This window comes from Elaeis guineensis, chromosome 6, assembly GCF_000442705.2.
Source record: "Elaeis guineensis isolate ETL-2024a chromosome 6, EG11, whole genome shotgun sequence".
NCBI lineage: Eukaryota > Viridiplantae > Streptophyta > Magnoliopsida > Arecales > Arecaceae > Elaeis > Elaeis guineensis.
In genome coordinates, this window is record NC_025998.2 from 18,304,321 (window position 1) to 18,366,431 (window position 62,111).

The window sequence follows — 62,111 nt, forward strand, 5'->3', positions numbered from 1 at the left end:
AATTGAAACCTACTAACTATCTAACGGCATAACATATATCAAGACGTGTACACAACATAGCATACATTAAACTCCTAATTGCACTTGAATAAGGTACCCTTGCCATTTCACTTTCTTCTTCTAGAGTCTTTGGGCACATATCAAGACTCAAATCTTCGCTTTTTGCAAGAGAAGTATTCATAGGCTTGTAATTCTCCATTTAAAAATGTTCAAGAAGTTTTTTTATGTAAGGCTCTTGAGAAAGAGCAATCATCTTTCTAGAACGATCTCTTTGAATTTTAACTCCAAGTATATAATTTGCTTTGCCTAAATCTTTCATGTCAAATTTTGATGATAACCATTCTTTTATAGTTAACACAAACTTCTTATAATTTTCAGCCAGTAGTATGTCATCAACATACAAGGATAGAATTATAAAATTATCGATGGATCGCTTGATATACACATAGTGATCCTCATGAATCATATTAAAATCATATGACATCATTGCCTAATAAAACTTAAGATACCACTGTCTGGATGACTGTTTAAGGCCATAGATAAATTTTTGTAACTTACACCTTTTGTGCTCTTGGCCTTTTTGAACAAAACCAGTAGATTGTTCCATATAAATCTCTTCATCTAGTTCATCATTTAAAAAAATAGTTTTAACATCCATCTGATATAATTCCAAATCCAAACGTGCTACAATGGCTAGTATAAGGTAAATAGAGGTGAATCTCATCACTGGTGAAAAGATTTTCTCATAGTCAATATCCTCTTATTGGGTATAACTTTTTACCACCAAACAAGCCTTGTATCTGTTAATTAACCCATCCGCCTATCTTTTAATTTTGAGAACCTATTTATTTTCAATGGCTCTACACCTAAGTGGTAAGTCAACTAATTTCCAAACTTTATTCTCTTTCATGGACTCCATTTCTTCTTTCATTATCATTTTTCATTTTTCTTTGGCAAGGCAAGAGAGAGCTTCTTACTGTCTTGGGTTCCTCACTATCTTGTAAGGTAACCATCAAGATCTCACCTTCATCCTCACTATTTCTTCTTCTATCTATGACCCCCTCATTTTGTGGAGTAACTATGAAGGTTTCACCTTCAATCTCAAATCAATATTTTGGTATATTTTTATGACTACTCCTATAAGGCTCTTATGAACCATGTTTACTAGATAATGTATTGCTCCCACTAGACTCATGAATCTCATGAGCTTCTCTTTGTATGCCATTTTTATGACTAGAAGCATTTACATTATCCAAATCATTTAACTCATAAAAAATGAAGTCTCGATCAATTTCACCTTTACTAGAAAATTCATTTTTCAAGAATGTAGCATCCCTTGATTTTGTCTCGGTTAAACTCCCATCAGTATGTTCACTTATAAATACGTATTCTTTCGAGTGTTCGTAATACCTTATAAAAACATATTTCTTTCCTTGCGAAACTAATTTTTCATATTTATGCGAGGAATCATGAACATATGCTATCAACCCCCAAGGTTGCAAATGATTCAGTTCAGGTGTTCTACCTGTCCACAATTCATAAGAAATTTTATTAACCGATTTGGACGATACTAAGTTAAGGATATAGGCAGCAGTCAATAATGCATCATTCCAAAAGAAAATCGGTAAGTTGGCTTGAGCCATCACAAACCTAACCATTTCTAATAAGGTTTTATTCCTTCTTTCAGCTACTCCATTTTGTTGAGGAGTCCCAAGAATAGTCAATTGCCTTGTTATTTCCTTTTTATTGCATAGCTCTTTAAATTGGTCAAAAAATATTCAAGTCCTTGATCAGTTCTAAGAGTCTTAACTCTTTTATCTAATTGATTTTCTACTTTATTTAAGTACATCTTGAAGCATTCCAATGCATCAGACTTATATGAAATCAAATAGACATAACCAAGCTGAGTATAATCATCAATGAATATGATAAAATAAAGAGCTCCATGTCTTACCCTCATATTCATCAGACCATAAATATCAGAGTGGATTAATTACAATAGATATTTAGCTCTAGTTTTCTTTTCAAATGGTTTTCTTGTTATTTTTCCAGCAAGACAATTTTCACAAGTAGATAGATCAACTTTATCCAATGGTCCCAAAAGATCTTCTTTTGTCAATCTATTCATTAAATCCTGCCCAATATGCCCTAATCTAGCATGTCATATATTCACATCATCATTCTCATTGCTAGAAGAGGCATTTAATGAAAAACAACTATTAACACAAGAGATGTACATAATAGAATCCACATCTAGTACAACAAAACCATCAACAACATAACCATAATTATAAAAACAAGCATCGTGATAGAGTCTTAAACTAACATCATAGAATTTCAAAGTAAAACCTAAATGAAGAAGAGCAACCACAAAAATCAAGTTTCTCTGAATCTCTGGAGTATATAACATATCATGTAGATATAAGGTTCGACCTCCACACAAAATAAGTTTACATGTGCCGATGCCTTTAACTTCAACCCTTGAGTTGTTAACCACATAAATCCACTTGCTTTTAGCAAAAATTCGACAGTACTCTACAAAGGACTCTCGGTTTCTTGCTAAATGATCTGTTACTCCTGAGTCTATAATCCACAAAGAAAAAAATTCAGTGAGCATCACAAGGCTAGAAATGCAAATACTACTATGAGTATTAAAATAAGACCAAACCTTCTTTTGCTCAATGCACTCTCAAATGAAGTGTCCATTCTTCCCATAATGGAAGCACTTCATCTTGGTCTTATCTTTCTTAAAGTAGCCTTTCTTTCCTTTCTTGAAGAAACTCTTCTTCTTTGGACCCAATCCTTTTTCCTTTCCCTTTCCTTTCTTGTCATATTTATTCCATTGCTTGAATCTCTTCTTGAAGTCCGAAGCACCCTTGCTAGATTCAGCCACATAAGCACAACGAGGAACATCCTTACTCGACATCAGGCATTCATCCTCCAGGATGTAATGATTCATGATATCCTCAAACATCCTAATGCTTTTATTATAAGTCAAGTTGACTTTCAGATGTTTCCAACTATCAGAAAAGGATTGGATGACAGCTTGAACTTGTTGTTTATCAGTGAAAACATGATCAGCTGACTTAAGCTCACTTAGCATGTTTGACATCGTCCGCAGATGTTCTTTTATGGTATGCTCGGATTTTTTTGATTAGGTGTCAAAATTCAAAGTCAACATCCTCAGCCTGGTGAGAGTGATCTTTCCATGCCTCTCTTTCAATGCACGCAAGCCACATCTCATGTGCTGTAAGGAAATGTTCAAACTCTCTTATGAGATCATCTTGCATACAACTGATCAGTGTAGCACGAGCTATATGATCTTTTTTCTTCCAAGCTCTAAAAGCCTCTTAATCTATCCTAGTTTGAGCAGTATTCCCTTCACCAGGGTCATCCATGACTTGATTCAAAATCTCTGTCACTTCTTGTTCTTCCAACACAAATTGCACTTTTCGATACCAGATATCATAATTTTCACTATTTAGTTTCTCATCCTTATTCAAGTAAGCTATGATATTCTTTGTTGCAGCCATGATTAGTTACTACATAAAAAAATATTTTAGGCAGTTAATCCTCAGCACATCACACATTACTTTTGCACACATGATCACTAAAGCAACAGTCATTAAATATAAAGTTAGAAATCGAAAGGTTACTATATTTCCCGTCATCATCCCTGACTAAACACTTAATCACCACTACTTAGCTACATTGCACAAAGTACATAGTCTACAAAGGAACTCCCACTTAATTAAGCATTTTTTTAATTTAATTATATGCTTAAAATATCCATAAAATAACAACGTAGTTCATGAAATATAACCAACATATATTTATACCACATAAAATAAAGCAACATATTTCAAACAAAATAAAAAAATATATGATGTCCATGCTAACAAAATAAATAATAAGAGAAATATTCAGGTTCCATTCTTTAGCCAGCTCTCTTCCTCCGCCTCGAGTACACCAAAGAATAAAATGCATCTCTTGACGCTTCTTGATTCTCTTCGAGGTTCGTTTGAATCAACGTCATAGAAGAGCGCAATCCTTTCGATTCAAAATCAACTCTCTAAGGACTGTATGGATACGCACTAAGTACCTCCACCATACCATCAAAATGGTCAATGTTGAGATCTTCATATATTATCCTCAACCAGTATCTCGGGGCATTCGGTAAGGTATCCATCAAGATCTTTTCTTTTCTAAAGATATCTTCACCACCATTCTTTGCATGTTCATTAAACAGATACCTCCATTGTTTAGCGTGAGACACCAAACAAGCATTTGGATCAATCCTATGAATTTCATGGTGGAATATATTTTCGATCCTTTTTCTCTCTTTTGCCATTTTTCTTTGGCTATTTTTTCTCTAATAACACTCTTCGTATCAATCCTTCGTACCATTGTATCTAGGTAATTCACATATACAATATGAAAGAACATAAAATCAGGAACAATTCAAAATAGGAATTATAATATTTCGATGTACGTAGAATATTTCACTAATATTTTCATATCCAATTTCTACATTATACCAAGAGCAAAAATAGAAAGAGAATATCAATCCAATGTGCTTGTCTAACTCCACAGAACTCTAAAAAATTACCCATGATATCGTTGGAAAGTTTATTTCATGCTCTTTCTAATGGTAAAAGAATTACAGTATGAAAATATTCGTATAAAAATAAATAAGCCTGAGAAGTTTCAGATTTTTCAAACTTGGGGTCCAATTTATTTACAAATCGTACGACCCCCCAAAAAAAATCAAACTTTCATCAATCATATGAGACAATTAATATATCAACATATGTGTAATTTGTGTAAAAATATGATTATCTTCGGGATGTACCATTTGTTGACATACATAGCATTCTAATGGATATAACAAATACGGGAGACAATCGACGTAGCTCTAATACCAATGTTGGATTTTGCAGAATCATACTTCAAGTCCTACAATCGAGATTGCTCCACAGTAATACGTATGTTTTCTCACCGATCGAAAGTGCCGCCACGTGATTGGATGAATATCTGTATGTCCACAACCAAATATGCCTTTTGATCACTTTGAACATTACTTGCATTTATCGAAAATTTTCTTTCTTCCGACGTTGCTCACTGCACACACGAACACCTTTTTCTTATATATAACTTTCATGCACCCGAACATGCAATTCATAGGTGAATTTTGTGGGTTGTAAAGAAAGTTAATTAACTTCCAAAAGAAACAGTCCCTCCTTGGGAACATTTAAAATAATGAGCTGGGCTTGGGTCATGCCTATTATGGGCGGTCCAAGTCCCATTATGGGCTTGGATCAAACCCAACAGGTCTCCTCTTGGTTTGTAGTCATCAGATTAATGATGGTAATAATGTCGAATAGTGAGGTGGAAACTAGATAGGCCCTTCCATTCAAAGTAAATCATTAATGATACATTCTTCTCACCACTAGAAAATAGTTAATACCATGTTCTTATGTTCAAAGCAAATCATTAATGTTAAGAAGCATACCTCTATTTTAACATAAGATGATAACAATATAATTATCAGTTCATATAAAATGTGTCTCAAGTAATCTCATTTCTAACATGCTTTAATTAAATTTCTATATTATATTATGTACTTCTATATCACAATAGATATCTTCATATATATTATATACTCTAATATTATTATATATGTAATATTTAATGATAAAATATATCATTTATAATATATATTTTATTATCTATCATATATCAATTATTTTTTAGATAATTAGTAAAATTTAGTATTATATAATACAAATATAACAAGTATAAAAACCATTGTACTAATAGTAATAGAATACAAAATTATATTGGCTGGATATGGTAAAAATTACAATCATATTATGTTATCCAATCATTTATTAAGTGTTGTTCCTGTACATTATATAAAATCTTCTTTAAAAATATTCAAAACTCTTGAAATTCAATATATTTATAATTATTCACTATAGATCTTATCTTAGATATCCTGCTTTAGTCTCCAGCAAAGAAAGGAGACAAATGGAAACAAGATCTTAAAAATAAGAACTGTCACGCCCCAAATCTGGGACATAACACGGTCATGCTATCAAGAGATTCAGCCCGTGATAACACGAAACCAACATTCATCTTCTTTAAATATAATAATAGATGTATCATAAATAAAAGTAATAATAATATTTAATTCAAATGGTTAATTAAACTAAAACTGGTTCAGAGCATCTAAATCCAAAAGTAAATATCAATCCAAGTCTCAAAATTCATAATGGCTACAAATCCAAAAAAATAAACTAAATTTTCACTACAAAATTTTCAAACTTACTTCGCAGATTTTTAAGTTTGAATTTTCTTCACCGGTCCTAGCCTTATTTCTCTGTATAAGAAAAGAAAAATAAAAAGAATATGAGCTATACTAGCCCAGTAAGTAGAACTTGCACTTCTTTATCGGATCAAGCATAAGTTTTCTACGATAATGCAGCATTTAGCAAGTAATAGATATTATAAAAATAAATATTTCATAGAGCATATAATAAAATAAGTTATAAGCTCATCATGCATGCATAAATTATATATATTTTACAATCATGAATCATAAATCATTTTTATCATGTATTTGTATCATATTTCAAAATATTGCTCTCAGATATTCATACTAAGATCACTATTATACCCGTGATAAGGCCATATTTCTTAATCGACAGAGTTCTTGATTTATGTGCCAACTTTATATCCACTGGTAGGGCCATGTTTCGTATGGATGCTAACTCCGGATGTCGATTTTCCCGAAAGAATTCATTCATAGCTATTTGAGAGCCTTTGAAATCTTTATACATTTTTCTTAAAACATACATATACATAATGAAAAAATAATAATAAAATTTATGCTTCATAATCATGCTATTTTCATAAGATATATTCATGAAATCAATGCTAATAATAAAACTTGCTTTTTCATACCATATATGCTGATCCTTATTTTATAAAAAATATGATTTCATTAATAAAAAAGCATATGCATGAAAATCATGATGATTTAAAAATAAATAAAGAGCTTAGGATCCACTTACCTCAATCATCCTAGATCTTTAGTCTTCCTTAAATGAATCAGATAATCCTATTTAAAATATTAAATCAGGATCAATTTTTATTCTACAAATTTAATAAAATTAAATAATAACAGAAAGTAATTGATTGGGTGACCAGTCCGATAGACCTCCCGGGCACTAAATTGATTCGGGATCATAGGTCCTTAGAAGAGAAAAAGATGGCCTGATACATGATCCACAAGTCTTTCTTAGAGAGAGAAAGGAGGAGAAAGAAAATTTTTAGAGAGAGAAAGTAGAGAGAGAAAGTGAAGAGAGAAGAGAGGAAAAGAGGGAGAGAGAGGAGAGAGAGAAAATCTTCTCTCTCTCTTTTTTTCTTTTTTTTTTTTCTTGTTATTTTTTTTTTCTTTTCTTTCTTCCTTCTTCTTCCCGTGGCTTCTTTTGGGCAAAACAGGGGACTGTGTGGTCCCATCCTTGTTCGGCCGATCAAAAGTCGCAGTCAGTGCGACGGTGGTCAGCGACAGGAGGGCTATGTCACCACAGCCCGGAGAAACTAAACCAATGGTCGGCAGTGACCACCGATGTCGAAAAACCAAAGAAAAGAGGGGAGGAAACAAGAAATGTTTTCTCCAATAAAATTCGATGAATCCGATCACCGACGATCGTGCATACAGACAAGGAAAGGAAGGGGGAGAAGAGAGAAAGATGAATCGCACTTACCTCAAGCTCCGATGACCTCTCCGATGAGAAATCGAGACGAGCACGATAAAAGGAGGCCGCAGCTTCAATCGAAAAAAATCGAAGAGAAGAAGAGCGAGGAAGGCCAATGGAGGATCTTAAGGAGGGGGAAGGCCAATTTATAGAGTGCTCCAGGACCTCCGGTGGTCCCAGGACTCCTAATACGAGCGGCCTCGTTGGAGAAAAAGACTCCTATCATGAGTCTTCTTTCCAATTTTTTTTTCTCTTTTTTTTTTCGTTGGGCTTCTGGGCTGGGCTTGAGGCCCATGGACCGGATATTACATTCTACCCCCCTTAAAAAAAATTTCATCCTCGAAACTTAACATACCTTTATTTTCAAATAAGTGAGGATATCTTGACTTCATATCATCTTTAAGCTCCCAAGTAGCCTCTCTCTCTTCATGATTACTCCAATGAATCTTCACATATGGAATGATGCGCTGTCTTAGAACTTGTTCTTTTCGATCAATAATTTGGAGGAAAAACTCTTCATAGGTTAAGTCTTCATGAACTTGCAATGGCTCATACTTTACCACGTTATTCGGATCAGATACAAACTTTTTCAGTAGTAAAACATGAAAGACATTGAGCACTTTTGATAAATCTGGTGGTAAAGCTAGTTCGTAGGCAGCATCCCCTACTCGGCTCAAAATTTCAAAAGGTCCAATATATCACGGACTCAGCTTGCCATATCTCCCAAACCTCATGACACCCTTTATAGGTGAAACTTTTAGGAAAACATATTCGCCGATCTGAAATTTCAATTCTCTTCTTTTTCTATCTATCCAACTCTTCTGTCTATCCTGGGCTGCCTTAAGTCTTTCCTTGATCAGATAAATTTTCTCTCTAGCATCTTGAACTAACTCGGGACTCAATAATTTTTTTTTACCCATGTCGTCCCAATACAAAGGAGATCTACACTTTCTTCCGTATAGGACTTCATAGGGTGCCATCTTGATACTAGCATGAAAACTGTTGTTATATGCAAATTCTATCAGTGTCACATGATTATCCCAATATCCTCCAAAATCGAAAGCACAAGCTCTTAACATATCCTCAAGAGTTTGAATTGTCCTTTCAGATTGGCCATTGGTCTGGGGATGGAAAGCAGTACTAAGCCTCAATTCAGTCCCCATAGCATCTTGAAAATTTTTTCAAAATCTAGATACGAATCGTGGATCTTGATCAGATACAATACTTATTGAAACACCATACAGACACACTATTCTATTAATATACATCTGGGCTAACTTATCAAGTGGAGTACCAATTCGAAAAGGTAGAAAATGAGCTGATTTAGTAAGCCGATCAACAATCACCCACACTGCATCATTTTTTCTTGCTATCCTTGAAAGTCCTGTAATGAAATCCATCGTGATATGCTCCCATTTCTATTCTGGTATCTCTAATAGTTTTAGCAAACCAACAGATCTTTGATGTTCGACTTTCACTTGCTGGCTACCAAGCATTGAGATACAAACTGAGCTATCTCTTGCTTCATTGCATTCCACCAGAAATATTATTTTAAATCTCTATACATCTTTGTACTATCAGGATGAATGGAGAAATGAGATTTATGGGCTTCCTACAAAATTTCTTTCTTTAGTTCAGGATCTTCAGGTATACATAATCTATTTTCAAAATATAGAGTACCATCTGTATGCAGCCTAAGCTCAGGTCGTAACTCTTTCTCTATATCCTTTTTCAACAGATATAAACGAATATCATTCTGTTGGACCACTTTTATTCGTTCGATCAATGCTGGTTGTACCATTAAATTGGCTAACATATTCTTAACATCGATACAAATCACCTCAATTTGTAAATCTTCAAGATCCCTCAGAATTTATTGCTGAACAGAAAGCAGAGCCATCATATTTGCTGTATACTTCCTACTAAGTGCATCTGCCACCACATTGGCTTTTTCAAGATGATATTTAATATTTAGATCATAATCTTTTAATAGTTCAAGCCACCTTCTTTATCTCATATTCAGCTCTTTTTGAGTAAATAAGTATTTTAAGCTCTTATTATCAGTAAAGATTTCACATGATTCTCCATATAAATAATGTCGCCAAATCTTTAAGATAAAAATAATAACTGCTAACTCTAAATCGTGTGTCAGATAATTTTTCTCATAGGATTTTAGTTGTCGAGAAGTATAAGCTATCACCTTATCATTTTGCATCAATACACAGCCTAAGCCCTTCTTGGAAGCATCACTATAAATGACAAATCCTCCATTACTAAAAGGTAAAGTAAGAACTAGGGCACATATCAATCATTGCTTCAAATCTTGAAAACTCTGTTCACATTCACTGCTCCACTCAAATTTTATTTATTTTTGGATCAAGTTGGTTAGAGAAATTGTAATTTGAGAAAATCTTTTGATGAATCTTCTATAATAACCAGCCAAGCCTAAAAAGCTTCTAACTTCCATCACATTAGTCGGACAAGACCAATTCACCACGGCTTCTATCTTCTTTGGATCGACTGAGATTTCTTCTTTAGATATTACATGGCCGAGAAAGACAACACTGTCCAACCAGAACTCACACTTACTAAGCTTGGTGAAGAGCTTCTCTTCTCTCAAGATTTGTAACACAATCCTCAAATATCTCTTATGTTTCTCTATACTTTTAGAATAAACTAGAATATCATCAATAAAAACAACAACGAATTGATCTAGATACGACTTAAAAATCATGTTCATCATATCCATAAAAGCAGTCAGTGCATTGGTTAATCCAAAAGACATTACTAAAAATTCATAATGGCCATACCTGATTCTGAATGCAGTTTTAGACACATCTTCATCTCTAATTCTTAGTTGATAATAACCTGATCGTAGATCAATTTTGGAGAAAACTTATGCACCTTGTAATTGGTCAAATAAGTCATCTATTTGAGGAAGAGAATATTTATTCTTCATGGTTACCTTGTTCAACTTTCGATAGTCAATGCATAAATGCATACTCTCATCTTTCTTTTTCACAAATAACATAGGAGCTCCCCAGGGTGATGTACTTGGCCGGACAAATTTTTTATCCAAAAGTTCATGTACTTGATGCTTTAATTCTCGCAATTCTATGGGAGCCATCCGATAAGGAGGTTTTGATATAGGTCCGGTCCCTGGTGTGATATCTATTTTAAATTCAACCTCACAATCTGGAGGTAGCCCAGGTAGTTCATCTGAAAAAATATCAAGAAATTCTTTGACAATTGAAATATCGTCCAACTTTATCTTTTCCTTCTCGGCATCCACTATATGGGTCAAAAATACTTTGTATCCTTTTTTCAAAGCTTTTCTTGCATTCATGATTGAGATAATACTCAAAGATTGTTTGGGTTCCATATTATGAACTTCATCTTGAAAGAAAAACTGCGTTTCACCCAAAATTTGAAATACCATTCTTTTTCCAAAACAATCAATATGAGCATGGTATGAAGATAACCAGTTCATCCCAAAAATAATATCAAAATCATGCATATTTAACTGAATCAGATTTGCTGCTAATTCTTTTTCTTCTATTTGGATTATGCAATTCTAAAAAATAATATTAGCAACAGTAATATTCTTAAGAGGTGTGCTAACATATAATGGCTCATTCAATTTTTCAGACACACAATTCAAGAAAGTAGCAAACTTGAGAGATATAAAAGAGTGAGAAGAACCAGAATCGAATAGCACATGAGCATGTATGGAATTGACTGGGATAGTATCTGTCACCACTTGATCACTTGCATTGGCCTCCTGTTGGGTTAAAGCAAACACTCGTGCATTCCCTTTCTATTTTTGGTCAGCTAGTATGGTAGGTCTGGAGTCATCCTTTTTCTTATTTGGGCAATCACGAGCCATATGTCCTTTCTCGCCACATAAGAAGCATGCTCCTATCTTCTTAAGACAAGGTCCACTATGATTTTTTTCACAATATGAGCAGGATGTAGATTCTTTCTTCTTATCAGAGTTATTATTTTTAAAATTTTTTTGCTGATCCTTTAAATTTTCTGCTGATCTTGATCTCTTTCTATCTCCTCTTTCCAGATCTAATCTTTTTAATTCTGACTCCACCTTCAAAGCTTGCTCCAGCACATCCTTGTAGTCATTGAAAATATAAGAAGACAGACGAGAACGAATTTCATATCTTAGACCTTGTTTAAATCTGTTAACTTTGCTTCTTTCAAACTCCATAAGCTGGGGGCAGAAGCAGTCTAGCTCGTTAAATTTGTTGGCATATTCCAATACTATCATATTATCCTTTTGCTTTAAGGCCAGAAACTCATTTTCTTTTACCAATCTCATTGTTCCAGGAAAGTACTGATCATAAAATATCTCTTTGAACTCTTTCCAAGTGAGTTGGTCGTTATTATTCCCATAGGCAGCTTTTATTGCGGTCCACCAAAACTCAGCATTCCCTTTTAACATAGGCATGACTAATCTGATCTTCACGTTCTTAGGGTACTGCAGGGCATCAAACATCTTCTCCATCTCTCGAATCCATGTCTCTGCAACTATAGGATCAGGTCCACCTTCAAATAGTGATGGATTGAGCCTTCTGAATCTTTCATAATATGACTCCACAGATAATGTAGGTCAAGGAGCAGCTTGTGCCTACTGCTGCTGCTGCTGAATAAGCTGGGTCACCACCTGACATACACCAGCAATATCTGTCTGAGTGGCCGGTGCATCAGGAGCCCGCTCAACCGGTTGATTGGCAGCTCCTCATGACGTCAATCTTGCTCCTCTTGTCCTAGCAGCCATATTCGCTAAGATTTCGTCGTCCCTGTCACTCATCGTTTCTTAGTCAAATTTAACATTATTGCATTTTTATAACAGAGCAGTAGTATAATTAATAAAATTTTATCATTCTTTATTCAATTAAGTCAGAATCTAACTATACGTGACCTAACTACCCACTGCTAGGTTTTAAGTTCTACTCATGATTAAACCTATAGCTCTGATACCATAAAATATCACGCCCCAAATTCGGGACATAACACGATCATGCTATCAAGAGATTCAGTCCGTGATAATACGAAGCCAACATTCATCTTCTTTAAATATAATAACAGATGCATCATAAATAAAAGTAACAATAATATTTAATTCAAATGGTTAATTAAACCAAAACTGGCCTAGAGCATCTAAATCTAAAAGTAAATATCAATCCAAGTCTCAAAATTCATAATGGCTACAAATCCATAAAAATAAACTAAATTTTTACTACAAAATTTTCAAACTTACTTCGCAGATTTTCAAGTCTGGATTTTCTTCATCGGTCCTAGCCTTATTTCTCTGTACAAAAAAAAAAAATAAAAAGAATATCAGCTACACTAGTCCAGTAAGTAGAACTTGCGCTTCCTTATCAGATCAAGCATATGTTTTCTATGATAATGCAGTATTTAGTAAGTAATAGATATTATAAAAATAAATATTTCATAGAGCATATAATAAAATAAGTTATAAGCTCATCATGCATGCATAAATCATGTATATTTCACAATCATGAATCATAAATCATTTTTGTCATGTATTCGTATCATGTTTCAAAATATTGCTCTCAGATATTCGTGCTAAGTGTTGGGAATAGGGTCCCAAAGCCAATCGTCAGCCTGTTGATGTTGTACTCCTTTTGTATTAGTACATGAATTATAAATAAATAAAAGTTATTTTGGTATTTTTTCATCACAAATATTTCATCTTCTAATGAACTCCTGTGTTGTGGTGAAGTCCTTAGGACTATTTAGACTCGACAAAGGAGGATTTGTCGCTTAGTCCTTAAACATGTTCGCGACCAAATGATACGTTGTTACCAAGGACGACAACATTTATCGAGCATAGGTCGTTGTGTGCCATATGGGTTGGTTGTCCTCATAACCAAAGAGTGTGGAGACACTGGTATGGCATACAGGTGAGATGTAATGGTACATCTGCACTGAACGTGACCAACTCCGGAGCTATTTCTGCTGTCAAGATTTGCTCCGATGGGATATGGATATAAATGTCCCTCCGACCTGAGACCGCCACGGTGACTTGCAAGCAACTCACTGCACTTAGGCACTGGACTACCTGAATTTCTAATTCAGTGACGGAAGGTTGCTGGGTGTAGTCAAGTACTTAACTTGTCGGTGCGTGTGTCAAGATGGGATTGACCACTCCAGTTTAGGAGCTGTGTACAGTCGTGTTTCAATTTAGCAAAACCTTGGCCAGGGTAGTCCTAGTGAGGAGTCACAGGACTAATTGAGTTGAGCACGATTCGGATGATATCATCAGGGTTGACAGTTTAACCCTGAGTCATCCTAAACACAGGGGTCAAAAGGGATGAATTATACGGTAACCATATTCACGTAGGTTCTGAATGTTGCGATTGCGATTATTCGACCTATCCGGTCGTCGGGTACCATTGCTAGATGGTCACTTCAATTAGTACAGAAATTGATTCCTGTGCTACCGGCTTAGGTTCGAACCTGCGGGGTCACACACATTAGAGGTTCCTTTCTGATCTGATGGCTGATTATGAGTCTTATCTATCTGGAACTCTATGATTGAGAATTAGGATTCTCTAATCATGAGTTCCACATATTTTGGGTACCGGGGTCAAAATTTTGAATTTCGAATTTTGAATTTGAAATTTGAACTCTTTGATCAGGGTTTCATATCGATGGTCTCTGATGCCTGATTGCCCATCAGATTTGGACTCAACATTTATGAGAGGTTTAATTAGTGATTTAATCACTAATTAACTCAATTTGATTGAGTAATTATTTTTGGATCAAGTCCAATTGAATTGGATTCAGTTTGGATTGACCCGATTAGGTTAAATGTTGACCTAATCGCTAAGGTGGTTTAGTCCCTGATTTGATCAGGGGTTAGGTTTAGTTAATTCCTGATTTGATTAATATTTTATTAAGCCTAATTAAGCCTAATTATGTTGGGTTTAATTTGATCTAATTGTGCTCAACCTATTTTAAACTAGGTTGGCTCAATTTGAATCAAACCACCTTGTTTTAAATTCCCTGTGTCACCCAACTTCCTTGCATCCATTTGAATTCACGAGAAGAAACTTCTCGTGAAATTTTTCTCACGTAAAATCCTTCCCCACATCCTCATTTGTGCACCATATGGATGGATAAATTAATTAGTTAGCTATTCAAATTCAAAGCATGTTTGAATTTGAATGGATAACTTATCACTTGCCCTTTCATCCTTATCCATTTTGTGCGCCACATTACTTACACGAGAAAAGGTTTCTCGTGAAACTTTTCCACGCACAAAGAGCCACACCCCTTCTCTTCTCACGCCCAAAAGGATAGGGATAAGTTGGTTTTCGTTTGAATTCAAATTTGATTTGAATTCAAATATGTAACCTCTTATCTTTATCCTCTCACGCGGATAAGACACGTTCGACGTTGTTTTAAAAAGAGGAGAAAGGTGGGACGTGCGTAGAAAAATTAGAAGAGAAACTTTGGGGCGTGAGGAAGGCTTCTGCGCAAGGTGAAGGTCCAAAACCTTCCGAGAGAAAAAGAAAGAAAAGAGAGAAAATTGGGCGCAGGGTTTTTGGTGTGTACCCTAGGGTTTCTACCTAGGGTTCGGGAAGTGAGATTGGTGTGCCACGAGTGTCGTGAGTCCACCAAATTTCAGAGAGAGATCCATCAGCCTCTCAAGTAACTGTGCAGACGATTTGGAGCATTCGAGAAGTCGGCACACATCGATCGAAGGAGTTCGATCAACATCTGCCATCAAAAGGGTGAAATCACGAACTAGCATTTGTGAGGAGCTGATCAGACGAGAGCTTCGTGTGGACGATCCGCAGAGGCTAGACAGTTGGGTGGCTGCGACGTGACAATCAGAGCCCTCCGACGGTGATCAGATTGCGGTGATCGACTACCCGCAAAAGGTGATGTGTTCTGAACACAGTGCTGTAAAATGTTTACTGATTCAAATTTGAATTTCAAATTTAAATGCATGCTGTTGTATCATATTTAGATCCTAGTGTAGGGTTAATTAGTATTAATTAATGAGATTAATTAATAATTCCGCTGTAAAATAGTAATTTTGAAAAAGTTTTAAAATTACCATTTTGCCCCTGCACTAAATTTTCGCTTCACTAAGATCACTATTATATCCGTGACAGGGTCATATTTCTTAATCGACAGAGTTCTTGATTCATGTGCCAATTTTATGCTCACTGATAGGACCATATTTCGTGTGGATGCTAGTTCCGGATATCGATTTTCTCGAAAGAATTCATTCATAACTATTTGAGAGCCTTTGAAATCTTTATATATTTTTCTTAAAATATACATATACATAATGAAAAAAAAATAATGAAATTCATGCTTCATAATCATGCTATTTTCATAAGACATATTCATGAAATCAATGCTTATAATAAAACTTACTTTTTTATATCACATGTGCTGATCCTTATTTTATAAAAAATATGATTTCATTAATAAAAGAGCATATACATGAAAATCATAATAATTTAAAAATAAGTAAAAAGCATAAAATCTACTTACCTCAATCATCCTAGATCTTTAGTCTTCTTTAAATGAATCAGATAATCTTATTTAAAATATTAAATCAGGATCAATTTTTATTCTATAAATTTAATAAAATTAAATAATAACAGAAAATGATTGATTGGGTGACCAGTCCGATAGACCACCCGGGCACTAAATCGATTCGGGATCATAGGTCCTTAGAAGAGGAAAAGATGGCCCGATACATGATCTACAAGTCTTTCTTAAAGAAAGAAAGGAGGAGAGAGATAATTTTTAGAGAGAGAAAGTGGAGAGAGAAAGTGGAGAGAGAAGCGAGGGAAAGAGAGAGAAAGAGGGGAGAGAGAAAATCTTCTCTCTCTCTCTTTTCTTTTCTTTTTCTTTTCTTCTTCTTCTTTTCTTTTCTTTTTTTCTTTCTTTCTTCTTCTTCCCGTGGCTTCTTTTGGGCAAAACAGGGACTGTGTAGTCCCATCCTCTTGTTCGGCTGATCAGAGGCCGTAGCCAATGCGGCGGTGGTCGACGGCAAGAGGGCTATGTCACCACAGTCCGGAGAAATCAAACCCGCGATCGACAGTGACCACCAACGCCGAAAAATCAAAGAAAAGAGGGGTGAAAATAGGAGACGTTTTCTCCAACAAAATTCGGCGAATCCGATCGTCGGCGATCGTGCATACAGACAAGAAAAGGAAGGGGGAGAAGAGAGAAAGAGGAATCGCGCTTACCTCGAGCTCCGATGACCTCTCCGATGAGAAATCGAGACGAGCACGATAAAAAGAGGCTGCGGCTTCAATCAAAAAAAATCGAGGAGAAGAAGAGCGAGGAAGGCTGGTGGAGGATCTCAGGGAGGGGGAAGGCCAATTTATAAAGTGTCCTAGGACCTCCGGTGGTCCTAGAACTCCTAATCCGAACGGTCTTGTTAGAGAAAAAAACTCCTATCAGGAGTCTTCTTCCCATTTTTTTTTCTTTTTTTTTTTGCATTGGGCTCCTGGGCTGGGCTTAAAGCCTATGGATCGGATATTATAAGAACAATCCATATACACACAGTTGAAAATTAAAAATTTTTAATTTTAATTAAGAAAAATTAAAGAGGAGCATATATTTATTTAGCCAAAGATTTAGCTAATTAGCATAAATTAGAATAAATATCAAGAAAATACTAAAAGATAGAAACCAACACGGAAAATTTCCTAGAGGTATTATTGCATCTTTTATTCACATATAATTTTTCTATTCTTCACAGGGCCTTAACAATAAAATAATTTTATAAAAACTAATATAATCAATTTTTTTCTTTGAAAACATGGAAGATGCGTTTAAATAATTTTATTTTCTGGCATACTTTAATTAAACATATCAAGTACTAGCATATGGTACATCAAGTGTATTATATATTATAAAATTATTTAGAACAATATAAGAAAATCACGTCTGCAGGTTATAAACCAGTATGAAATCATAACTGTATTTGGCCATATAAAAAAGTTCTTTGAATGTTAAGCCCCACGTGGATGACACATGCAATCTAACAGAAAGAGAAAATCATTACGTATTTTTTAGTTGGAGTAATTTTTTATGTACCATAGTTTATATAGAAAAAATACACTATCCCATCTGATTGAGCTATGTAGTCATCATTTTTTAATATATTTTTAATATTTGTAATTTCATTTTTTTATTTAAAATTTTGACTAACGAAAATATCCTTCTTCTTTTAAAAGAATTATGATATCCTGTAATCATATTATGATATTCTACAGTCAAATTATGACTTTCTGCTCATAATTTGATCACATAATATTATAAAGAATGGAGAGATATTTTATAATTTAAAAATTTTATAAATTTTTAATGATAAAAATATCTTTTTCTCTTTATGATTTTTGAAAAAAAAATTATGACATTCTGTATATAAGAAGTTATAATTTAATCATAAGATGTCATGATATGATCATATAATATCATAATTTTTTAATATAAAAAAATATTTTTATAATTCAAAATTTTAAATAAAAAAATAAAATTATAAATATTAAATATATATTAAAAAATGATGCCCATGTGTTTCAATATGTTTGAATGGTGCGCTTCAAGCCAATTTTATTGTACCATGTACGGCGCACAAAGGCTTTCTCTTGGTAGTTATAATACCAGCTTCAACGTCTCTATCCAATTGTTCAGTTTTATTGATGGATTCCATCAGTCCAGTCTTTGTATCTCTCTCATCGTGCTCGCTTGTCTTCGCCATTGGTGCCCGTGGAGAAGGATAGCGAGAAAAGATCCTCGACCGCGGCTATCCTTTGTGTCACCGACCAATGCACAAACAAAGAGGTCCTTTCGTCTAGAAGCATTTTATTCTCTCTCTCTCTCTTAGTCACAACCTCACTCTCTCTCCTTATAAGCCTCTGTGATCCTATATCCACATTCCTCACCAAATGTTCCTTGTTCCGGCCATCCTGACTTGTAGAAATTTACCACTTAAAAAAAAAAAAAAAAAAAACCCAACTCCTAACATGCAATTCCATTCAATTTGTTGGGCAATCATCCCTCATCCATATTTCTTCCTTGCAAGTATATTATAGCATTTCTTTTCATCCTCGCAAGTATATTGGGGTATTTGCCCCATCTTTACTCCACTCTTGCACTGGTCGTCCAAGAAAAATCCTAATTTTTGAATTGAATCAACTCAATCATTCATTAGAGAAGTCAAATTTGTGCTAGTTCTATCCAATTAAGCATTATCCCTCTAACATTGATAACATTTTGGACCTTTAGCTGGAAGGTTAACTATGTATTGAGAAAGTGATACACATGCGAGATGTGTATGTTGAGTTGAATAGCAAAACTAATGGACCATACGAACTTACATGGTTTAGCATCAACTCAGAGTTTCGTCCGGTACACATACACACAGAGGACTCCATGCATTTATCCCTTTAAAAGTTGGTACGCATGTATGTCTATCACACTCGACAATATTTCTGATTGATATGCATTTGTAGTATCCATATACTCTTCGATAACAAGCAATACACATCTTAGGAATCAGCATGTATGTTTTTTAGAGATAAACACTTAGTTCAAGATGATACACACATGGTGAATAACCACTACATGGTTTTTGTTTCTGTTGATTTAAGGTTTCACATTTGTCTTATGCACACATTTGTTTATCAATGCACACTTCAAAAACTATGAATACATGTGTACTTAATATATGTGATGCATATGGCCCATGCTTCATCTGAATGTCATTCTGCAGCATCTTTGAACTTTACTTGGCTTTGGAAGTTAAAGCTTTTACCTAGAGTTAAAATGTTTTGATGGCAGCTGTTGTGGAACTGGGTGCCGAGTTTGCTAGAGATTGTAACCCATAAATTTGCTTGAGATTGCTAGCAGCAGCTTTATTTGTTCTATGTGCCGAGTAACTTTATGTCCGCTTTCTTTGCCTGTGTTACTTGATTATATGTATGGTAGCGACTGTGGTAGGGAATGGATAGAAGGTACTCTTGGCATATTTATCTTGGCTGCTCTGACAAACTTGCAATGATAGAGTCTTTGATCACACTACTCACTTGCCATCTCGGGCAGTGCGTCGGGCTATTGTTTTCTCTGCTCATACAAATGTTATAGGTTACCACAGAAACCATCCATCTAGGCACTGGGGTAGCTCTTCTTCACATACTTCTTCAGTTCTTCACCTCTTCTGCTGCGGGTTATGTCATGGCTACCTCCTCCCTATAGAGTACTCAAGGTAATTTTTGATGCTTCAGTTCGCTCTCATCAAGCGCAACTGCGGGATATGTGATCAGAGACCACACTTCTAAGCTAATTCAGGCTGATGGTAAATAATTAATGCACTGCTCGGTTGCTGCATGGATTGGTGTTCGGGTAGCTATCCAAGAATTACATGCATAAAAAATTTGGGTTGAAGGTGGCACTCTTACTGTTATCTCTCGGTTGCTCAAGTCTTCTTTACATAAATTTTAGTATTTGCCTATCTTACAAGATCCATGCCATTTGTGGACACCTAATATTTGCTTTTAACATTACTCATACCTATCGTTTGGCAAATATGGTTGCAGATTTTTTGGCTAATCAGGCACTAAAAGGAGACTTTCAGTAGGATTCTTTGGCTGCAGTATCTTTTCAATGTTTGTCTTTGCTCCAAGCAGATGCATATGGTCTTCTGTTCTCACGTGCAGGCTCTTAATCCGCTGTGGCCGTTTTGGTCTCTTTGTTATTCGAGTTTTATGTTTGCATCTCAGTTTTTCTAGCTTGGTTGGTGTAATGGAATTAAGGGGTTATATTTAATACCCTGCAGCAGAATAGATCGGTAAAAGCGAAACCACAAGCAATAGTGTGCAATCTGCTACTATGCAAATATCAAAAATAAATTTCAGCAAGCACACATCACAGAAAAAAAATTAAGACACCAATATTTACGTTGTTTGGAGATCAAGAATGATCCTCCTACATCCACGGGGAGAGCATCGACGAAGACATCACTATCAAAAATGAAAATACAGTAAGAAGAGACCTTACACCGTCACCGATCATCTTCTTGGATGAAATCAGAAGCTTTACTTTGTTCTCAACAATTGCTTCAAGCCAAGCCAAGCACCACAACAAGAAGAAAAAGCAACCTAAAGCACTCTAGATTCTTCTAAACTCACATCTCTACTCATTAATCTATTCACAAAAAACAAAAAACCACATCTCAGTGGTGACCAACGGTGGAGCGAAATAATAGCTGTAACCAACTATTCACGCATCAGTTGGTTACATGGTTAGGGTGGGAAAGTATTTGAGTTGATCAAGTCAACTCAATTCTCATAGAATACGCAACATTCTCCATCTTTGACGATGATCAACTCAGCACTATCACCACAGACTGTCTTCCTTGACTAACACAGAAGTCTTCACAAATATTACACCCCCTCTCCTTGGGGTCTTCACTCCTCAAGCAGTATGGACATTGGCCAAGTCAAGACAATGCTTGAACTTGACTCCCGACAAAGGCTTCGTCATCATATCAGCTATATTATCTTGAGTAGAAATTTTGACAAACTGAATGCAGCCATTTGCAATAAACTCTCTGAGCTAGTGATACCGTACATCAATATGTTTTGTTCTTGCATGATAAACAGGAGCCTTTGCAAGATAAATAGCATTTTAACTATCACAATGCAATCTAACACTCTTCTGATCAATGTTGAGTTCTTTCACCAAGCCTTTTAGCCACACTACCTCTTTAGCACCCTCCATTGCAGCAAAGTATTCAGCCTTGGTTCTTGACAGCTACGATATCTTGCAACATGGCCTTCCAACTGATTGGACCACCGCCTAAAGTAAAAATATATCCTGAAGTAGATCTTCTTTTATCCAGATCACCTACATAATCAGAGTCAACAAAACCAACTAACATTCATGTCAATGTTCTTCTGAAATAATAAACCAACATCTGATGTGCCTTTCAAATAGCGTAAAATCCATTTGACGGCATCCCAATGCTTCTTTCCTGGATTTGCCATATACTTACTGACCACACTGATAGCCTGAGATAAATCTGATCTAGTACAGACCATGGCATATATCAGACAATCTACCGCACTTGCATATGGTATCTTAAGCATCTCTTGATGTTCTTTCTCTGAACTTGGACACTGCTGCAATGATAATTTAAAATGCTGTGCTAGAGTACTCACTGCTTTTGCCTCCTTCATATTAAATTTGACCAACACTTTGTCAATGTATCCTTTCTGTGTCAACCAAAGCTTGCCATTATGCCAATCACATTGGATCTCCATGCCAAGAATTTTCTTAGCACTTTCCAAATCCTTCATCTTAAATTTTAAGCTAAATTTTTGTATAAGCTTAGAAATTTCCAGCATACTTGTACAAGTAATCAAAATATCATTAATATAAAGCATCAATATAATAATAAAACTATCATACAGAAATTTGAAGTAGGCACAACTATCATACCTGCTCCTTGTGTAGCCACGTGCCAACATGAAGCTATCAAACCTCTTGTACCACTGTCTTGGAGCCTGCTTCGAGCCATACAGAGATCTTTTCAACTTGCACACAAGTTTCTCACTGCTGCCTCAACAAATCCTTCTGGCTGCAACATATAGATCTCCTCATTTAGATTATCACGTAAAAAAGCGGTTTTTACATCTAGCTATTCAAGTTCCAAATCCCACATTGCCACCATAGCAAGCAAAACTCTAATAGAACAGCATTTCACAACTAGAGAAAAAATCTCATCAAAGTCAACTCCCTTTTCTGTGCAAATCCCTTAGCTACTAATCTAGCTTTGTTTTTTATTGGTTCCCCAATTGATGAAGCTTTTTTCTTTCTATAAACCCACTTGCAGTCAATTGCTTTCTTATCCTTGGGAAGCTGAACTAACTCCCAAGTTTGATTTTTCTGAAGAGAAAACATCTCTTCTTAAATAGCTTTCAGCCACCCATTCTTTTTCTGACTCTTCATAGGTTCCTGAAATGAACATGGGTCAAAAGAAACAACAGATCAAACATAAGCAATAGCATCCTGAAATCTCAATGGCTTTTGAATCTATCTTCTTTCCCTCTGCCTTGCAATAGAGTAAGGTTCCTCCTGTGGGTGTACAGTCGGTTTCTCCTGATGTGAAGAATCTTTCTGATTAGTGTCACCACTAATCTCATTATCTATGCTTGACTCTACCTGAACTGAGGTACTAGGCTTCTTCTCATCTTGAACCTATTTCAGAACATCTTTCAACATAGATACTTCATCAAAATAACATCTTTACTGAGCTCTACTTCTGAGTGATAGGGTTCCACAACTTGTAGCCTTTCACCCCAACTTTATGACCCAGATAGATACACCATACTGATTTAGTATCCAACTTAGTCCTCTCACCATCTTGCAACAACATATAAGCAGGACAGTTAAATATATGTAAATCAGAATAATCTGCAGGCTTACCAAACCAAACCTCCTGTGGTGTTTTCAAGCCCAATGAAGTCGAAGGAGATATGTTGATAAGATGATATGCTGTGCTCACTACCTCAGCCCAGAACTATTTAGGTAGATTTGTAAACAATCTCATGCAATGAGCTTTTTCAAGCAATATTTTGTTCATCCTTTCAGCTATCCCATTTTGCTGTACTTTCTTTGGGATAATATAATACCGAACAATGCCTTCCTTTGTACAAAATTTTTTAAAGTCATCTAAGATATACTCACCACCATTGTCAGTGCGAAGACACTTGACTTGTTTCCTAGTGGTCTTTTCAACTGTAGTTTCCACTTCTTGAATGTTTCAAAAACTTCTGATTTGTACTTCAAGAAGTAAATCCAAATTTTCTAGAGAAGTCGTCTATAAATGTGACAAAGTAATGAGCTCCTCTTAGAGAAGTTACTAGGGATGCTCCCCAGACATCAGAGTGTATATACTCCAAGATATCATTGCTCCTTTTAGTAGAAGTGACAAATTTTACCCTGCACTATTTGCCAAACACACATGATTCACAAAAAATAAGTTTACAAGATTTTATACCTTTGAGCAATTTTTTATTGTGCAGCTCCAACAAACCTCGCTCGCTCATGTGGTCGAGCCTAGCATACCATAGCAGAGTGGCATCCTTATTTGAAGAAGATGTAACTGCTGCATCACCTGTAACAGTTTTTTCAATTAACTTATATAGTGAACCGGTCTTTCTCCCTTCAACACAACCAATGCACCTTTCTTCACCTTTATTACTCCGTTAAGCCACTGTAACAGTAACCATTCTCATCTAAAGTGCCCAAAGAGATGAGACTTTTTCTCAGAGTAGAACATGTCTTACATCTGTCAATGTTTCACAGCTTCATCAAACATCTTGATTTTTACAGCTCCTATGCCAATAATTTTGCATGCAGTATGGTTACCCATAAGAACACTGCCACCATTAAATGAAATATATGTTGCAAACCAGTCCCTATGTGGACACATATGATAGGAACAACTAGAATCAAGAATCCTGTCACTAGAAAAGTCCATACCTGAGAAGATTGTGAGCACATCTTCTTCCACCTCAGAATCTGAAGCAACACCGGCCTCTTCAGATTGTTTATTCTTCTGCTTAAACTTTTCCTTTAGCTTGGGGCAATCTTTCTTCTAATGACCTTCTTGCTTGCAGTAATTATAACGGTTGTTCCGTCCTTTTGATTTGAAACAAGACCGACCACGAGTCTTCTTATCATCTCTGTTATTCTGATGTCCTCTATCTTAACCAGAACTCTTTGCTACTAGACCACCTTGATCTCCTCCTTCTTCAGCATATCCTTGCCATAAAGGATTGTAGTCATCAAATGATCATAGGATTTAGGCAAAGAAGACAACAAAAGAAGAGCCTGATCCTCTTCTTCTACTTTAAACTCAACACTACGAAGCTATGTGATTAACTTGTTGAAAGTATTCATGTGGACCAATATATTTGTGCCTTCAGACATACGCAAACTATAAAGTTGCTTTTTCAGATGGAGCTTATTTGTGAGAGTCTTTGACATATACAAAGTTTTAAACTTTTGCCATAATTCAATAGTAGTCTGAATGTCAGCAATATTGTACATCACTTCATCTGCTAAACACAATTGGATTGTACTCATTGCCTTCAAATCAAGCTCTTCCCAATCATCATCTTTCTTTCCAGATTTCTTCTTTCCAAGAAGGGCCTTATGAAGATTCTGCTGGACCAACAGTGTCTTAACTCTTTTCTGCCACAGACCAAAATCAATCTTGCCATCGAATTTATCTATTTCAAATTTTATAGCCATATTTGTAGCACCAAATGCTTGTTAGAATCATAAAACTGTGCTCTGATAGCAGATGTTATGGATTAAGAGGTTATATTTAATACCCTGCAGCAGAATAGATCGACAAAAGCAAAATCACAAGCAATAGTGTACAATCTGCTACTATGCAAATATCAAAAATAAATTTCAGCAACACACATCATAGAAAAAAATTAAGACACCAATATTTACGTGGTTCGGAGATCAAGAATGATCCTCCTACATCCACGGGGAGAGCATCGATGAAACATCACTATTAAAAATAAAAGTACAGTAAAAAAAACCTTACACCATCACCGTCATCTTCTTGGATGAAATCATAGGCTTTATCTTTTTTTCAACAATTGCTTCAAGCCAAGCCAAGCACCACAACCAGAAGAAAAAACAAACTAAAGCACTCTAGATTCTTCTAAACTCATATCTCTACTCACTAATCTCCTGTTCACAAAAAATAAAAAACCACGTCTCAGTAGTGACCAACGGTGGAGCGAAATAATAACCATAACCAACTATTAACGTATCAGTTGGTTACATGGTTAGGGTGGGAAAGTGTTTGAGTGGATCAAGTCAACTCAATTCTCATGGAATACGCAACAGGTTGGTTGTGCTCTATTCTGCCAATGTCAAGACTGCCGGTGATGGACGCCGGCACACATCTGGCATGCAGCAAATCCAGGATTGTTTCGTCCTGGTCCTTCACAGGGTGTTGTGCCATGTCGCATACCATCTGTTCTGTTTCTTTATGCGGCCTTGTTGCTCAATTCTGCTTTCGATTGGACTCTGCTGCCTCATGACTTTTATGCTGATTCTCCTGCTTTGGATTTTAACTTCTCATTCACTCTCTGATTGCTGTGGAGTATTATGGATGTCACTTGGCTGGTATAGACTTTTTTGTCACGCTTGTTTGCTGCTTCCACACGCAAGTCACTATATTACTGTGATGCTACAAACTTTATTTGGACTATTTTCCAAACAGCACAATTATAACTTCTGTCCTATATCAAACCGTTTTTTTCTTTTGTTTTGTTTTTTATGTGTGTATTAATGTTACCTACTTCAGTGGGCCATTTTTTATTCTGGTCACCTGACTTTGCGTTCTGGGCTTTTGGTGTTGGTTCGGCCTTCTGTTTATTTGTTTTCATTGGTTCTACTTTGTATGTGTTGAATTAACATTTTACTAATCTAGCAGTTGCTCTTCGTGTTATTAAAAAATAAATAAATAAATAAAAATATATGATTCATATTTTTAAAAAATAATATATATATATATTTATATGAGATCTGAGGTAATAGTGTTGATATGATCGCATCCATTAAGAAATAAAGTCGCTTAAACGCTTGCTTTTATTGAAAATACGGTAGGAGGCAAAGACGACATGCTCGATGCTGCTCCTTCATCTAGGAGTCCGAAGATCGCTTGGCAACGGTTGATTCCCAAGATCCACATGCTAAAAGTAATGGGGGGGGGATCACGGGAAAGACTGAAAGAGTAGCCCATGAAGATCCATATAAAGCCGGAGAGAGAGAGATGGAGTTCGAATGTGCTCCACCCTTTCCCTTTCTCCTCTCCCATTTGTCCCTAGAGAAATCCTAGGATTTCATGTGTGCCACCAGTCTCTGACTCCCGTGTACCGAAGTCATCCTCCTGAGTCCATAGGAGAGAGAAATGGAGTTCGAATCCAGTCCCTCTCCATTTATCCTCTCCCTTCATCCTAAGCGGAACCAGTCAACTCTTCTTTCCTCTCTAGTGCTGATGAGTTTCTCGTGCGATGACGGCCTCCAGCTTCTGTGCCGTCGTTCTCCGGCTCCCATTCGTCATTGGCATCCTCCCGATTCTCCCCTCTTTCTTGATACCCACTTCATCCTCTACCTTCTCTTGCATCACCGTTCTCCAGCTCTCCTACGTCATGGGCATCCACTCGGGCACCTCTCCTCTCCGCTTGATCTCGAGCGACTCTACATGAACTCCAGGCCGACTCCCTGGGATAAAGTTAACAGAGATTCATCAGAAGTTTATTTTTTGAAATTAATATCACGGCATCTATCATTATTTGAAATTAAGTTTATTAGGCCTCAATTTGAAGTTATAAGAGGAGAGGGGGGCTCAAGAGGACACCTGACGACACACAACGCCGGACAATGCAGGGACACCGAAGCTGGAGAACAGTGGAGCACCGGCTCAGCTCCCTCTTCTTTTCCTTCTGGGAAACTCTTTGTGCACCGCGGACTGTGCAGAGAATCCGACGCCGGAGTCCTTACCCATTCATATACGTAGTCACTATTTTTCAATATATATTTAATATTTTTAATTTTATTTTTTTATTTAAAATTTTGAATAACAAAATTATTTTTATTTTTTAAAAAAATTATATCATTCTATATCCATATTATAACATCCTTCATCCAAAAAGTTATAATTTTTGTCCATAGGATATTATAATATGCACAAGATGTCATAATTTTTTTCAAAGAATAGAAGTATTTTATTATTCAAAATTTTTAAACAAAAAAATAAAACTGTAAATATTAAATACATATTACCAAGTGGCTAGACAAAAATATCTTTTTTATATTATAATATCTTGAGCGAGATTATGACATCCTGTGCATATTATGACATGCCGCATCATAATATACAGGATGTTATAATATGATCCAGGATGTCATAATTTTTTGAGCCACATTATGACATCATGCGTATAGAAAGTCATAATATATCATAAAATGTTATAATTTTTTTCAAAAGATAGAAATATTTTAGTCATACAAAATTTTTAAATGAAAAATCGAAACTACAAGTATTAAATAAGCATTGAAAAGCGGTAGCTACATGATCCAATCACATAAAACGGTGCCTCCATGTCGGATTTTCTATACCACCCGCGGTGCACAAAGAATTTCTTCTTTTTTTTTCTTTTTAACATGACATATAGCACTTCTGGAAAGAGCTGGTCTATCATTAAGCTGGTAGATCTTGTCTAACTAAGGATCAAAACAAAATGTTTGGTTGGTCCAATCTAGTTTGATAGTGATGTGATTCATACTATTCTTAATCACAAGATATGCTAACATGATTGCTTTGATGTATTTAAAATTTGAATTTAAATTTTAAACAATAATCATTAATAGCAGATTTGATTTATATATACCGACATGATGCATTTCAAATTTGAATTTTAATTTCAAACATGAACCATTGACAGCAGCTTTCATTTATGTAGATATGCCAACATAAATATGAAAGTAGAAATGATAACTATATTGGTGTATCCTATAATTGCATAAATCAAATCTATTATGAATGGCTGATATTTGAAATTAAAATTTAAATTTAAAATAAATAAAAAATGATGATCATATTGGTATATATTGTAATTGCATGGATCAAATCTATTATCGTTTGAAATTCAAATTTAAATTTTGAATGCACTAGAAATAATAATTATGTTGGTATGAATTAAAAATCTACTTTAGTAAACAAGATCCTGCTCGTCAGCTAGATTGCCTTAATCTCTTTTTGGAGTGCTTTGAGATCTATGTGATGATGAGTAATCCAATGATGGATTCATATGAAGGAAATCCTCTTTTGCATGAAAGATACAACCCTCTCCCAATATAAACAACGTGATATCCCATATACCATATGGGGCTCATACAATCATAGATCGCAAGGACAGGATCTCAACTTATCTAAATTACCAATATTTTATTAATATAATGAAACCCTAAGTGCAAATTAGGAGAACTTTCTCTAATAAAATTTTTTAGTTCTATTTTCCCTTGGAAGATTACACATGTACTCGATAAAGAGTTAAAGCCACTTGAATGGTTGATATGAGGTTCCTTTTGGAAGTTAATTTGTAATTAATGTTAGTGAAAGTTCAAGAGTCTAATCATTAATATATTATGAAAATCAAAGAGTCATGTAATTCTTAAATCAAAAAGTTCACTTAGAAAAAGTAAAAGTCATTTAGAAGATCAAGAATTACTTTGGATTTATGAGGTTAGCCTAAGAGTTACCTTCATGTATCTATATATAGGACCTTATGTAATGAGTCAAATAGTGTGGAGTAATCTATAATTCTATAATATAAGAGTATTATCCAATTCTCCTTCCACTCCAAGTATTTTCTATGAGCATCATATTCTATCAAAGCAATAGTATTTGAGGTTGTGATTGTGCCCATCACCCTTCCAATAGATTGGTATCAGAGCAAGATCGATCCTAAAGCAACTATCAAAGTATAGGATTGATTCTACAATAACTCACAGAGCCTGAGAGCTATAGAGCCACAGAGCCTGAGAGCTTCAGAGCTTTAGAGCCAGAGAGCCTCAGAGCTTAAGAGCCAGAGAGCTTGAGAGCTTTCTGAGAAAGTAAAAAAAAAAACAAGTACAATTTTTTCAATAAAATTAAGAGGTTAAAGCAAAGTGACCTCTTTATCAACAATAATAAGTATGTGCAATGGAGGGTGAAATGTTTATATCTGTGGTTGCACCATTCAAACTGACACTCAAGGAGGTATTAAAAAATTAAATTTGTTACCAGCAAGATATACATATGAAAAATCTGGATCAGATTATTTATCAATCTTTGTAGCGACAGTTGAGTTTGAAGATTCGAGTAAAAGATTAGCGATCGTTGGTCATGAAAGTGCTATAAAGAAAAAAAGCAGAGAATAATGCTGCACTACAAGCAATCAAATATTTGAAAGATATTTATAATATTATCATTAAAGATGTTCATTTTCTAGAGATGGATGAAGTCAAGATTATTATGAAAGATTATATGAAAGTTATGAAATTTGAAGAAAAATTATGAAGATGTAATGAAAGAGCTGAATGAGTTAAAGCTGAAGATGGAAGAAAGAGTGATTGAAAAAGATACTGGGATACATTCTCATGGAACAAAAAGAAGAGCTTATGCTGTACGTGATTTTTCTTCTTGTTGCGGTCCAAATTCGTGATTAAAAATATTATGAAAATTACAAATTAAGGGGGAGTGTTGGAAGTTAATTTATAATTAATGTTAGTGAAAGTTTAAGAGCTTAGTCATCAATATGTTATGAAAATCAATGAGTCATGTAACTCTTAAATCAAAGAGTCCACTTAGGAAAATTAAGGATCATTTAGAAAATCAAAGATTACTTTTTATTCATGAGGGTAACCTAAGAGTCACCTTCATGTATCTATATATAAGACCTTATGTAATGAGTCAAGTAGTATGGAGTAATCTATGATTCTACAAAACAAGAATATTATCCAATTCTCTTCCCACTCTAAATATTTTTTATGAGTATCATATTCTATCAAAGCAGTAGCATTTGAGTTTATGATATGCCCATCACCCTTCCAACAGCTCCCATCTTTTACATATTAAAAAGAGTTAAAAGTCATTTTTAACTTGTGAGCTCTCTTCCGAATAGCTGATATATAGCTCAAATAGTTGGCACCAACCTCCCTCACGTTCAAACATTAGTGATGGCAGCCATATAAGAGATGGTGACAAAGCCATAGCTCTTTTTTGTACTTGAAATCGAGAGCCATTATGGACAATCGATTGAAGCTATAGATGATGCTTGGGTGCCTGATCTCCTGTTGTGGAGATGGCCGTGGAGGCCCAAGAGAGCATCCCGGGTGGCTAAGTGACTTGATCCGACTGGATGGGAGGAGGTGGGATGTGGACTAGATTCGATACCTTTTTGGAGATTGTCAGATAGATAGGGCATTGACTCTGGTGATTCCTTCTCATGGCGGCCCTACTATGAGAGTGTGGACTCTTCATGCAGCCCTAGAGTTCGAGCTAGGAACCTTTACCACTTATTCAGGGTCGACAACCTGCCTTAGAGATGAGATGGTTTCTAGATCTGGAGATTGGGGATTCATCCCAAGGCTGCACTCTTTCTATAGAAGGTGACCTAGGACCATTTGCCCATGAGGACAATTCTCAGAGATAGGGTGATGTCTATATTTGAGGAGTGCCCCTACTGTGATGGAGAGGTGGAGACTGTTGAGCACATCCTTTTTCAATATGGGCGGGCGGTACAAGTCTAGATACTGGCTGATTCCACTCGGCCCACCCTCAAGACTCAACTGTGGGCTAACTCTTTCTCCGAGAGGTGAGGTGGAGTATGGCCAAGGAGACCACCAAATCCTAAGGTATTTAGCAGCATACATTGTTCACAACATCTGGCTTGCCAAGAACAGTGTGGTGTTTGAGGAGACAACCTTTTCGTGCACTTCAAGCCAGAGAAAACCAAGGTTCAAGCTCTGGAGTTTATCTATCATTCTCTCATTGAAGAGATAGTGATAGCTTGAGACATCTAGGGTTTCTCTTCTACTTCTTCAACAGCTCGATTGGTGATAGCTTGAGACATCACCTTCAAGCTTTTTCAAAATCAATTTCGATAATAGTGTTTTGGATGGTAGTAGTAGAGATAGAGTGGCTTTCATCATTCGAGGCCTTGGCTATATCTCTGTAGCTGTAGCAGAGTGTCAGATTATAGACACTACGATTTCTGTGACAGAGGTTAAGGTGGCTTGAGCTAGGCTTACTTATACGAAGAAGGTACTCAAGGCTAATTGACTGATTTTCAAAGAGGGCAACTCTACATTTATTAGATAATCTAGAGTTAGATGAGACGGTGTTTGCCCATCCTCTTTTGCGTGATATTTGATGGTCAACTAGAGATTATACCGTTTTAGAACTCAAACACACTTATCGAGAGGCTAATTGGGCTGCAGACTAGATGGCTTCCTATATTACGAATCGTTTGGAAGAAATCTTGTGGATGGAGCTTGAGGTTGTTCACGGTGAGTTTCGAGATATTTTATTTTTTTAATTTTTTTTTTTTGGATGTATCTATACCTGTTGGGTAACATCTTTCCGCCTCACCCCAAAAAAAAAAAAATCGAGACACATTCCCACCTCTCCTGCGGTCGCAACTTCCGTGCAGGCGCACAAACCAAGCTCTGGTAATTATAGACATAAACAAAGACAAACTTAGGTAGACACATAACAATTTATAAATGAAAGAATTCAATGTAATTATGAATGAAACGAGGCATCAAAAGCCTACTAAACACTAACCAAAAAAAAAAAAAAATCCCACCAACTGCCACTATATCTTAATTTGGAATCGTCATCGTTTGCCCAAAAAGGAAAATAGGAATGCAACAGATCCATCCAATCATCCAGCCCAACATCTACTGGCTCTCCTTAATTGGACAGCCCAGTTTTTATTTTTTATATTTTTTGGCCCCAATAGAACCGTTAGAAGGGCAGTTGTGATGGTTGGGCGAGGCCTGCCCCCGGCCCAACCCCACCAAACTCTATGGTGCACCTGGTCAACATTTCTGCTCACCAAAAAAAAGTTGCACCCTACTCCACTCCTCCGCCTTTGTTTTGTTTTGTCCGGGTCCCCTTTATATCCTGTGAGTCCTCCACATACTCAAAGCTTATAGCCTCCACAAGCGCATTGAAATCAAATAATATCTGCTCTATGTACAATGCAACAGATCGACAATTGCAAATGGTAAAATATGGTGGTGATACAAACCAATTCCCTGCACCAGAGACACACAGAAGTATTTAGCACAAAAAAAAAAAAAAAAGCCGCCAGGTCAAGGCACGTAGCACCCTAAGGGTACCATTTTGCATGAGGTTGGCCACGGCGGTGCAAGTTTGGTGTGTTAGCTCATCTCCTCCTCCCCCAGCACCAATCCCACCCCCCTTCTCACACCCTTCTCTCCTCCATTTCATTCTCTCACCACACACTTCTCCATCCTCTCCTCTTTCTCCTCCATGGAATCGCCGGTGAAGTCACCCAAACCTGGAGGCTGGCGACGTCAATACCGGATCCAAACCAAATCACTCTCATACAATCTGCCGACGAGCCGGCTCGCTTTCCACCGGCAATGCTATGGCACGGCCGCCAGCGGCAGCAGTTCCAGAGTCATTCTAAGGGACGTGAGTTGCGAGGCCCAGCCAGGCGAGCTCATGGCCATCGTCGGTCCCAGCGGCGCTGGGAAGACTACACTGCTATCGGTCCTCGCCGGGATGATACATCCCAGCAGAATCTCGGGTGAGATCCTCGTGAACGGTCGCCGGATGGACGTCTCCCGCTACCGGAGGGTCTCCGGGTACGTCACCCAGGACGACGCGCTCTTCCCGCTGCTGACCGTCGAGGAGTGTCTCACCTACAGCGCCCGGCTGAGGCTCCGAGCCACCCGGGGCGAGTCCGCCGCCCGAGTGAGGGAGCTCATCAGAGAGCTGGGACTGGCCCACGTAGCCCGTTCGAGGGCTGGTGGCATATCGGGCGGCGAGAGGCGCCGCGTGTCCATCGGCGTCGACTTGGTGCACAACCCGGCCGTGCTCCTCCTCGACGAGCCGACGTCCGGTCTGGACTCTGCCTCGGCTCTCCACATCATCGCCTTGCTCAAGTCCATGGCCGTACACCAGGGTAAGACGATCGTTTTCACCATACATCAGCCGGGGTTTCGGATCCTCGAGCTCATCGACCAGGTCGTGCTCATCTCCGGCGGGACCGTCCGGCATCAGGGAACGATCGCCCTTCTAGAGAGCCGGCTAAAGGACTCCGGCCATTGCATTCCACCCCACGTCAACGTGCTAGAGTTTGCCATGGATGCCATGGCCACTCTGGTAGTAGAATCCACAACTCCATCAGAAGAGGTAATTACTAGACTGCCAAACTCTGGTGCCAAAGAAGACCACATCTTTTATGCGAATTCCCGGTGTGGGGAGGTCATCATCCTCACAGAGAGGTTCTTTAGGAATGTCGTAAGAACCAGGCAGCTGATTGCAGGTAGAATGATCCAATCGGTGGCGGCCGGTTTCGGGCTCGGAACGATATTTATGAATGTAACCAACCTGCAAGCCAGGGTGGGGTTCTTTGCCTTCAGCCTCACCTTCCTTCTGTCCTCGACGACAGAAGGGCTGCCCATCTTCTTGCAGGAAAGGAGGATCCTTGAAAGAGAGACCTCAAGAGGGGCCTACAGGGTTTCTTCCTACGTGATAGCCAATGCCCTTGTCTTCGTGCCTTTCCTTCTATCGGCTGCACTTCTCTACACCACTCCAGTGTATTGGTTGGTGGGTCTCAGGAGGGAAATGGATGGGTTTCTCTACTTCTCTTTGGTGGTGTGGATGGTGATGCTGATGGCCAACTCATTCGTCGCATGCTTCAGTGCCCTTGTGCCTAATTTCATTATGGGGAACTCGGTGATTTCCGGTCTCATGGGCTCGTTCTTCCTCTTCTCAGGCTATTTCATAGCGAAGAAGAGCATACCCAGGTATTGGATCTTCATGCACTACTTGAGCTTATTTAAGTATCCATTCGAGGCTTTCGTCGTCAATGAGTATGGTGGGCAAAGGGGGAGGCAGGCATGCTTGGATAGAGAGGAACAGGGATGTGTTCTTGATGGAGGAATGTTCTTGAGGCAGCAAGGGTTGGAAGAGTCTCAGAGGTGGAGCAATCTAGGGGTGATGCTGAGTTTCATTTGTGGATATAGAATCCTCTGTTTTGTGTTCCTCTGGTTTAGATGTTACAGAATGAGAAAATAAGAGGATGGGGGCTTCTGTTCCTCTGTTTTGTGTTCCTCTGAACTATGCTTATTTGATTTATTCGTATTCATTATGAACCAATAAGTTATGACTGTTAATGAGTGTGATGATCAGATTTAATTTCTTCAGAAAAGTAGATTAACATGAGGTCGCATGAATGTTGATAACTTCTAAATAATGTATCTCTGTGGTCTGTCAGCACTGCTCATCCAACCAGTTAATGCTGCAGGTTGGAACACTTTGTTTGATGACATAAATAAACCATCTAAGAGAACCAGAATCATGCAAAGCTTCTACTGATGAAACCTGACCTGCTGACTCACTTATTATCACATTCAATAAGAAGTTTAATGTAATGCCAATAGATCTGTAAATAACATCGATGTATTATTTTAGTTTTTGAGAGAAGGGAGGCAATACCAGCCAATTTCATTAAGATAATGAAAAATGAAACAAAGGAAATACAGAAAATAATGAACAAAAAAAGAATGAAGAAAGGTTTAAAGAGAAGATATAGAAGATAGGAAAAGGAGAGCATTTTATTCTTTCCGAGGAGCTGAGCATTTTCATCCTTTCTCCAAACTATAGTTGACAACCATTTTATTTTAGACCAGTGCTAACTTATCTGAAAGATAGCAGAAACCATAATCACAAAGGCCAGCATTTTGAATCGTACCACTTCCTGACATGCGACAATGTTGCAGTGAAGAGCTTAAGATTTTCAATGGCAAAATCCTTCATTTCTTCGTGGAATGTATGTCTTTCGACAGAAAAAAGTCTTAAGCCGAAGCGGTCCTATCAATATTTGACTCCATAAACACCTGAATCAATTGTAAAATTGCAACCTTTGATAATTCTTTCATGCTTTTTCTCAGACCCTTAACTGGACCCCTGAGTGAACAGTACAGCGTTCTCCAACAGAATGAAGTAGCAACATCATATCTTTACACTGAAGCTGGAGTGCAGTTATTCTTTAAAGAAGTTCAGCTGTTTCTTTTCTTGGAGATATATTCACTGATCAAAGGTCAGCTAACTGAAGACCATGTTAAGACTGTTGGACGCTGTGAAACTTGAGGACAAGAGGCAAATAAATGAGAGTTCTAATGCATAGATTTGTAGATTTTTAAGTTCTTTCCCTTGCTTGCACGCGCACACAGACAGAGAGAAGCTTCTACCGTTGCATTGACAACTCAAAGCCACCATGAAAGAGAAATCAGAATACACGTATCCTCTGAATCAATTAAATTGATATAAATTACTACCAAACCTTATCCTACCAAAGGGGGATTAGTTCTATAATCCTCCTTCATATTCTTAGTCAACATCAAATACTTGGCGAAAGATTAGTTCATTTTTCACACACATATTCATCAGTATTCTGATCCATGTACACAAATCCAAGTTCAGCCACTCACTCAGGCCTTCCAAGTCATTGTTGCATATGATAAAATATTTACAACTGGTTTTCCATCATCGCATTCTCCCGTAGTTCATTAATGTATGATAAACAATCTGCACGTTTTCTAGTTATACCATATTGCCCACATTTTTTTTGAGTGGAATATTGCCCACATTTTATTCTCATTTGGCAAAACTTATGATGAACAGGCCGGATGCTCTTGCTTCATAATGTTTAAATCAATATGATATTGCCAAATATATTTTACTCTCATAAGATTTCTCCAAAGTCTCACCAACAAGAAGCAGTCAGACGACACTCATTCAACCTACTCTAATTCTTGTTTCTCTAATTGAAAAGTATACAGAAGGACTAAGACAATGGAGTATTCTATAACAGTTTCTTCTGGCCAGCTGAACCTATCAAGATATAATCACAAATTTAAATTATCTGGGAAATACAATATTTTTCAACTACATACTTGGGGTGATGGCAAATGGCGGTGGCGTTCTATCATTTGATATTTGGAACAGAGAGGCATGACCGAGATAATTACAGTGGAACGTAACTCATGTTGGGAAGAAGACCATTGTTGTGGCCAATTTGGTGATACTACAAAATGGAAAAGGTGTCATCAATATATGTTCATCAACCACCTTTTCTCTAACCCCTTCTCATGTTAGAAAAATTTTCAATGCATGTAAAATTGTGCAGATCATTATACTTACATTATCAATTTCTGCTGGATACTTTTGGAGCCGTTCAAGGTGTAAAAGAACTTCGTTGTATCGGACTCATATTTCACAATGATAGTGTACCTTGTACAGGACATAAAAACACTTCAGTTTTTAGCTCCCTTTGGTTAGTAGAATTTATTCTCAGGATTTACATTTGAAAGAGTATAAACAATACAACTGCAGGAAATAGTTTAAATATTGTCTGTGTGATAACAAATTACAGATTCCTCCCATTGACAATATATAACATCATTCTTAGCCCCTTTCAGCCTAATATTTTCTTTAAAAACTTCACTATGTAATATTAGGTCCCTATGTAACACATGAACTAATTTGACTGTCCTATAGGCAAAACCACACTGTGCAGAGAAACTGATTCCAAGTTATATCAGGGATTCTCCATCTCTTTTCTTTTCCTCAAACTCTGTTTTACAATCATTATGATTTCCTATCAAGATTTCTATCAGAAACTTAAGAATTTCAGGTCCTCGTAGTCAATATTATAAATGAGCCAAGCTAGTGCTGCTCACCTAGGATCTGATTTGGATACGTGGACCAGACATAACATCTAATGGCTAGATCTACATATGTATGGAGGGGGAGAGAGAGAGAGAGAGAGGAATTATGGAATTACTTGAGCTATGAAATTATGGATCTGATGGCCTTTCAGCTATGGCCTATAAGAGACTGTTAGATTGAAAATATTCGTGGATATCCTTGCACAGTCCACAGCCTATGTGTACAGACTAAAATAGCACATCCTTACACGGTGGTGGATAAGTAGCTGGCCATGCATTTGACTCCCATGTTGCCTCCATGTCACGGAAACAGAGAGAGTAAGTTACACGCATTAGGAAATTTAATAGCACACAATTAATAGTTCATCTGGACGAAATGAGCTACTAACCCCTCAAATGTTCTCCAATTTAGGAGGCCAATCTATGCAATAGAGCTCTTTTAAAGCAAGCAAGATATCACAAAATATAATATTTTCACAAATAATTTCCCTGCCCTATGCATGATATTATAAAAACCTGCCATCTACCAAGCTGCATATGAAGTCCTTTATTATGAAAACCTGCTATTTAAATGAAATCCTTGCAACTTGAATTGCAGATGTTGTGGGATCATACCATTTCACCTTTATCCTTGGTATCCATCATTGGGCATAGTCCTCGACTAGTAGCCAACAACCTCATCGGACTAGCACGACCCCATGGTCGGATTCCAACCAATGACTTTGAAGTCCCAAAGACATTAAGCCATTGCAAGGAAAAAATGGGCTGATGCCACCTCTCTTAAATTCTGAACAGTTATGACAAAATAAGATGCATAAGTTAATACCACTAATTAACCACTACTCACACATCGTGGACAATGATTCTCCATTATAATTACTGATTATTAAAGTAACATATTTTTTTCTCTCTATAAAAGAAAAACATGGAGAACCCATAAGTAAGTTCTTTTGAAAGACAAAAAAGATATCTCATTTATTAATTTCTCTCTGTTCTCAAAATTCTGACTAACTTAAGCATCTACCAAAAATCTCTGATGATCGAATTTTTATTTCAGAATTTGGAAGCATCCAGTCATCTTGGATTTCCACCCACCACCAAGCTCTACTTTTAGTCTTGTGGCAACAGCAGAGAATGAATATCACCATCTTGAGCCAATACAACCTCCAAATGAAACCCTGGAATTGGTCACACAAACTCCTGAATAAATTATATGCCGGACCACTCGCTCAGGCGCTGATGAGCACAGCCCCATGTGCTGCGGAGGAACAAAGCTGCATCTCATTTTCATGCTGCCCATCTATATAAAGCGAAAAAGGTCCAAAAAAATAGCTGCTCAATGGGGCATATATATATATATATATATATATATATATGACTCTTCTTCACCTTTTCGTCCCTCCCCATCTCCTGAACGTGCTACCCACATTCTCAACAAAAGGTAGCTCCCATTATAGATTGCAGAGGCTTTACCACCCTCTGTTGGGTCTTTAAAATTTAAAAGAAAAGAGAACAGAATTTTTGAACCAAGAGTGTTTGAGCTTGTGGAGGCTGCCAGAGTTGAGGTGGTACTTTAGTGAACATCCAAAAGTGGTACAAACTGTGCCAGGATATCCAGGGGAGATGGTTTTCTATGAAGAGGTTGGAGGAAGGACCACCTGCTTTCGAGGAGGATAGCACGGCATACATGTAAAATATCAATAAAGGGCACAAAATATCCGGTATGAGGAGCCAACCATACCATGTGTTCGTCTTCCAACTGCAGCAGTTTAAAGCAACTCTACTTTAATGTATAAACTAAATCAAGAGCCAATCTCCTCTCCACTGATGAACCTTCAATCCAATTGTCTCACATCAATCATCACAAAATGAAGCGTTTAAGGTTGCACTAGTTGCGAGTTTTGGCGGGACTTAAGTACATTGCAAAAAAGTTAGCATATCCAGACCAAAAACAAAAAGTTGGTCAGCATGCGAGAGAAGAAAAAGAAAAAGGTATCTTGGATGGCATGCTTTGGATCTTGTGGCAAAGGCAAAAGGAACTGATGACACGCCTCAATTTAGATCATGTTTTCATGGAAATGACATAACCTCTAATAAAACTATAAAAATAAATCTGACAATTCCATCATATTCTTATCATATGAGGATGTATCTTTTGGACTTTAAACCTCTTCTAATGTAAAAATAAAAATAAAAATAAACAGCTCCCCGGCATATTCTTATCTGTTATACTATAAGACATGTCTTTCTATTCATCCTCTCATTTCTGAGAGTGTAGGCCGTCCCAGCTAGACATTGTATCATGATCATACATGCTGAGCATTTTACACTAAAAGAATGAGCATTTGAAAAGCGAAAGAGTTTTTTCTAGCACATACTTGTTTGCACTTTGAACTCAAATCACTTGACTGACAGCAAATTTCCAACAAAATGTGGTGCACTATGGCTGATTAGCAGAATCCCTTCTGATCAGGTTATGAAATAAACTTTCTTCAACCAAATATAAATAAAGTGAAAGTCTTCTTGCAATATTCTCTAAACAAGCAAATGAAAAGGCATCTGCAATTCTGAGTAAGACAAGGGGCAGTTTTTGTTACAAACAACCTTCAACTAGCTGCTCAAAGAGACATGAGCAGCGCCTAGCTGAAACTAATTCTCAAACACAGCAGTTCCAGCCCTTCTTCAAGTAATATATCATAAGCATACAGATAAAATGGCATCTACAATTTTGAATAAGATCAGGGGCATTTGTGTAATCTAAGCTTTTATAAACAGCATTCAGCCACCTATACAAGACGAGCACCTTGCCAAGACAAAGATAGTCAGCAGGAGAATATACTGAAAACTGCAGCAATAAGTTGCAGAGAAGATGACAAATAGAAGTCTCTTGCTTGTTTTTCATGTACTTCTTTGGTTGGTTCTTTCTAACACATTTCCTATGCTGTCAGCAGTGACAAGTCACAGAAAGCAAAGCAGAGTTCATAAGCATGAAGGAAGTAAAGATGGCAGACATGACCATGATTTTGATCATTTTAATAGTTCTTCCACTTCCTCAGCTCACCATAATGGTTTCTATAAGCCACATTCAAAGATTTTTGATGTTATATCTTTTGGAGCCATGGGAGATGGAATTTCTGACGACTCCAAGGTATAAAGAACACTAGAAGATTTTTCATTTTTTTCACATTAGTCTTACATATACACTAAGATTGCAATTTAGTTTGTAACCACAATCTGGATATATGTATGTATGTATGTTTATGTTCATCAGTATGAAGTTTTCATCATTTTAAGATATTCCTTTCTTTTTTTATTCTCAAGCTATTTTTAGCACAAATTTTCCAGTAATCCTCTCTGTTTTTTTCCGTTCAAGATTATATCATGTATAAGTTTCATAGTTTTGAACTTTTGAAATTTATTCCTCTATTTTCCTAAATACATGCATTAACCATATTATATCAAGTACAAGAAGGGCGTTGTGCATGATTTTTTTAGTTTGCTTGTATGTTTTCCTTTTGTTACCAATCAAGCTTTCACTTTCTTCTCAATTCATTCAGTCAATCACGTATCCTGTCAATATCTGCTACTTCTGAATGCAGAACAAGTCTTTCTTCACACCCACAATTCAAAGTTTTGCTTGCAGCAGATTAAAGATAAAAACTCTAGTTATTCTCTCAGCTATCACCTTTCATTCAAGATTACCTCATTCATATGATACCCAGTGCCAAGTAAAAGCTTGCTATTTGAGAAAACGTTTATTCAACATGCTTTTGTATATACAGTTGACAGTTATTTTATATTGAGTTCCAATGGTTTAACAACTAATATTATTGGCAGTATTTGTGCTGCTTTTACTTAAGTTACAGCAAGATGGTAATACTAAGTATGTATGGATAGGCACTTATATCAGCATGGAAAGCTGCTTGCTTGATTCCTGGAGCAACTGTGAAGATTCCATCAGAGTTCAGATTTCTTATCAGACCAGTCACTCTCCAAGGCCCTTGCATGCCTCACCTAAACCTCCAGGTCTCTAATAACACTGATTTTCTGGCCAAAAGTATTCCCTTCTTTGTGATTTTGCTAACTTTGTCATACATTCTTTTATCCTCTAGAGTTTTTTTTTTAAAAAAGAGCGAGCAGGAAGAGAGAGAGGAGGGGGGGGGGCTTCACTGAAGTTAGGGTGGTCTTTTTATATTCAAATTTGTGCAGTTTTGAAACTGAAAGCAAGAAAAAAGGGGAATGCTTAAAACAAACTTCAAAATAAAAAAGGCTAGTATGATGCTGTACTTACAGATAGATGGGGACATCATAGCACCTACCGGTGTGGCTGCCTGGCCCAAATCAAATCTCTTCCAATGGATGAACTTGAAGTGGCTTAACGATTTCACCATCCAAGGACGTGGCACATTTGATGGTCAAGGCTCTACATTCTGGAATTTCTCTCAAAGCCGACACACACAGGTCAGATAAAGGCTACCATCTTTACATGCATGTGCACATGTGCACACAAGCATAAATGTATGCACGCACCCGTATACACAAGCACAGGCACATGCATGCCCACAAACATGAACACACATGCACACACAGGTTGGATGAAGATTATCATCTTTATGTGTGTACCTGCAACATACACGAATGACATCCACATAAACACAATTATTCTAAATATTTCTTTTCTTTACAGAGACTAAATATGGGGCTAAAATGACTAAATTTCATTTCTTGCAGAAAGAAATCAAACATCAGTCCCTTAAGATGAGACCAACTGTATGAAATCTTTCTCACTCTTAAATTTGCTCTTGCATTTTGTTTCTCTGTTTCTAACTGTGGGCAGACGGATGTTTTTAAGTAGGAAAAAAAAAAGATAAAAAATCAATAATTTTCTTACTTTTAGGCAGTGAGATTCTACAAGAGTTACAATGTCACAGTTCGTGGTGTCCAAATCATCAATAGCCCTCAATGCCACCTGAAGTTTGATAGCTCTCAGGGTATCAAAGTGAAAAACATCACCATCTCTTCTCCCGAAGATAGCCCCAACACTGATGGCATTCACCTTCAAAACACACATGATGTTGAAATCAAGCATTCTAACATTGGATGTGGTAAGACTGGCTGATCTAAATCTGCATGGCTTATCCAAGTGGATTTCAGCAACCCTACATTTTCCAGGTTTCATATAAATAATTGTAAATATTGTGCTCCTTAATACATTTCCAGGTGATGATTGTGTATCAATACAAACTGGATGCTCAAATATTCACATACACCATATCAACTGCAGCCCAGGCCATGGAATCAGGTCAAGGACAAACAAGACTCGAACCTAAAAAAATATGAATCTGATTGTTTTTAGAATTTTCTCCAAAAATGATAATAATACTAACCTATCCTGAAACTATGGCAGCATAGGAGGACTCGGGAAAGGCAATAGCCTAGCCTGTGTCTCCAATGTCACTGTTGATAGCATCAATGTTCAAAATGCTCTGTCTGGAGTAAGGATCAAAACATGGCAGGTAAATACTAAGAAGACATGTAAAAATTGATTTAGATGTACTGTAATACTAAATATGTGTCCACCAAAAAAAGCCATGTAATCTTACCTTGTGATTTAAGAGATGCTACAAAAATAGTTGATTTATAACTCCTAAACTTTCATCACAGGGAGGTCTAGGATCTGTCAGGAATGTCATATTTTCCGATGTTCGAGTCTCCAATGTTGAGATCCCAGTTGTGATTGATCAGTATTACTGCAACAAGAAGGCATGCAAGAACAAGACTGATGCAGTGGCTGTTTCAGGAGTCATGTACAAAAGGATAACTGGGACATATTCATACCAACCAATGCATCTTGCTTGCAGTGACAGCAATCCATGCACGGGCATCAAATTGACTGATATCCGGCTATCACCAGTTAATGCATCTCAATTTCAGCAGGACGCCTTCTGCTGGAAGTCATATGGGGAGTCACAAGGTCCTCTTGAGCCTTTAAGCATTGGTTGCTTGCAAAGGACCAGTAGGTCCATCAAGCCCCTAATAAAGTCATCCAATCACACTTGCTAGGAAGTATGGCTATTCAATTTCTAGGGCTACTATATTGTTATCATGGGCTTCCCTTCTGAACTTTGGATAGTAAGAAGGTGATGGTTTTTCTGATGCGTTGATAAGCAGGGAGTGATTCAAAAGTTAAATTCCAGAGAAGAAGAGATTATGTAATACTAATCAAAACTCATCATCAACATCACCATCTTCCTCTTCTTTTCACTGAACTATATGTAGTTCTCTGACCATTATTGTTGCCCTCTAAAATCCAGAATCTGCACTACATCTCATAGTAAATTGTTTGTAGGGTAGCTTTTGATCAGTAACTCTTCAATAACATAGATAATATCTTATTAGGTCCATCTAAGCAGTTTATCATGAACTTCTCCAACAGGTGCACCATTTACATTGATGAAATATAAAAAGATGCAGGAAGATAATGTTCTTGAGATGACCATAGCATTGAGTATCTGACAGTAGTGATACTGGTAAACATCGTACAACACATAAGAAGCATTGTCATTTGGTTCTCTTTTTATTTTTCTTTCTTATTGATTGATAATGTGGTTTCAAATAAGAATCAATATAATACCGAAAGTAACAACCAAGTCTTACGTGATAAACATCATATATAGTTTATTGAATAACAAGTATCACAACAGCTCTAGCCATGGCAAATCAGCTTACCAGCCTATACTTCAAAAATCCCATTTGAAATTCAAAAGGTGACTTCTTAAATTCCTACTTCCGATCCAAAGAATCGTGGTCCAAAATCCAATTATTCCAATTAGTTTTGGGCAAAGTTTGCAACTTACTGACTTTATCTAAGTACAAAGCATTGGGTTCTAGTGCTGAATTAGTTAGCTCATATGGACAACTGCCTGTCGTCACAGAGCTGAATGGAATTTGATTCCGCTGATATACATAAAACTCCAAACTTATCATAAGAATGCACCAACTTTGGAGATCACCATAGTTTGTGCATTATGAGAAACATATGTGAAGAGACTCAGTCCATGCTTTATCATTTGACCCACAGTTCCATGTATATATACATAACCTTTTTGAAAGCCTGAAACTGTCATGAAAAGAAGCTTTAAAACTCAAGATTTCCACTCCTCGTTACCTCAGGTATCTGAGTGAAGCTAACTTCAACTTTCATAAAACTCTGTCTACTCCAGCCCTCCATTTTAATCAAATGGCACAACTTTTTTTTGACTGAATTGCTTTTTGTTTACACCTGAAAATGCACCAAATATTGGCACTTTGGCTGCTCTTCATCTTGTCTGACAGAAGATCATCATCTAGAGAATTCTGGATTTGATTCTCAGATAAAGCCAAAGATTCAACCAATAGCCAGGAAAAATCCTGTTCCCAGGTTGTCAAGCTATACGCCATCTGAAGCCTGTATATCTGTAACCATTAAGCCATCATTTCTGATGTTAAGAGTTGCAAAACCCCATAAATCTCTGATGACTTTTGGTGTTTTACATCCCAAGAAAAGAAAGTGTGAAATTGATCTTTTATCTGAATCCAACTACATCCTCCACCTTTCTTCAACCCAGTCTTTTTCATCAGTGTCCTCACCTTGGCTGCATCTTTCCATCTCCTGCAGGATGCATACAAATTTGCAAGCAAGACATACCCTGCTGAATTGTTCTTCTCCGACTCCCACAACTTCTTAGCAGCTCTCTCCCCTATCTCCTCATCTCCATACATGCTACAAGCACTCAATAAAGCTGCCCATGAATTAGCTTCAGGTTGAACTGGCATCATGCTTATCAATTCCTCAGCCTCTCTCAGATGCCCAGCTCGAGCTAATAAATCAACCATGCAAGTATAGTGTTTCTCTTTGGGCATTATGCCATATACCTTTTTCATTGATTCAAAATAATGGAACCCTTTATCTACCAAACCACAATGCGAACAAGTGAAAAGAATGGATAAGAAGATAGCTTCGGTTGGAACTATTGCTATTTTTTTCATTTCCTCGAATAAGATTATCGACTCCTCTGCAAAACCATTATCAGCAAGTCCCTGTATCATGGCAGTCCAGGATATCTCATTCTTTTCAGGCATCCTACAGAACACTTTCTTAGAGCTCTCTATATCTCCAGATTTAGCATACATATCAATAAGTGCAGTTCCCATGAAAACTTCATCCTGAATTCCAAGTTTTAAAATCTTGGTATGAAGGTTTTTGCCTTTCTCTAGTGAAGACAAATTAGCACAAGCATGAAGAACACTGGAAAAGGTCATCTGGCTTGGAGTTTGCCCAGACATTAACATGTCATCAAAGGTCTCCAACACCTTACTATAACGTTCATTCTGTGCATAACCAGAAATTATTGCATTCCAAGAGACAACATTTTTCACTAGCATATTCTTGAAAAGTTCCTCAGCTTCTTCCATTTTTCCATTGTAGCAAAGACCAGCAATCATGGAATTCCAGCATACCATGTTCTTCTCTGGAAGCAAGTCAAACACCTGATGCCCATCTATAAGCTTCCCACATCTGAAATACATGTCGATCAAAGAACTAGCAACATAAACATCACTGTCAAACCCAACCTTTATAGCATGGCAATGGACATTAGACCCAAACAGCAAGTTCTCAAGGTTCGATGAAGCACTAAGTGCACTAGAAAAACAGGAGACATTCGGCCTGTAACCATCATGAAGCATGTGATAAAACATCCTTAATGCCTCCAAGGCTTCCCCATTCTGGCTATATCTTGCAATCATGGTGCTCCAGGAAACCTCATTCCTTTCAGGCATCTCTTAAAGATCCGACGGGCTTCCACCAGGTCTCCAATCTGTGCATACACATCAAGGAGTACAGTCCATGAGACAACATCCCTTTCCTCCATTTCATCAAAAACTCTCCTTGCCAAATCCACATCGCCCATCCTGAGATACAAAGTAATCAAGGAATTACACACCGAAAGATTCCGCTCAAAATTAGTCTTAATAATCAGCCCCACGATACTCTTCCCCAAGTCAAATTCACCTGCACCGATGCAAGCTCTAACCACTGAAGTAAAAGTTACCTCGTTTGGCATCAAGCTGGATTCGAGCATCCTGTGGAAGATCAACAGAGCATCAAAATACAGCCCATTCTGGACGAAGCCACATATCATCGCAGTCCACGAGATCACAGTTCGGAACGGATTCCTCTCAAAATACTCAATCGACTCTTGGACCTTGCCGCACTTCATGTGGCCATCGACCATAACAGTCCACGTGACCACGTTCCTCTCGGGCATTCTATCAAAGAGGTGGCGTGCGGCACCGAGATCACCGCATCGAGTGCAGGCGGCGATCATGTAGTTCCAGGAGAAGAGATCGAATCCGTCGGCCTCTCCGAAGACCCGGTCGCGGTAGGCGACCCAGCCCCAGTTGGAGTACATGGTCAAGAGCTTGGTGGAGATGGAGCGGTCCGCGGACACGCCTGACTTGATGGTGTGGGCGTGGAGGGCTGGGCCGAGGGCAAGGGGATGGTGGTCGGCGCATTGGCGGAGGAGGGAAGCGCAGGTCTCGGCGTAGGATTTGAAGGCTTTGGCGGTTCGGTGGATGGTGGGGAGGGCCCCAACGGCTAGTTTCTTCTTGAGGGACCTGAGGGCGGGGGAGAATTTGGTGGTCGAAGTCGAAGACGAGAAATGGAGGGTGTGGAACGGGTTCGGCTGGGAGCTGTGGTCATGCCTCCACCTCCGGAGGGCATCGCGGGAAAACGACTGCAGGCTTCGCTTTGTTCCGGCTGCATGCATTCCTCATGCATCTTTGCTCGAGTTGTGACTGATACCGCTCATACTTATCCCAAGCCCCTTGGCATCAGCTAATTGAAGAGGTTTGTTCTCTACTTTTAGTGCAAAAGAAAACGTCCAACTAAAGGGTGGGGGGGGTGTGGTGGGGGGGGGTGAGAGAGAGATGCTACTTCAGGAAGTATCAACAGTGATCTGTAATGAAATCTTCCTTGCCTTACTCGAATCTTGAAGCTCATTATATGATAGTGACCTAATGCCAATCCATTATTTATGGTACCTCCATCCACTGTGTAAGAAGCATACTCCTTTGGAATGTCCCTTTAGATGAAAAAATCATTAGTTGGAGCAGATCAACCAGTTCAGTATACACAAGTCCAAGCATGAACTAATACGCACAAATATAGATAAAAAGAGAAAAAAAAGTGTGTCGGTTCTTAGTTGGACTCGTCCATCAACTCAACAATTGATGTGATCCAACTAAAAATTTCAACCAACCTCTGCCCTCTTGAGCACCAATGCAGGACCGTCCCATCAATTGGAGATCAATGAAACTCTTAAGTAAGATCAACCGTAGAGGGGGAAGAAACTTACTTCAAGGGAAAGCCATATTACAAGCAGTCCCAAAAAAGAGAGAGAAACAAAATGCCTTTATCACCGTAAAAAGTATTGAATGACAGCTAGCCATGCTCCTCTGAGATCCACCGTCCGGAGATCCTTTTCTTCAATCACATTCATTCACGCTTATAAACACCAAATTTTGCATTTCCAAACAAGAAACTAATTGTAATATTATCTGACTTAGGTTAAGAAGCATGGGATTTCAAAAACTTAGTGCTTGCATTCTTGGCATGCAAGGGAAAGCTGCAGCAGCCTTCATAAAAGCACCACATTATAGTGGTAAAAAAAACATCTTGATTGTTATAATGTGGCAGGCGCTTAAAGAACCAACCCAAACCATGAACACCACAGAAGAAGCCAGTGCACAATGGTATATAGTCAAATTGATTTCATGGGTCAAAGCTATGTGGATGAAGAGAGATCAAACTCCCTTTCAGACATTCAGGAAATGTACTCAACAGAAGCTACAGAAGTCTGCTAGTTATCATTTTTACCGGAAACGACAAGTGATAAGAGACAGATTGGGTCCACTAAAAGACACTTCATTAAAAGTAGAAAGTGGTCTTTTGGAGACATCTGTCTGATAAAACAAGAATTACACAAAGCAATAAACAACCTTTACATTAACATGGAAGACGCTCATTTATGTAAGAAAACTTGAGCTCCCACTTTTTCGCCACTTCTTTGCCATACTGTTGAATGAGTGCAAGTAGAAAGGTGGTTCACATTTAAGGCAAAGTTATTATTGGGAAGCTGACAGCTCTACACCAAAAGTCATGCTAATTCTATAATACACAGTACGCACAAGATGTAGCATGTCAGAAAGAAATAAGCTTTCTCAGTGCAATTCTTTCAGCTGTTAGAAGGCTTGGGTGCATGTTCAAGAAAGCTTATAGCATGTTTCACCCAGAAAGAAGATGAAAGAAGCACAAGAACGGTTGCATAATCCAGTCAACCATCATTTTTAACTTCTCTCTTTTTTCCCCCTGACTTCACATCTCCACACATACTTCAAGGATTGAGACCCAAAGGTTTCTGATCGACAATGCCATTGTAAGCCAGTGACGGTAGGTACATTTGCAGTTTAAAACTTCCTCTCTGCATTTAAAGTGTCGCAGCTACTCTTAGATGGAATTTTATAACCATCAGCTTCCATGCATATGGTGCTGAATTGCTTGTATCACATCGCCAACCCAAAAGGCGAGATAAACTTTTGCAGTGCAAACAAAATGCAATTTCTACTATGAGGGAAGCTCATGAACCTTACAGTAGGATCAAGACTCGGGTATAGCTTGGGAAGAAGGAAGGAACCTCATGAGGAAGCTTGAAAGTGACCAGATGCAAATAACTCCAAGGATTTGGAGAACAACCAATAGAGTCGCCAAAGAGTTGCTTATAGCCAATGTTTGCGATGTTACCTCAGCTGCTCTCACTGAAAAGGAGAGTGCTGCCACCAGCTGAGCTGCTCTATTCAATTGATGTAATCTATACACCTGAAGGAATACAAAATCATTTCCCATAAGTCTTTCACATCCAAGAATTAATGATGATTGACTGGAAATCTCCCCCTTATTCAAGAACAACAATCATACTAACTTTTTTTTTTTCTTTTTACTCAGAAGTAATTTGCAATTAACTAAATCAGATATAAGTACCAGTAATGTGAAATTCAAGTAACTTAAGACAGCCGATAGACATAGATGAGTATGTATACATGTCCACTAGCAATACGAAAGAACAAACGAGAACTCATATATTCCCAATAAATAGTAATTTATAGGCAGATTTTTTGCAGAATTTAAAAGAATTCTATTTAAATTATAACCGAGTTGGGGTGTGTGTGTGTGTGTGTGTGTGTTAAAAGAAAATTTCATTATAATGGCAAGAGCAAAAGAGTATTATCATGCTACATACCATGGGCTGAAATTTTATCATCTGGAAACTAGCTCAAGTGTGATTGAATAAATTCTCATATGGAATGGCCTACACAACAGTCATTGAAATAACTTCAACATTTTTGCCTTTGAACAACATGAGGAATTCTTCATCTTCACATAGTGCATTCAAGAATCAAAAAGATGATGTCATACAACTCCCAGTTTATTAGATATAATTCCTGATTTTTGAATTATTACTATCTTTACATGCAGTTTCCAATTGTATTGACATTACTGAAATCATAATATCTGATGTTGTTGACTAAACTCTAACTTTCTCTTTCTCAAAATTACATAGACACCAGCGTAAAACATGGTTAGTAAATACCACCATCATATCTACAACTTCAGAAAACAATTGCAAGAGATATTCTCGAATTGTGCACTTCAGTTTGGTTCTTTGGCATATAATATATCTAAGGGATGAAGGCAGTTTCCTATATCAAGTAGTGGCCGTTCACTCTTCCTTTCCAAGAATAGGAAATTGGATCATTTGCTCCCTGGTTTCATGAGATTTTGATGTATGTAATTGTAAACAAAACAGGTTAGGTCTAATGCCTACCATCTGACATGTCACACCGATCTATTTCTAAAGGTTGCCTTGACCAAAAAGATCAGCACAATTTTAGAGGTTGACAGCATAGTCAGACTTCACCTGATAAGATTTTATTCCAATGAGTTGGTCCCATGTTAGTAAGAGAACGCTTGATGGTTAAGTTCAAGGAAAAGGTACATAGACTTGATGGTTAAGTTCAGGGAAAAGGTACCCCCTTCTATTTTTACAACCAAAAAAAACAAAACACTATCATATTATAGGCCAAATCAACAAGTCCATATTACTACTGTTGTTAAAATTTGAACATATCATGCAGCCAGAGTGAAAGGATGCAGCAAGACAGAAAACTCCCCAGGCTCAGTCCTTGCATTCAATGGAGATTTCCACGCACAAGGTTCCTTAAGTCCCTTGAACTCAATAGGTTACACCAAAAATAATTAATTTTAGTTATTATTTTTCATGAAGCAATATAACTTGGAGCCGTACCAACTGACCATCAAGATGAATGGACTGCAATACCTCACACTTTATCAAAACGCTGAAAACAAATTTTGAAAACCTTGCTTTAGTTTCTTCCGGATCAAATGAGTTTCCAATTCTGCAAATGGTTTTAGTGGTTTTAACTCCAATTCTGTCGATTATGGCTCACCGTATGAAGGAAGAAAGTCCACGAATCAATTAAAATTAAGGAAATAAGTTATATAAATGCACAAAGAATGAGTCAAGATAAATTACACAACTTTTTTTCTAGTATGCTGTTTAAGATGTTAGATATATCATTTGGACAGATTCAAATGGTAGCAATTAAAAAAATATTTTCAAAAGATAACATGATAACATAATATGAGAATTCACTGCCAAGCTAGTTGCTTTAGTTGTATTAAAAGCAGAAAACAGTAATGAAGTAATTAAGATCAGTCAGTGTTTTGCAAGAGAGACAGAAATCACAAAATAATAAGATCTGCCAAGGAGTGACATCCAAACTAACAAGTTCACCATACTTGCATGCATACAATTTGCTTTCCTACAATACACCTCTTCATGACTTCCATGCAGTCTTTGCCAGCTGCCATCCGATTCCCTTGACTCAAAATGAAGACCAAAAGACACCAAGCTAACAATTTGACCATATATTTAGCGAGGAGAATGGAAAGTCTTTCCTGATCCTCTTTACATAGAAGCCAACCTAGATCATCATACTATTGACATGAGTAACAACATCCAAAGCCTTCTTTATAAAGAGACCTAATCCACCTAAATCATCTATTACCAGATTAATTCCAAGACTTCCTAGTCCCACGACAATATTCAACATCTTTAACCTGTAGCAGCACCAACAACAGTCCCTTTCCCCTCCTCTCTTGACTAAGGATGGCATCGATATGGTTGTAGATCAGTAAGCTCAGATCGAGACATGAGCCCAAGCGCAACCTGGCAATAGGGATGGAAATTGTAACCAGCCCATTGGGTACCCGACCCAATGGGGCAGGTCAGGTATTAAAACCCAAGGGAGGGGACATGGGTTCTAAATAAAACACCCGAAGAGAGTTTGGGTCAAGTACGGGTAATGATATGCCTCGCCTCAAAACTGATCAAATATTAGCTTAATCTAAATCTCTCATTTCAAAGTTACAATTATCTTATAATATTTGCATGATGTGTTCCTTACCGACCCACCCAGCCCGTCTTATCTACCCTACTCGACTGACCGCACCACTATCCGATCTGACCCGAGGCAAGTATAAGCATGAGGTTTTTACTTGTGGGGCAGGTACAGGTATTGGCTGATCCCCGACCCATTGCCATCCCTACCTTGCAACAGAAACAAAGGCTCAAGCCCAACAGTCCCCGCATCTAGTTCATAGTTTCAGATATTTCAACTGGTATGATGTTGCTCCTTTCTTTTATCTAACAAATCCGACATGATTAAGTTAAAATTGAGAACATTTTAAATGTACAGTTTTTAGTATTTGCACTCCAAAATAAATAAATAAGTTATGAGCAATAAGCATTTTACATCTTATCCCACACTTTTTTCAGGTAGCAATTTTCAGCAACCACCTTCACCGCTGAAATACCTCATGACATCAGGATCGTTATCATATCCACAGCTACTTGGGTAACAAAGTACTCACCTGGAAGATGACAGGAATGACCGGCCAAGCAGGCGACTTTTGATAACGCGCATACTGCTCAAATGCAAACTGTACAACAGTTCCTACTAGATATGGTGCAAGAGTAGCTGAAGCTGCTGGCCCAGTCCATGGCCAAACCATACCCATTGTTAGAAGAGGAATTATAAGGCTCAGAGCCAAAGTTACAACAGATGACACACGAAGACCATACTGGGTTTTTGGCCAATAATTATTTAGAGGTGCTAATTGCTGTACAGGTCTCCAGACAAGATCAACTAGCATAACAAAAATTGCAACTCCACTATAAAAAAGAGCTTCTGTAAAGAACAGTATTAGAAAATCTGCACATGAAGAATGAACAAGGTTTAACATGATTAATAACTTGATAAGTCCAGCAAAAGCATGGAAAAGGTTCACATGGTTAAGTTATATACACCAAGTAATTTTTTTGCAAGCCACATTTACAGGGATCATGTGACAATAACAATAGAGAAAACTAAACCTTGTTGATGATTATTAACATGAAGTTAAACCTAGAGGCCAGAAAATTTAAGTTACGTATAGTCAGAAAATTGTACAAGCAAAAGCACAATTGAGATGGAATCATGGTGAAGCACATCAAGTCTTAGGATAAACTTTCAAGTGCGCAATTTACTTTGTGATGTAATAGAATTCTGGCTCGACTAACAGAAGAAGACAAGCTCAGCCAAAAAAAGAAAAAAAGAGAAAGAAAGAAGCACATGTTAGGTTCAACCAAAATGGAGTCTGATTATCATTTCTGCTTAGAAATATCCTTTTGGAAAAGAAAGTCATTCCTCTCATCTCTTGTTTTAACTTTTATTTTGAAAGCAGAGTTCTCATTGGTTATTTTTACATCATTTGGCTGTACAAATAAGGAAATCCATCATATATAAATAATCTAATTAGTCAACTTGTGTTTCATATAAATCTGTTTAGATAAAGAGCATTTCATCGCATAGTTTAATTCCAGATTTGATGGCCAAAAAAATTTGTTTTACGAGGCACTTTGTCTTCCATTTTATACCACCACATTGCACACCTTATATCATAGCATAAAACCAAGGATCAAAATTAAAATTTCATACGATAGGACAAGCAAAATAACAGCTGTTTGCTTCCTTCACCCTCAAATGCAAAAGGACAACAATGATTGCTTCTCACATAGAAAGGTTGAAAGTGGAATTTTGATGTCCATGCAAACAAAATCTCTTAGTTACACTAAATTTCTACTACGACCAGTTTCATTCTATACAGCAAATTTTAATCACACTGTTGACTCCTGAGTGGTTGTTTGTCCACAAATTATACATCCTCAAAGCTCAAAATAATAAGAAAAATGGCTCACCTTTAAAAACCAAAATAATGCCCTTTGCACCCCCCCCCCCCCCGCCGCCCCTACCGCAAAAAAAAAAAAAAAAAAAAAAGGAAAAAGGGAAGGAAAAAAAAAAGAAAGAAATAAAAAGAACAACAACAACAACAAAACCCTGATGTCACGATATTGACGAACAAATAATAGACCTCCTCCAGAACCCCTGATATCATGATACTGACAAAAGAATTATGTTAATAATAACAAAAGCTGAAATCAATTAAGGCAGAATGCCTTAAAAATAGGCTCGGATTAGTTAAGAATGTACTTTCTATAACAAAACTAATGGTTTTGATCAGTTATATTGATGTAAAATTTTTGAGAAACAAAATATAGTTGCAAGCTCAACACACTTTAAGGAGTTTAGCTTTAAAAATCCAACTCAATCATACTATTTAGCTTATAGTTTGTGCCTTAAGGATATGGGCAATTCCCTAAATTAAGCCGTGCCTTCTTCCTCCCCTATCTAGGAACTTTATTTGGTGGCAAAAGTTTAAAGATGTATTTGGTTGTGGTTAAACCCAAGCTGGCACAACTCACTTTTTCCTGTTTATTCCATCCTATCCTGCCAAACACCATTCTCTTCTGGCAGAATTAGCATGTTTAAGATTATTTTTGCCCAGTTATCCCTTCAAAACATAAAAGAATTATCCTGAATGAAATAGACCTCTTCCTCATTCCCCATTATTTCTCCATTTGAACCCCTATTTTATTCATCACTTTAGCCTTATATTGGGCTAAACATATTCCGCAGCCAAAGGCAGCCTAAAACTAACTTCCTGGTTGTACCAGCTTGGGCAGGGAATTCAACACAGGTTCCCTAAACATCCATTATCCCTCTAAGTTTTATGGCAACTCCTTTGCTCAAAAATGCCTAGGTTGGAAATATAGCACCAATTAAGAGGGTTGACATCAAGTTAATAGCCAATTTTCACAGGTTGATGAATCACTACCCTAATGTATAGACTGAGTCCTATCAATAAGGCCTGAGGTTCTTTTTGTAAATTGTTCAACTTTAAACAACAATATGGAAGCTCGCCTTCCTGAGTGTCGTGGGTCCTTTCCATTCACACATACCTAGGCTATCATTTAGACCACCAAGTTCAACATTCCTGACAGACCCTAACCTCATTGACACTTTTGCTGAGTGCCTCATGCATTTCTCACTTCTATTTGCTTTAAATTCATGATACCCAATGCTTTCATGGAAACACAACCCTAATCTCATTTTTTTTTTTTTTGTCAAATCATTAATCACCCTGTTGGATCAAATATCCCAAACTCACTTCACAAAATATAGAGATTCCATTGATATCATGAGCAACATCACAGTCATCTGTTTCCTTGGCACAAATAACACATCTTTATTCCTTCACAGACATCCACATGGTAATACACTTACCAAGCAGAAAACCAAATGATGTGTAAAACTAACTTATTTCAAAAACAAATAAAAGTAAATGCAACTCAACATATAAGAAAAACTGTAACTCAGAAATCAGATAAGGATAGAACCTGTTAATAAAGAGTCCTCAAATATGGCAGAAAGCATTTTCCGTAAGTACAGTGATGGAAAAACCAAGAACGCTACTAAGACAGTTGGACCAATAAACCAGAAAAACTTGGATGTTTCCTTGCTGGGACAAGATTCGAAAGTTTCATCTCTTCTTTGGTAAGGAATACCATGGAATGAGATAAACCCTGGTTTTCCTCCAGTTCTTATGGTAAGATGAGATGGACTGGTTCTTAAAGAGTCATTTTCAGAAACCAACATATCTGACTCTGGAGTATCCAAATCAGGCTCATTGAATGATGACTGTCCTTCAGAAGTAGCAGAAGATATTAATTGCCTTACTAGAAACCCTTCCTTTGACTTAGTGGATCTTTGTAAAATCTGGAGTGATTTTCCCCCATAAACTGCACAAACATGATAAACTTGTCAAAATTTGTAGAAAGTTGCAGATAAAAAATTTTCCTAGCATTTTATAAATCATGGTGGATTGAGAATGACACCTTTATCATCATTTCGCTGCAGCATCCCATATTTTTGCCCATGAGAATATATCAATGATGCCAACTGAAAGACATTCAAACTAATGTTACTCCAGTCGGGACAAAGCATAATTTATAGAAGAACGGTAGACAAGTTGAGCACAATTTGACAGAATTGTGATAAATTAGCAACAATTACAATGAGTAGAAGAATGCAAAGTATTGGCATATATTTTACTATAAACATTGGTTAAAGCTGCAAATAATTAGATTGAAAGGAAAATAACTTCAAAAGATAGTCATTTTTAGTAGCCAGGATCTTACACAAGTCTATCCAATGTCGGAAACTAGACTAGTAAAATTCAAAGGTACAATCTTATGCAAAATGTTTTTAAGCATGAAGCATAGTGGATACCTTCAATTTTGAGACCAGAAACTTATATCTTAGCTTTCCACAAATGCAAGTTGTTCTAAATTGAAGGATATTGTCTGTTTACTGGTTCAGTTTGAGTTTGCTTCTTCAAGATCAGTTAAGGATTCAACCTATGACCCTTCATCAACCACAAGAATCTGATAATTTGATATAATTGCTCCAGTACAATGAATAACACCTGAAATCACTACTCAAATCATTGTCAAAGTAATTAATCATTAAAGGCTTGGATTTTATCTGCAAGATGGTTTTTTAACTTATAAGTTTGACCTTTTTTTTTTTTTTGTGAAGCAAAGGGCAACCAAAGGAGCTTTAATATGCCTTACTTTGAGTCAAAGTCACATAATTTGCTTCAGTCTTTTATCAGATTTTATCCAATCTTGTATATAGCTGACTAGTCCTTGTATTGGTAGTCATTAGTCGGCAATCTGTTTCCAGGGTTAGGGGTCTTTATTGAGTCGATAAATTTTTTCTTAATCATACAGTACAGGATTTCAGTCAGAAACTAGGTTTTAAATCTAATAAATGCGACACTGATCGAGGCCTTCGAATTTGTACACAAAGATGAGTGGGAATGCTTCAGCTCCTTCCCTTCTTCCTCTTATTCTTTCTCATATTCCTCTCTGTTTGTCTTAAAATTCTTTTGTATTTCTTTTCTTTCTCTTAATCTTCTTCTTCTCTTCCAGATTTTGCTCCAATCATTCCTCTTTTTCCTCTCTACACTTCATCTCAAGCTTCAAATATTTATCAGATTCGAGGCGGTTTTATAATCAGAAAAAAGAATAAATTCAGACGAACTGCAAATAAACCGAATAAAAGAAGAAGCGAAGCAACTTGCCTTCAGATTCTTATGAAAATAACTAGAAGAGGGAGAGATGGAAGGCCAAGAGAAGGAGGAAGAAGGCCCAGCCGCCACAGCCATGAGCTAGTTTTCTTCCCCTACCTGCCCTTTCTCTCCGTAAAGGGACAAATCCACCGGTTTAGACGCTTGAAGCCAGCGTGCTATGGGGAACCCGAAGCCAACCCATTTGGGTTTGAGGGGGGAAGAATTGGAATTGGCCCGGAAATTCGACAAGTTATCAGCGGCTGACGGTGGAGGATCCTTCCATCGGTTCCGTCGGAGATATTTTATGCGTTTTCGGTTTCGGCATGCTCTGGATGCTGGGGACGACCCGGTTTTGGTAAGCTGAACCAGTTCGAACGTCCTATTCAACTTTGGAAAACGATCGCATCCATCCGCTTTTTGAAGAGACCAGGATTGATAAAAGATGTGGACCGTTTGATCAATATCTACGTGATAAACCGCTGCTGGATAATTGCCGTAGTGAACAATAAAAAAACAAAGAAATAAAACAAAAAAAAAAATAGCGTTGCAAGAACTACCGCACTCTTTTATTTCTTTATTCTTGGGGGGGGGGGGGGGGGGGGGTTTAGGAAACACAGCTTCATTTCAAGACCGAGAAAACTGTTCCAATAGACAGTTCGTACAGAGCTATGGAAGTAACAATAAAATAAATACAACAAAAAATTGATCAAAGTATAAAGCAAAGTTTAGACAACTCTTGACGAGAAAAAAATTTTGGATAGATTTAGTTGATCATATGTACTGTATACGGAGCCAATAAAAAGATACTACATAGGTATTTTGATTTTAAAAATTTTATGACTATCTCAAGATATCATTATTTAATTTTGTAATCATCTCAACACATCACTGTTTAACCAGTCGACACATCATTGTGTGCTGTTGTGGTATCTTCTAATTGATTTTATCGATACCATATGTGGTAGATTAAGTCTAACCAAAAATTATCCTAACACAAGGGCACTTGCAATAATAATGCCGTCTCATGTGGCGATTCCGGAGAGAAAGCAAAGAAGCATATGCATAGATAGTCCTGTTGTAAGGAGCTCCACAGGATGGTGAAGAAAAGAAGGGAATAATCCAGATGAGAGAAGCCATATATGTGGTCACTGCTCTGACCTCTTTTCTCACCTTGGCATTTGCTAAATAATCCAGCAATTCCAATAAGAAATGTGGCTTCAAGGAAGCGGCACCCGTTGCAAGTTAGGACCAACGCTGACCGGCAAAAGCACAGAGTGTCACGTCCCAAATCCGAGATATAACATGGTCATGCTATCGAGGGATGGAGCCTACGATAATACGAAGCCAATCCATCATAATCATCTAAAATCCATCAAATAAAAAGATTCAATTATATTATTCATCAAATAATCAAACCAATATTGGTTCAGAATATCTAAATCCAAAAGCAAGTACCAATCCGAATCTCAATATTTATAAATAACTATAAATCCGTGATTATAAAATAACTAAACATCTGCTACCAAATTTTCAAGCTTGCTATGCAGATCTACAGGTCTGGATTTCTTTTGCCGATCTTAACCTTATTCCTCTGTTCAAACAAAAAGAAAATAAAAGGAATATGAGCTATACTAGCCCAGTAAGTAAAACTTGCGCTTCCTTATCGGATCAAGCATAAGTTTTTCATGATAATGTAATATTTAGAAAATAACAGATAATACAAAATAAAGCATTTCATAAAGCATATAACAAAACAAGTTAAAAACTCATCATGCATGTATAAATCATGTATATTTCACAATCATGAATCGTAAATCATTTTCATCATGTATTCATGTCATATTTCAAAACATTGCTCACAGATATTCGTGCTAAGGTCACTATTATATCCGTGACAGGGCTATATTTCTTAATTGACAGAGTTCTTAATTCATATGCCAACTTTATACCCGCTGGCAGGGCCATGTTTCGTGTGGATGCTAGCTCTTGATGTCGACCTTCTCGAAGAAATTCATTCATAGCCATCTGAGAACCTTTGAAATCCTTATATCTTTTTCTTAAAACATACATATACATAAATGGAAAACAATAAAATTTTATGCTTCATAATCATGCAACTTTTTATAAAATACATTCATGCAATCAATGCTCATAATAAAATATGCTTTTTCATATCACATATGCCAATCCTTATTTTATGAAAAATTATGATTTTATCAATAAGAGATCATATGCATGAAAATCATAGAGATTTAAAAATAAATAAGGAGCATAAGATCCACTTACCTCGTTCATCTTAGATCTTCAGACTTCGTTAGAAGAGTCAGCTAATCCTATTTTATTCCATAAATATAACAAGATTAAATCATAAGGAATGAGGACTGTTGACCGGATGTGTCAGACCATCCAGATACCAGGACAATTTAGGATCTCTGATTTGAGAGTCAGATTTAAGTGACTTGATCAAGAAGTTGTGAAGCACAGATTAGATCAAGATCAATCAATAGAGTTCATTAATAATGAATTTGAAAGATCCTTGATATGATCAAATGAGGTTGACATACAACACGGATATCAAAGCAACTTTGGATCATCTTGTTAGAGTCAACATGAGCCCCTAAAAGATGAAGGCATGACTTGGTATAGGATTCATAGACCTTCTTAGAGAGAGAAAGTCAATCATGAGAGAGAAAGTAGACAAAAAAAGTGAAGAGAGAATCTTCGTATCCTTCAAAAGTGGCAATCATGATTGAAATCATCAGAGGTTATATCAGGGTAACTTAATATGGATTAATCATGATCGATGTTATCAATTTCGAATAAGGATCGGATCGGGATCCGATCTACTGCATGAATTTCGGAGCAGTCTCAGATTATCATATTTTCATCTCAAGTTTATCCTAGGGTCTGTGATACAATCAGACAGAGAGAGAATGACCCTAGAGAGACAAAATTCATAAAAAGAGATAAAAGGTCTAGAGAGAGAAAATAGGAAGAAAATCTAGAGAGAGAAAATGGAGAGAGAATGTAAAGAGAGGAGAGAGAGTCCTATTATTTTATATAATAATTTTTTTATTTTTTTTCTTCTTCTTTTTCTTTTCTTTTTTTTTTTCTTTTCTTTTCCTTCTTCTTTTCTTTTTCTTTTTTTTTCTTCCTTCTTCTTCTTTTTCTTTTCTTTTTCTTTTTCCTTCTTCTTTTTCTTTTCTTTTTCTTACGATTGTCTTGGGCTGAAACAAGGGAAGACCGTAAGGTCCCTTTTGTGGCCCAGGCTTCAGCGAGATGGTGGCTTGGCCGGAGGTCCGGCAACGACGGCCGACCATGCGAAGCTGGCCGGCGACGGGGTTCGGCCGGCAAGCTTTCTTTCTTTATTTTTTTTTCTCGAAAAATAGGGGATCCATCCCCTTTCTTCATGATTTCCGACCATTGGTCCGTCGCCGATGGCCAAACGCTCAAGGGAAGAGAGAGAGAGATGAGGGTCCGGTCTCGGAGATGAGACGTCGCAACCAGCGGCGTCGGTGGCCGGAAAAGAGAGGAAAAAAGTTTCGGCTAAACAGGGGTTTCATGTTTCATGGGATTTTCGACAATCCCGACGACCGGCGAGGAGTCTAAAATCATGAGAAGAAAGAAAAGAGGGAGAGGAAGAAAGATTGAACCCTTACCTGAACTCCGATGGCCTCTTCGACCTTCGATTTTCGACGAACATAAGAAGAGGGTGCCGTGGCTTCCAAGAGAAAATCGAAGAAGAACTCCGACGATCGTCGGTGACTATTGTGTCCTCTCTTAGAAGAGAGGAGGGGGGTTCTTATAAGGCTCATCCTAGGATCTTTTAATGGCCCTAAGACTCTGATTCCGATCGGGATCGGAGAAGGAGAAGACTCCGATTGGGAGTCTTCTTCCCCCTCTCTTTTTTTTTTTTTTTTCCTAGGTGGGCTTAGTGGGCTTTTGGCCCATCGGGCTGGGTTATCACACAGAGTACCACAAAATGTTGGTAGTCCTCTACTTGGCCAGGACATAGATGATAGATCACAATCAAATAAGGCATGAAGAATATCTCGAGAGCATAATAAATGCATGCAAGGCAATCAAAGCCATTGCAATGTCCAATAGAAAAATTGGTTCTCGTGGGCACGGATAATTTCCACATCCAGGAGAAGTTGGCAGTTGATCTAGTAGAGCAAAAACTTTGATAGAGGTGAAGTAGATTGTTGAGCGAAATTGATGGAGAGCGACAAAGGACCCATCCGAGCTGATCAGACCATTATCCTTATACCAAGGGCAGAATAGATATCAAGGCCATCTTCTCGACATTGAAAAATCGAGACAATGGAGCATAATTCCACTTATACTTGGATTAATAAAATCAGCAATCGAATATTGAGCTAAGTTACATGAGGCATCAGGGTCATTGATTTAACGGGATGTTGGTGAGCCATGGCTCCATCCGAGCATTAATTGATCATCCATTCCCTATCAACCAGAGGAATTGATGTTGGATTTTGTTTCCGTGGAAGCAAATTTTCCTCCAAATAGAAGAGTAATTTTTCAAAAGCTTATAAGATACCGAAGTACTATAAAATCAGTGCTTGAAAAGAACCAATTGAGCCCACAAAGAAGAAAATCTAAATAGCAATTAGCAGCCTTGTTGGCTAATAGGGCTTGCTGCATAAGTCGGATAGACCGAAAACCCAAGCCTTCCATGGCTTAAAAAGTATGGATAGCATCCCATGACACCAACTGCATTCTTTTTTTAGAAGAGTTGTTGGCCCATAAAAAGGACCAGAATTCTTTTTCAAGAAAGTTGAGAACAACTAATGGGATGTTGAGGCAAGACACAATATAAATAGGGATGGACATGAGTATCGAATGGAGAAGGATTGCTCACCTTGCCAAGGAAAGAGCCCTCCACTTCCACTCCTATGCTTTGGTCATCAAATTGTCAATGAAATAATTGAAGCCTGCTACCTTAATGTGAGTAGCAACTATAAGAACACCGAGGTATGTCTAGACTCACCTTTTGTTGTGACATTTGAGAGACAGATGCTATGTTTTCTTTAACTTAAGTAGATGTA

The 62,111-nt window shown here is 37.3% G+C and overlaps 5 protein-coding genes across 8 annotated transcripts; 2 read left to right on the forward strand and 3 right to left on the reverse strand.

Moving 5' to 3' along the window:
• Positions 1-11,580: 11,580 nt before the first annotated feature.
• LOC140858673 (uncharacterized) lies at positions 11,581-12,042 on the reverse strand. Its single transcript, XM_073259982.1, has one exon. It carries the CDS (start codon positions 12,040-12,042, stop codon positions 11,581-11,583), a length of 462 nt encoding a protein of 153 aa, XP_073116083.1.
• Positions 12,043-32,842: 20,800 nt separating this feature from the next.
• LOC105047035 (ABC transporter G family member 10-like) lies at positions 32,843-34,837 on the forward strand. Its single transcript, XM_010925819.2, has one exon. It carries the CDS (start codon positions 32,920-32,922, stop codon positions 34,693-34,695), a length of 1,776 nt encoding a protein of 591 aa, XP_010924121.1. The 5' UTR covers positions 32,843-32,919; the 3' UTR covers positions 34,696-34,837.
• Positions 34,838-39,880: 5,043 nt separating this feature from the next.
• Positions 39,881-48,141, reverse strand: LOC105047034 (pentatricopeptide repeat-containing protein At2g13600-like). Its single transcript, XM_073259293.1, is given in 5 exon segments — positions 39,881-41,972; positions 42,241-42,405; positions 42,737-42,839; positions 42,953-46,174; positions 46,177-48,141. Coding segments are annotated over 2 exon segments (2,343 nt in total). The 5' UTR covers positions 47,159-48,141; the 3' UTR covers positions 39,881-41,972; positions 42,241-42,405; positions 42,737-42,839; positions 42,953-44,813.
• LOC105047130 (polygalacturonase At1g48100) lies at positions 40,219-43,412 on the forward strand. Its single transcript, XM_073259297.1, has 8 exons — positions 40,219-40,497; positions 41,247-41,375; positions 41,643-41,810; positions 42,081-42,119; positions 42,247-42,454; positions 42,570-42,651; positions 42,757-42,865; positions 43,014-43,412. The coding sequence occupies exons 1-8, from the start codon at positions 40,219-40,221 to the stop codon at positions 43,410-43,412; spliced, it is 1,413 nt and encodes a 470-aa protein (XP_073115398.1).
• A 153-nt stretch (positions 48,142-48,294) lies between the features above and the next one.
• Positions 48,295-57,402, reverse strand: LOC105047033 (uncharacterized). Of its 4 annotated transcripts, none has more exons than XM_073259294.1 (6): positions 57,055-57,398; positions 55,805-55,868; positions 55,307-55,708; positions 52,402-52,742; positions 49,041-49,266; positions 48,295-48,871 (listed from the first exon to the last, which is right to left on the reverse strand). In XM_073259294.1, exons 1-5 carry the CDS (start codon positions 57,136-57,138, stop codon positions 49,048-49,050), a joined length of 1,110 nt encoding a protein of 369 aa, XP_073115395.1. In that variant the 5' UTR covers positions 57,139-57,398; the 3' UTR covers positions 48,295-48,871; positions 49,041-49,047. The 4 variants fall into 4 exon arrangements, with proteins under 4 accessions (XP_073115395.1, XP_073115396.1, XP_010924117.1 ...); XM_073259295.1 differs by adding an exon at positions 56,199-56,394 and having other exon boundaries at positions 48,295-49,266; XM_073259296.1 differs by lacking the exon at positions 48,295-48,871 and adding an exon at positions 49,688-49,756 and having other exon boundaries at positions 49,128-49,266; positions 57,055-57,402.
• Positions 57,403-62,111: the final 4,709 nt, after the last annotated feature.

Bases quoted from the DNA above. Each gene is read 5' to 3' on its own strand.
- LOC105047130 (XM_073259297.1), top strand. From the start codon at position 40,219: ATGACAAATAGAAGTCTCTTGCTTGTTTTTCATGTACTTCTTTGGTTG. The intron at 41,811-42,080 runs GTCAGATAAAGG...CATTTCTTGCAG, and splicing joins CTCAAAGCCGACACACACAG to AAAGAAATCAAACATCAGTC. The intron at 42,120-42,246 runs GTATGAAATCTT...TCTTACTTTTAG, and splicing joins CCCTTAAGATGAGACCAACT to GCAGTGAGATTCTACAAGAG.
- LOC105047033 (XM_073259294.1), bottom strand. From the start codon at position 57,138: ATGGCTGTGGCGGCTGGGCCTTCTTCCTCCTTCTCTTGGCCTTCCATC. The intron at 55,869-57,054 runs GCAAGTTGCTTC...AATGTCTTTCAG, and splicing joins ATTTTCATAAGAATCTGAAG to TTGGCATCATTGATATATTC. The intron at 52,743-55,306 runs GTTCTATCCTTA...CTTCATGTGCAG, and splicing joins TGAGGACTCTTTATTAACAG to ATTTTCTAATACTGTTCTTT.
- LOC140858673 (XM_073259982.1), bottom strand. From the start codon at position 12,042: ATGATAGTATTGGAATATGCCAACAAATTTAACGAGCTAGACTGCTTC.
- LOC105047035 (XM_010925819.2), top strand. From the start codon at position 32,920: ATGGAATCGCCGGTGAAGTCACCCAAACCTGGAGGCTGGCGACGTCAA.